Here is a 72,089-nt window from a genome sequence, read left to right as displayed (position 1 = left end):
CGAAGAAGAATGCACTCCACGAAAAATTTGGCGACTTCTGCTTCTGTTCCGTTCGGTAGGGCTTTCGCCTCGGTGTAGCGGGTCAGGTAGTCGGTCGCTACGATGATCCACTTATTTCCAGATGTTGACGTTGGAAAAGGGCCAAGCAAGGCCATGCCAATCTGCTGAAAGGACCTTGAGAGAGGTTCAATGGGGCTCAGAAATCCTGCTGGTCGTGTGGGAGGAGTCTTTCGTCGCTGACAATCTCGGCAGGTTTTCACATAGTGTGCGACACCGGCAGACACTAGGGGCCAGTAATACTTGTCTTGAATGCGTCGGAGGATGCGAGTAAACCTGAGATGTCCAGCTGTCGGCTCGTCGTGTGAAGCCTGTAAAACTTCGCGGAGACAAGTAGGCACAACAAGGAGGTAGGCTGTTTTGTTCGCTGTAAAGTTCTTCTTCACAAGGACCTCATTCTGCACAGAGAAGGAAGACAGTCCTCGCTTGAATGAAGCGGGGGGTGAAGAAACCTTGCCTTCCAAGTACTCGATGAGGCCTTTTAGGTCGGGGTCCGAGCGTTGCTGCTGAGCAAAAGAGCTGGGGCTGATGGATCCCAGGAAGGCGTCCTCATCGTCGTCCGGCGGCGGTGCATCTACAGGGGCTCGTGAGAGGCAATCGGCGTCAGAGTGCTTGCATCCGGACTTGTAAACGACGGTGACGTCAAACTCCTGGAGACGCAGACTCCATCGAGCGAGTCGGCCAGAGGGGTCCTTCAAATTGGCAAGCCAGTAGAGCGCGTGGTGGTCGCTGACCACCTCGAGCGGCCGTCCGTAGAGGTAGGGGTGGAATTTTGACGTAGCCCAAATGATGGCAAGGCACTCCTCCTCAGTTGTCGAATAGTTAGCCTCGGCCTAGGAAAGGGAACGGCTTGCGTATGCGATGACTTTCTCCAGCCTGTCGCTTTTTTGACCGAGGACGGCGCCTAGTCCCACGCTGCTTGAGTCGGTATGAACTTCAGTATCGGCGTTTTCATCAAAATGCGCAAGGATCGGTGGGGACTGTAATCGACGTTGAAGTTCCTTGAAGGCTTCTGCTTGCGGTGCTTCCCATTCAAACGGACGTCTGCCTTCGTCAGTTAGGTAAGGGGCTCGGCGATGTGCGAAAAGTTGTTCACAAATCGTCGGTTATATGCGCACAGTCAGAGAAATCGGCGCACTGCTTTCTTATCGGCCGGCGGTGGAAACTGTTCAATAGCAGCTGTTTTCTGCGGGTCTGGGCGTACTCCTTCCTTGCTAACGATGTGGCCTAGAAACAGCAGCTCTTCGTAAGCAAAGTGGCATTTCTCCGCTTTCAAGGTTAGGTCAGACGACTTGATTGCGTCTAGTACTGTTTGAAGTCTTTTGAGGTGATCTTCAAAGTTCGAGGCGAAGAAAACGACGTCATCTAAATATACGAGACAAATTTGCCACTTCAGGCCTGCCAGCACTGTATCCATTACTCGCTGAAACGTCGCTGGTGCGGAACAGAGACCAAATGGCATCACCTTGAACTCAAACAGCCCATCCGGAGTGATGAATACTGTCTTCTCGTGATCTCTTTCGTCGACCTCAATTTGCCAGTAGCCGCTCTTGAGGTCCATCGATGAGAAATATTTGGCGTTGCAGAGGCGGTCCAGTGTGTCGTCGATGCGGGGGAGGGGGTAGAAGTCCTTCTTTGTTATGTTGTTCAAGCGGCGGTAATCCACGCAGAATCGAAGTGAGCCGTCTTTCTCACTAGAACAACCGGTGACGCCCATGGGCTGTTTGAAGGCTGGATGACGTCGTCGCGAAGCATTTTTTCGACTTGGTCCCGGATGGCTTGTTCTCGCGGTGACACACGGTAGGGGCTTTGACGGAGAGGTCGGACGTGTTGATCCGTTATAATGCGATGCTTGGCAATTGGCGCCTGTCGCACCTTCGGCGATGTCGAAAAACAGTGACTGTAGCTTTGAAGCGGATTGCGGATCTGGTCTTGTCTGTTCCGGCGCAGGGCTGGGTTGATGTCGAAAGTGGGCGAGTTCTCTTGGTCAGGCGAATTCTCTGCGGAGGGGTCGGAGAGAGCGAAGGAGTCTCGAACGTCAGATATTTCGTCGAAGAAAGCAATCGTCGTTCCTCTGTTAATGTGCCGGTATTCTTCGCTGAAGTTAGTCAGCAGTACTTCGGCCTGGCCATTGCGCAAATGTGCGATGCCTCTTGCGATGCTGATTCCTCGGTCTAGGAGCAACTGCATGTTGCCCTTGATGACGGCTTCAGCGTTAATGGCTTTCGTGGAGCCTACAGTCAGGATAACGCTTGATCGGGGTGGGACGCTCACTTTTTCCTCCAGGACACTCAGGACAACGTGATTTTCCCGAGTTTTCATTGAAGCGATGGCTTCGTCCCTCGAAAGCGTGATCAGCGTGGAACGCAGGTCGATGATCACCTGATGGTTATTAAGGAAATCCATACCCAAGATCACTTCGCGGGAGCATTGCGCTAGCACAACAAAGGTCGCAGGATAGGTATGTCCTTTGACAGTCACTCGCGCTGTGCATCGTCCTGATGGCGTAATGAGGTGGCACCCTGCGGTGCGAATTTGTGGGCCGTCCCAAGCCGTTGTGACTTTTCTCAGCCGCGCAGCGAATATTCCATTCATCACCGAGTAATCGGCTCCTGTGTCGACAAGAGCTGTAACTTTTGCGGCCGTCGATAGTCACTTCTAAACCAGTGGTCCTGGCTCTTGCATTGCACGTCGCTCTTGGCGTCGGGTCACGGCTTCGTCGCGTATGTGATTCGCGGATGGGGCGTGTGGTCGAAGCTCTTCTGGGTGGCGGCGTCGTTTTCAAGGCAGCCTGCGTCGTGGTCGGGGTTCTCATTGTGTGCGGCGTCGGTGCAGCGAGTGCCAGTTCTTCATGCGGCGTCGCGGGTGCAGCGTCTTCATTGGGCGGGGTCGGTGGAGGATCTTCGGCGTTTCGCTCTTGAGCAACCTCACCTCCAGAGGTGGCTGCCTTCAGTTTCCCTTACGCGGGCTGGGAGACCTTCCTCGTACTTCGGCTGCGTAGCTGCGGCGTGGCGACGCAAAGCGCGAGGTTGACGGCATTGGTGAGCGCGAAAAGCGGTTCGGCGTGTGCTCTTCTCGACGCAGCTACTCGTCGATTTCCTGCGGACGTTACCCGAAGCGTGGTCGTGGGGCGTTAATGGCAAATCCTCGAAGACCGATACGTCGGTACGGGCAGTGACGAAGAATATGGCCGGCCTCACCGCAATGGAAGCACAACGGCCGTTGTCGGAAGTCCTCCAGGCGTGGCATTTCCTGGGGCTTGAGCGTCGGTCATAGGCTGGGCGGGCGGAGGCTGGGAGGCGGCGTTGTGGAACATGTGGCTCATCTTGGGGAGGACGTGGGGGTTGTCGTTGGGGCTGGGCAGTCCTTATTGCAGCGGCGTAGGTCATGGCCTGGGGTTCTGTGGCCGTCGGGGTGCCAATTGCCTGTTTCACTTCATCCCGTACTACGTCCATGAGAGTCGCTGCTTGTGGCTGTGGGGAGGATGGCAGTAATCGGCGTAGCTCCTCTCAGACGATTTCGCGGATAACTTCCCGCAAGCTGTCGCTGGTGGTGGCCGGCGTGTCCGAACGGATTGCACAGGCAGAGGAAGGGCGACTGTACTGCCGAGCCCGGACGTCGAGGGTCTATTCAATCGTGCAGGCTTCTTGCATGAATTCCTCGACTGTTTTTGGCGGCTGGCGGACGAGGTTTGCACAGAGTTGTTCTTTTAAGCCGGGCATTAAAAACTGAACTTTCTTTTCCTCGGTCATCCCGGGGTCGGCGCGGCGAAATAGGCGCTTCATCTCCTCGACGTAACCGCGGACGGGCTCATTCAGCAGCTGGATCCTGGACTCAAGGAGTCGTTCGGCTCTTTCTTTCCTCACGACACTGGTGAATACCTTCAGTAGTTCTCTCTTGAATTGCTCTCATGTCGTAAGGGACGACTCGTAGTTTTCGTACCACGTGCGTGCGGAGCCATCCAATGAGAAGAACACGTGTCCAAGTTTTGCCGCATCATTCCACTTGTTGAATGACGCCACGCGTTCAAATTGATCCAACCGTACTTCAGGGTCTTCGCCTAGGGATCCATTGAAAGTTGGCCTCACCCACGGCTGCTGCAGTATGATCGGTGTCGACATCTTCGGCGAGGTAGCGGTGCTCGTAGCCGCGTCTTTTCGCTGTCTTGTGCGGTCCGGCAGTTTCCGGAACTCAGGCTCCTCTCCATGGAGACGTCGGCTGGCTCGTCCTCGGGTGCGAAGCGCTCAGGGCTGGCTTCACGACTTGAAGGGGGCGTCCGGAACATGAAAGGCTACCCCGCACCTCCACCAGATGTCACGTAGTGGTGACGGCAGTCGAAGCAGCGATGAAGACGGACGAAAAGGTATTCTAAAAGAACTGTTTATTGGGCTGACTTGCACCCAAAATGGACTGAATCACTCGGCGGCGGCGAAGCGACAAGCGTGCTCGGCGGTCGTCGAACAGAATGCCGGCCGCTGTCGGCCGTGCTCAATTTAAAGCTGATAGCGAACTTTCGAGATAAAGAGCGCAAAGTTATTAGAACATTCCGGAACAACGTATAATCAGCTTTGCCTGGCTGCGATCAATCGAGATAAATCTAGTCGCGTCTTGGGTAGCAAGCAAAGTGATAAAGTGATGTGGCGGCAGATTTGAAGAACGAACACACTGCAAATATTCGCGTCACTATGATGGGAGGCACTCTAGAAAAAAAAACACGTTTCAGAAAAAGAAGTATCAAGATATGTGCATTAGATTATAAACGACGCAGTTAGCCAAGCAATGAAAGCTTGCCGAAGATGCTCACATGTTAGTTCAGCAAATACTTTGCTCCTTAAGCACAAGAGTCATGTTTTCACGAATGCTCATTTCCGGCTTGCAACCAAAACAAATGCTGCACAATGCGAGATCCCTCCTGAACAAGTTGCTTGAGCAGATGAGGACAATTCCGCGAGAAGAGAAACTAAGCAAATTGTTCCTTTCAAGGGACAAAGTTCATTGAAGCATGAAAAATCCGAAGAAACCACATCGCTGGGGATACATAGTCTTTGCTCTGAGTGGGGTGTCTGGTTTCTGCTACGATTTTGAGGTCTTCAGTGGTGCTGCGGAAAACATGCAGCTACAAGGCGAACCTGTCCTATGCGCAAGCAGGAATGTTGTCGTGAGGTTGCCTCACACGATTAACAGGCAAAACAGTCACCATTTGTTTTGTGACAACTGGTTTACTTCTATTCTTCTGCAAGTATTTTTAGAGAACGAAGAGATTCACTGCCTTGGCACTTTGTAGCGAAACCGTCTAAGTGGCTGCGCGCTAACGAAAGAAAGAGAAAAGAAATACACGAACATGTGAAGAAAGGGTGTCGGGGACCAAGCTGGCTGCAGTAGCGTGGAACTACAATAAAACAGTCACACTGATTTCCACGTTCGCCGGTAGTGAACCAGCGGGCGAAGTACAACCTTTGTCCTTAATGTTCCGAGACAGTTCATTAAAAAATGAGTTTAACTTTGAAATCATGTGTGCAGCACCCCTTTGAAAGTCTTCCTTGCAGTCTATACACAGCTTACAAAGCTTTTTGTGGTCTTGGAAGCAGTTGTAAAACGCTCCTGTTCGCAGGGCTGTCAGCTCCTTTGTTGTGGCGTCTTGAATTGCCTCCACGCTTCCTACCCAGCGACCTTTTAGGGCTCTCTTCATATGAGAACACAGAAAAACATCGCATGGGGAGAGGTCAGGCGAGTATGGCAGATGGGGAAGTACAGTAATGCTGTGCTCGGTGAGAAATTTTGTCTCGCTGAGAGCAGTGCGCGGCCTAGCACTATAGTGGAGAAGGCTCCACTGTCCGGATGCTCATAAGTCAGAGCGACGGAGACGCAGTGCATCACGCATGTGTTGAAGCACGCGGATATAAAACTAATGATTCACCGACTGCCGTTGTGGGACGAACTCGTGGTGTACGACACTTCTGGCATCGAAAAAAACTGTCAACACAGTCTTCGTTTTGGCCTTCTGTCTCCGCACCTTTCTCGACGCCGGAGAGCTTGTGGACCTCCATTCGGCGCTCTTCCTCTTTGTTTGAGAATCGTATTGAAAACGCCATGTTTCGGCTTCAGCAATAATGCTGTCGACGAATGCAGCATCCTTCTTTGCCTCGGAGAGTAAATCAGCGCTCACTGATGCCCACGTATCCTTCTGCTCCTGGGTTAGAGAGTGCGGCACAAGTCTGGCCTTCAGCTTCCGTTTCCCCAAGTTGTCACGCAAAATTTGGTGGCATGTCGTCTTGCTAATGTCGATAGCCTTTGAGGGCATGCCGACTGTAACGGTGCGGACTTGCTGTACGATTTTACTGACCCGAGCCCCGTTGATTCATTCCGTGAGATTGAAGGCCGCCGCCCCTGCCTTGTGTCGTCTTCCACCGACGGTCTCCCCGAAACGAACCTCTTGTGCCACATAAAAACTCGCGCCCGCGATAAGGCTTGCTGCCGTTTCACGAAGGAGCTCAAACGTCTGTGTGGCTGTCTTGCTAAGCTTCACGCACAATTTTATGTTTACAACTGTTCGATGTGCACGTCCATCTCTCCACTTCCACTCACAGTAGAATGCGCAGACGACCAGTGACAACGTATTTTTCTACATGTAGTGCCATCTAGCAGCTGCCAAAGCAATTAACATAAATAGCTCAGGTTAGCCCAAAAAATGGCGCTAGACATAAGCAACAACATTTGGTTTGGGGAATCATTTCGATAGAAGAAAATAAATCAGTATAGTAACCTTACGGACAAAGGTTGTAAAACGCTACTTCACAAAAAACAAGCGCACAAAATGGTGCCCCGCCCAAATGTTGCATTGATCCATAACACACATATGGGCGGTGTGGACCTCTTTGACTCAATGCTGAACTATTACTGAATCAAGATTCGATCAAAGAATTGGTATCACCGAATATTTTTTAATCTGATGCATCTCACTGCGGTGGATGCCTAGCTTCTCTGCCGAAGGTAAAAAAGTGCCCAAGACTCCCCTGCTGGAGGTCAAGTCTTCTGTCGCAGAAGGACTCTCCAGGGCAGGGAAGTTACATGAAAGTAAGCGCGCAGCGAGACCGAGTACTAAAATCGAGTCACTCATCCAAGCAAAGAAGAGGACCCCACTGGTGCCACTGCCAACTGCTAATGTTCCCCTCGACAGAAGAGACCACATGCCGAATTGGCTTGACAAGCTAGTGCGTCCCAGGCTGCCCCCTTGCAACCAGCTCACAAATGTATCATGTAAAAAGTGCATGCGGCTCTTTGTTTCAACAGGGAGTGAAATTGCTTCGCATCGTTCCACTAGGAGGGTAAGATGTACTGGTCATGCAAGCGATATCATCATCCTTAAATTGCTTTAGCAATGAAATTTCAGAGAAGCTGCAACACCTTTATGCAATAAACGTTATTTCACAAACTCTCTCTTTGTTTTTCAACCCCGCTTCTTTTTTCTCTTCGTATCCCATGTTTTTCTTCACGTACCAAAAAATTATCCCCAACTTCATGGTGTATCATATGTTATACGCCAAGAAAAAGCTGTAGTAAATCTAAACCGCGCATTCTTTTTAAAAAAATATGTTTAGATTGGGTGTTTTTGTTACAAGTCAAGGCTAAAAAATATTTTCACGCGAAAAAAATTAATTCAGTATATCCTTTTCACCACCGCATCGGTGGCCGAGAAATTGAGCATCCGTCTTGGATGCGGGAGGTACGGGGTTCGATCCCCAGTGCCGCCGGGTACCCACCGGTGATACAATGGGTACAGGCTTTTCCCCTGGTCTGGTTCTTGGCTTATTTTGGGTGAAATGCTTGGGAAGTGGGTCCTGGACCCCACCTTGAAAAGTCGAAAATAGCTTCTGTTATGGCGCTCTTTGGCCATAGATGCCCTTGCGCCATAAAAATCTATAATCATCATCAAATTCTTTTCACCACCACCGCCACCAGCCATGAATGCACAAAACGGGGAGGCAGCACACAAGTAACTAAAGGCACTAATATATACTCTATTCTCTACATGTCAGAACCAGTAGCAGCAGTTTCAACCTAATTTATAAGAACAATCAAGTGTTAGAACAAATGAAGTTTTCGATTTAACTGAAAGTTTGCTAGCCATAATGGTGAGCATGATAAGTATAATTCCTATATTTTATTTTCTTCTATAAACTGCATCTGTATGCAATAAGTACGAAAGATAATATTTATCAAGACGGTGGGACTGAGTTCCTATTTCGACTGCCTGGGGCCTGCAGAAGAAATTTACTTGTAAAGAAAAATTTGATGAGGGCTTGCTGCCAAAGTTTTGTTTTCTTCTAATTAGTGTAATTCAGCACCGTACCAGGTTTATGGAAGTGTGCTGTTTAATCAACTAAACATGGGAGGGGGATCTAGAGAGTGGAGGAAGAGGGGAAGTCGTGTACCATGAAGCTGGGAAAACCTCTTCAATCGCGACACCTGCGGGAAGTGGAATTTTTTGACAGCGTGGCCGAGTTTGCGCGAATCCGCGTTTGCTCTAACCGAGTTGTGTGGCCGCAGTTCATTTTGTCTGAGACGCACTGCTTTTGCCACAATACATATTTTGACGGTAGTACCACCCTCGTTCGTCATAGCTAAGCATTAGTTATAACTATGGTCGCTAGAAGTGGGCTCGACAGTGCTTTTGGCATAAAAGAGCTCAGCCTTTTTCTTGTCAGCTGATCTATTGTGACTCACTTCTACGCTTATTGCGGATGCTTTCAAAATGGTAAAGAGACTGATATTTATGCTAAAAAAAGCAGAAGAGACGAAAGAGGACCCTACCAGGTCATCAGAAAAGGTATGTGTGCTTGTTTGTTTTTCTCCAGTCAAGTGTAGGTCTCGTCACAGTTCCGCAACACAGAAACAATGAAATAGTATAACTGCAACTCCTTAAGGGTCCTGTTTAGTAGAAAAGACAAAACTATAGTGACTATTGGCTTGTCAAGAAAATCAGGATTGTTCAAGCAGGTTGTAGCATCATGAGGCGTGACGTCACAAGTGAAGGTGCAGAAATGGAATAGATTATGATAGTAAATTGCAATTGTAAAGTCAGGTAATCGCTAAATATCACAAGGCTTGCAAGAATGTATAGTAAAATGAACTCGAAACTAAATTGGTGTAGAAAGGAAATTAAACCCACTACCCTTAGAACCTGAGTCAGACAAGCTATCTCGAAACCACAGAGATTCATTGCACTTGGCTTGAAGGAGGGCCTTATGTGTTTTCAGTGCCATGACACCGGCTGTCCCGAGTGATGGATGACCAGCGAAAAGTGCTGAGAAGGTCTCAGATTTTTCTGAAGCTAGCAGTGGCAGCACGTTGTGTTTCCTTAAGTACTCAACCAGCGCTGGTTTGCCCCAGGGGCACAATAACTGCAGTTCCTTTAGTGTACCCGGCTAGATGGGCATTACCTAAAGTTCTGGCTGTGTAGGGAGTGGAAGAGTAGTGTGCCATTTCTGGCAGTGGCCAGTAATAGCTCCAGGTTAAACCAAATTATTAATGTGATGTAGCTGTTGGTGTTCTTTACGGAAGGTAAGCTGATGTGATATGAAACTTCCCAATAACAACTAGAAAAAGAAAAGACTAACCATGCAGCTGCAATTACTGTCAAACCTTCTTATACAGTATTTAAGTGCCAAAGAAATGTAACCAGTTTATGCTGAAGAAAAGGCCGGGGTGCATTTAATGACGAGAATGCAAGCCAGCACTTACCACTTTGCAGAAACAAACGCATAACCAATGAGCTTTGATTGTATCATGGCATTTTTGCCGACATCTTTCTGCGAGGCGTCTAACTTCTGAACATATACAAGTGAAAAGATTTTAGCAAATATGAAAGCTTGCAGAGACTCGGTCATTCTTAAGGCAATGAGACCAAACTTGCACTGGTTCCGCTCCATCATCATCATTGCTGTCATCTTTCATAGCTGTGACCGCTGTAGCAGTTGCATCGTCGTTTGTCGTGGCTACATCATCGCTGTGCAAAATTTCTTGAAAGCTCTTCGCATCGCCATCATCACCGCACACTGAAAATCATTCAATAACTGCCGCAGGAAGGCGCTTCGTGACCCTGCACGTCACTGGTATCCCGGCAAAGTCAGCTTTTTAGAAGCAGTTTATGGCGTTACAGAAGTCAACCTTTGCTCATTCCTCGCAGGAAATCGGGACTTGCAGGGACAGCAGTACAATGGCAACAGTGATGGCAGATGATAAAAACCATGTTAGCATTGCACATTTTTCAGTGCAGTACACTGTCCTCGGTATACAATGGGCGGTATATATTGCTAAAGTAAATTAACTGCTTTTGTTGGTAGCAATCAGCGTTTGTGTTCGTCCATTTTCAGGCGGCACTGCCGTAGTTCCTTTTAAGGTTTTCAATACTTATTAACTCTCTCGTTACCCTGCCACCATGCTCCGGTGATCGATGCATAGTGGTGTGAAAACGAACTAGGAATTGCTGTGTGGGCAGGGAAGAATTCCTGGATGAACAGCGACCTCGTCACTGACTGGATAAGTGCAGTGTATGAGAAGACACCAGATGCTGACACCAGGTCGATGCTAATGATGGACTTGTCAGAGATACTGCACAGACGCGGTGAATGCTTGCCATATGGAGAGGAGCTTGGACCTCGCAAATATTGCTGTACTCGATCTCAGTAGTTCCCTGTAGCATTACCAAGGCTACAACGCATGTAGAGATCATGTTCTTGTGCTACAGAATATAGTAGCAGTACAAAAGTCATCTCCTTGATTGCAAAATTGCAGTATGGAAAGATAGAGGTGATAGTGGCGCTTTCGTGAGCTTTCATACGCATCAAGAAAACCAAATGCTATGTAGTTTGATCAAAATTTGTTAAAGATTATTTTTTTGAATAACCTGGTTCCATCCGTATAATTGGTTTTTTATATAATTGGTTTTTTTTTTTGGTGGAAAGGAAATGGCGCAGTATCTGTCTCATATATCGTTGGACACCTGAACCGCGCCGTAAGGGAAGGGATAAAGGAGGGAGTGAAAGAAGAAAGAGAGAAATAGGTGCCGTAGTGGAGGGCTCCGGAATAATTTCGACCACCTGGGGATCTTTAACGTGCACTGACATCGCACAGCACACGGGCGCCTTAGCGTTTTTCCTCCATAAAAACGCAGCCGCCGCGGTCGGGTTCGAACCCGGGAACTCCGGATCAGTAGTCGAGCGCTCTAACCACTGAGCCACCGCGGCGGGTCCATCCGTATTTCTCAATAAGGAAATCAACACATATACATTGTGTAGTATATAATTCAGACTACCGTTTAAAAATTATGAAACATTTTAGTGCTCATTTTCAAATATTTAACAAGACATAACTGGACCGCAGGAGTCTGCAGGAGGGTATAACAAAAAAATGTACTCCATCTCTTGGAAACGCGGTGTCCGCTGCATGACCTGTACCTTACAGAAGCGAAGTGTTTTGATAGCGGAAAGAGGAAAAACAAATGGCCGCGAACGCTCTTGCAGTGATTCATAAGGAGTGCGGCAAGTCACTCAGCACGATTTCTATAGTTAGGATGACAGCTCTCACGAACATCACTGCGTGCTTGCTGTAGCCAAAGGGCTTCGGAGCATGCAAAAAGTGGCCAGGTTGCCTTGCCGAAGGAATGCCTGTGTGGTGACAAGGGACACGACAGGATGAAGAAGAGCGATGACTTCGATCTCAATGTGGTGCGCTGAGCCGACCACAGTTCTTTCCGCATAAATGAGATGGCCAACACCGCGAAATCGATTCGCCACTTCAAGCAGGACACCAGGGTGCCGTCCGTGTCGACAGCAATTATGCATCGAATGGCGAGGAAAACTGAATTTAAATTTAAGACATGGTCGTGCAATGCGATGTAAACTCATATTGTGCAATGAACTGCAAATACCTGCACCAAATCAAAGAAATTTAACGGCAAGAAAGACACTTTTTCACACGGTACACCATGTGTGGGCAGTCGAAAACATCAATAACTTGCGCGACGCAATACGCTCTGGTCTGACTAAGGTACTTCAGAACGACAGCGGCAGAGTGTGAAGACATCATTACGCACTGCAGGAACAAGGAGGGGTTCGTTGAAGAGGCAGGATAGGTGCCCCAAGCCAAAAGAAGCACTAGCGACTGCCACACGGAAATGGATAGAGGACATTATGAAATTTGGTTTAATGAGAAACTGCTGTCACGCCTGCCTCCAGGCAGTGCGTAGTTATAGACAATGCGCCAGCTCATTCGGTGAAGCAAGAGAGGGTCCTCTGCATGCGTAGCTTGAAGAAAGATGCTCAAGAATGGCTCTCTCTGAGAGGTGTGGTGTGGACTGAAGAAATGATCAGAGCTGAACTGATTACTAAGTTTATGGAAGGCACTAATGTGGCGCGCGCCCGGCCTAAAAGGTTCAACGGGGGCTTTCGAGGGGCGCCGTCGTCGACGTGCTTTTGCCAGCAAAAAGCAAAGAAAAAAATCAGGGTGTTAGGAGAGGAGACGGCGGAGGAGAGAGTAGATGGCGGTACTTTTCTTATATAAGTAGTTGGCAAGGGTAGATTGTGTCACGTGATTACGGTGCCGGTGATTGCCATGCACTTTGGCACCCCCTTCTCTCTTCACCACACGCGGCGCGGACACCGAACTGGCAGTTTTCGGAAAGCGATCGTTCAGTGCAGTCGTATTGGTTGAATTTTGGAAGTGTCACGCCGTAACCACATGCGCGCGAAACGCGTGCGGCACCTGTGCTTGAGAAGTGATGGCACCAACCAAGCGGTGTCACCACAGTGCGGCCTTTAAGCGAAAGGTCATTTTGCACGCGGAGAAAACTTCGAACCTTCGAGCACAGCGCGAGTTCGGCGTGCACGAAAAGAATGCACAACCATTGCGCAAACAACGTACCGAACTGTTCCGCTGTGCAGCAACCCGCTTGGAGTTCACTGGACCAAAAACAAGCCGACACCGTGAGGTGGAAGAAGTTGTCGCCGATTTTATCACGGAACAAAGGCAAGCGGGAATGGCCGTGACGAAACAGATTATCCAGGCAAAAGCAAGGGAAGTTGCCAACGCGAAGGGTGTCGATTGATCAAATATTAAAGCAAGCAGGGGCTGGGCAACGCGCTTTATGAAAAAGTTTGGGTTCAGCCTGAGACAACGAACCTCCGTGTGTCAGAAGCTGCCCGCTGACTTCGAGGAGAAGCTTGTAAAGTCAGTGCTACGTGATAAACAAACAGCGGAAAAGGGCTACCAATTGGGGCAAATTGCAAACGCCGACCAGGCCCCGGTGTTCTTCGACATGCCAATGGCACTGTCACATATATTAAAGAACCTAAATTAAATTTTAGAGGAAAGAGGTGTGAAGAAGACGAAGTGGATTAACCGAATAATAAAGAGGAAGAAGCATTCGGTGAGGTGGAGAGAGATGATTTGTGGAGAAGAGAAGAAGACGACGACAAGGCTTACGTGGACTAACACCGAGGCTATAAAAGGGCGAGTGAGAGCGAGGCACAGGGGGGAGCAGCAGAGTAGCGGAGGCTCCGGCGGGTCAGGGACAAATTGGCAGGAAGAGAGCGACGCCGGCTACTGCTCCAGTGAGCTCGCGTTCTACGGCATCGCATCGTGGACTTCCTTCCGTGCCTGAGCCCGTTCCGGGGAGTCAACGGAGGACGCTACCACCTGCTACGGCCAGGGGTGTCTCCAGCGATGTTGCCACCTATCCGGGTGGTGCCCCCAACGCCAACAAAACCGGCATCACCTCCACGGGCGCTTGGACCGGTAGCTTATACAACTATGCGAGCGATGCCGCCAGCAACGCCAGCCCAAGCACGCCGAGCGCCGCCTCGACGCCGGATACTGGATCCATACAACGCCGCAGCTACACAGAACCAACCGTGAGCACGAACGCCGACCGCTAATAGTAGAACGCTAGAAGTAGACGCTGGTAGCAGTGTGCCCGGGTCGTGGGTATTTATAGCCTTTGTGTTGTCGTTAGTTTTGTTAGTGTTGTCTTCTAGTGTGTGTGTCACGTAGGGTGTATTAAATGTGCGTTTGTGTGGGTACACCCGTCGCCTAGTCCATTCTTTCGGTCCGACTGTTCTCCGGAGAGATCCGTGACAGGCACACACCGTGAAAAAAAAGGGTGCGAAGGAAGTCAAACTTACGAAGGCGGGCTACGAAATGTAGCAAACGACAGAATTTTGTGCTGCACCGCCGATGGACGAAAGCTCCCCCCATACATATTATTCAAGCGCAAGACTACCAGCGGGCGAAAAGTTGCCCAGAAATGTTGTGCGCGTTCACGACAAAGGTTGGATGTCCAGCAGCTTGATGGAAGACTGCGTGAAAACGCTTTGGCAACGCGGTCCAGGGGCCGTGTTGCGCAAGCTGTCACTTCTAGTCCTCGATCCCTACCGCGGCCATCTCACTGACAGCGTGAAGACCACGCTTTCTCGTTCTGGGACAGACATCGCCATAATCCTTAGTGGCATGACAACTCTAGCCGCTTTATGTCGCAATTAATGAGCGCTTTAAAGATAGGCTTCGCAAGCACTACATCAACTGGCTTACGTCGGAAGAACAACAGCTCATCCCAACCGGGTGCGTAAGCGTGCTTCGCTTGGCCAGCTGACGAACTAGATCGCCGCGGCGCGGAATGGAATCCCAGATGAAACAATCAGACAATCATCACAGCTTTCAAAAAGTGCTGTATTTCAAATGCGATGGACGATGATGCCCTCAGGTATGAAGTTAGCAGCGAAGAAGACAGCGATGATCTGGACGATGACGACGACAACGTCGAAGAATAAACTTTATACGTACGTGCTTACGCATTGTGCGCTTACGCATTAAAAATGCTCGGTTTTCTGCCGATGAAACTGAGATGTTTTTTTTCTTTCGGCTCACATTCGACGTAAGTTTATATTTTTATTGCTTCGGACTTTGGGGGGTGCTTATAGGTTCTCAGTAAGCCTAGATTTGAATAAATACGGTATATTCTGTGTTTCGTTTCATCGCCATCATCAGCCTCACTTCACGCACTACAGGGCAAATGCCTCTCCCATGTCTCTCCAATGAACTCTGTCCTTTGGCAGCCGCATGCACCCTTTGTCTGCAAACTTATTAATCTCATCTGCCCACCTAACCTTCTGCCGCCCCTTTCTATGCTTACCTTCCCTTGGAGTCCATTCCGTTACCCATAAGAACCAGCGGTTATCTTGTATTCGCATTACATGTCCTGCGCAAGCCAGTTCTTCCTCTTGATTTCGACTAGGATGTCTTTATCCAACGTTTGTTGCCTCTCCCACTCTGCCTGCTTCCGGTCTCTTAACATTACACCTAATATTTTTCTTTCCATGGCTCTCTGCGTTGTTCTTAACTTAAGCTGAACTCTTTTCCTTAGCCTCCACGTTTCTCCCTCGTAGGTGAACACCGGTAAGATGCAGCTGTTGTACACTTTTCTCTTGAGAGAAATTGGTAAACTGCCACTCATGATCTGAGAGAACCGGCCATATGTGCTCCACCCAATTTTTATCCTTCTAGTCATTTCCCTGTCATGATCCGGATCAGCTGTCACTAGCTGCCCTAAGTGGATGTATTCCTTTACAAATTCAAAACTCTCGCTGCCAATTCTGAACTGCTTTTCCCTTTCTAGACTGTTGAACATTACCTTTGTCTTTTGCAAGTTAATTTTGAGATCCAGCGTTCTGCTCTGCCTGTCAAACTCATTGAAAATGATTTGCAGTTCACCTTCTGAGTGACTCAGCAAGGCAGTATCATCAGCGAATCGCAGATTATTTAGGTATTCTCCATTTACTCTTATTCCTAATAGTTCCCAATTCATGCCTCGGAGTACTTCCTGTAAACAGGCGGTGAACAGCATTGGCGAGATCGTTTCTCCTTGCCTGACGCCCTTCCTTATTGTAATTTTATTGCTTACTTTATAGAGGACTATGGTAGCTGCGCGGTTGCTATATATATCTACCAGTATTTTGACATAAGGTTCTTCTACCCCCTGATTACGCAATACCTGTATGACTGCTGAGGTTTCCTCTGAGTCGCATGCTTTCTCGTAATCAATGAAGGTTTATATAGAGGTTGGTTATGTTCTGCGCATTTCTCTATCACCTGATTGATAGTGTGAGTTTTGTCTATTGAGGAATATCCTTTACGAAAGCCTGCCTGATCATTTGGTTGATTAAAGTCTGAGGTTGCCCTGACTCTATTAGCGATCGCATTAGTAAATACCTTGTAGGCAACGAATAGTAAGGTGATCGGTCTGTAATTTGTCAAGTCCTTGTCCTTGGCGTCTCCCTTCTTAAGAATCAAGATAACGTTTTCACTTTTCCAGGCTTATGGTACAGTCGAGTTCATAAGGCCTTGCGTATACAGGGTGGATAGTATTTCTAGCACGACGTCTCTTCTATCCTTCAGCAGATCTGCTGTTATTTGATACTCTCCAGCTGTCTTTCCCCTTGCCATTACTCCTATGGCTTTCGTTACTTCATCTTTCGTTACTTCATCTTTCGTTTATTGTGAATTATGTTTGGTTTGGTTTTCAGTGGTTTCTAGTCCCGAAGTGACTCATGTTATGAGGAACGCGTTAGCGGAGGGCTCCGGATACATTGTGGCCACATGGGATTATTGCGGCGATGATGTGTTGGTCTAATATAGTGGTCAGATGACCTGGTCTGTTCTTGCCACCGTGGCTTTGAAAATAAATTTGCGGCCATGTAGTGTTTTATTTATTTATTTATTTATTACGTATTATGCCCACCTCACACTCTTGACGCCCTCTGCTATGCTTGCCTTCTCCATCAGTGATGTTCATACTGCCGCAGCCTCCTCGCTCCTCCAGTGGTGACGGATTTTGAAATTTTGGAACATCACATGATTGGTTCCTTGCTGTCACGGGACCCTGATGATGTCAAAACTCTCTCAAGCAATCATCCACTGAGTTTTGTGACAGAATGCCAGGGGTTTGCCTTGACGACAGGTTTAGTGCTGCTGCATTAAAATAAGCTTTCCTTGGCTTCCTTACTGCCTAGCAGCTGATGAGTGTGCTCCATAGTATTTTGCATATTCTGTCGTCTCCGCTCAATCCAATGAGCGCAACTCAGTACCTCAGCACCTATTAGGTAGAGAGCAGCGCGACTGCTTTCATGAGATCAGTACCTGATGGCTACACTGTCCTCTGCAAGTTACCAAGTAGCGCATGACAAACGTCCCAAACAGAGCCCAAGAGAGAAAGACTATAATGATGAAAAAGTTTCTAGCAAAAAAGTCAGAAGGCGGGCACTTCACAGGCATTTGTTATCAGGCCTTGGCATGTTTACAGCTGAAAATCAGCCTAGAATGAGCAGCTCCCACATGACAAGAAGCAGAACACCTGTTATAGCAGTACAGCAATCAATAAATGAAGACTAAGAAAACGGCGTTCTCCAGATGCAGTCTTGACTTTAAGCCATGTGACCGCATCATAACCGGCCCTTGATATCAGTTGTCTCACCCTTACAGCTGGCGTTGCAACAGTACATTACCAAAGCTTGCTGGTTGTTCTACACCTCTCAAAAACGAGATTGTGACATGTGCACATCAATTCTGAACCTGGCACATTGACCCAGCAACCACGCCACATAGCCAGCTGGCCATCTGTGTGTCAGAAATGCCCTTCCAGATGTTGCGTTGGACAATGATGCCATTCTTCAGAGACACAAAACAGAAACAGTCGTTCAATATCAATGAGAACATAACTTGCACAAGAAAATAAATTTGTTCAAAACAAAGGGCTGAACTTACCTCCAGTTCCCCTTGCACCCATGTTACATCGTGCAGGACAGTGTGACTAGGTGTTCATGACCGTGTGTTCTGGAAGCTGGATGTCCTTGGGGAAGTGTGGGCTGTGCTTTCCTTTGTGAAAATCACTTTTCTTGGGGAACACGCAGGAAGGAAGGAAGGAAGGAAGCAAGAAAGGAAGGAAGGATGACAAGGACAAAGCGTTGTCAATTATGTGCCCGGAAAAAAGATAATTTAAAAAGCAGTACACTGTTTAACTAAAGCAAACTTGCAAGCATGACCCAACACACAAAACAATGCAATGCTTAGAGCTTGCCAAATTCTAATTTCACTAGCGTTATACTTAGCTTGCACCATTTCTGGAATCTGAGGGGTGTCCTGAATAAATAAGTAAACATAAATTATTCAAATGGTTACGGTACATACTGTACTATTCTGTGCTTGCTTTAAGCAAGCTAGATGCAATAAAACAAGCAGTTTTGCCACACCATCACTGCCCCAATTCACATGAGAGCGCGAGAAGGAGTCTTGTTTGCATTCTCACAGTGTTTTACTCCACGTGTGCTACGTTTGTGGAGCAGGTGGCTCCATTTGAACAACGCCACGGTCTGTAAGAAGTGCACTCAGCTGAGGACCAAAAAAGGGCAAATTATTTTCAGACAGGCAGCTGATGGAGCACCATTCTAAATGTTTAGCTCTCTTAATCGTGCAAAACAACGTATGTCGGTAAAGTGATAATTTTCATGCTTGGGTGAGCCTGAGGACGCGAACATGATCCCGGCCACTGCAGCCACATTTCGATGCAGGCAAAAACGCAAGGCTCCCATCTACTGTGTAAGGCCAGTTCACAGTAAAGAACTCAAAATGGTCGAAATTATTCGAAGCCCTCCACTACGGTGTGCCTTATAGCCTAAATCTATTCGGGACATTAACAACATAAAACCAGCACTAACACCTAAAAGTGGCTTTTACATGACATTAAGTTCTGCTGATGGCATTGAAATTGTAGCAAGCTCAAACTCAATCTTGCGCTGCTGCGTAAACCACCTTTACAGATATTTTCATCTCCTGCAAAACTATGGGTTGCAAATCGTGTGAAGCACTAATGATTCCACAAAGTGTCGGTGCTCAATGTCCATACTCACTTCCCATCTCACATGTTGCCACACGAAAGTGCTTTTATTATTGCATGAAAAGAGAACAGAAGAGAGGAGACAAAGACACGTTGATGTTGTTCAAATCTTTTCACCATTATACCGGTTCTAAACAAGTTGCTTTGTGATTGAACCATTCTGGAACCACCAGTGAACATATTCAGGCTAGAAGTGAGGAAGTGGTGGGCCATGTGATAGGCACTCTGAATAGTAAAACAAAACTACCCTAAACTTAAAAAGAAAATGATTGCTCTGATAGTCATTAAAATAAAACTAGAAAGCCACCAAACTAATGAAAATGAAGATTGGTTTTTGTGGAAATGAAATAGCGCAGTAACTGTCTAGCGTATCTGCAGACACCTGCACTGTAACAGAAGGGATAAAGGAGTGGGCTAAGAAAAAAGGAAGAAAGAGTGTTGTAGTGGAGGTCTCCGAATAACTTCGACCACCTGGGGATCTTTAACGTGCACTGACATCTCACAGCACATGGGCGCCTTAGCGTTTCCCCTCCATCGAAGCACGGCCGCCGCGGTCGGGTTCAAACACGGGTTCTCCGGATCAGTAACCACGTTAATGCCATTAAACAAGAACAGCCCCCTCCAAATTTCCTTTTGTTCCCTTTCACATTTCACTCGAAACACGAGTTTCTTTCCCAGAAGGCATGGCTAGCTTTCTCGCTGCCTTAGATATAAAATCGCGAAGCGGACATGATCAAATTCTGTGATATTTTAACTCAAGTACAATACAGGAGTTATGAAAGGTAACGTTATGGTATGTTGCCACCTTTCAAAGCAATCTTTATTGCAAAATTCTATTTTCGTTTTTGATGTTTAGGCATCTTCTAATATTCAGGATTCTGCAGTAGAAGAAAAATGTGCCTTCCGTTCAACAGTTTTTTTTTCAACCGCAGGCAAATGTGGCTTAAACTGAAACGCAATTTCTGATAACAATACTTCCGATTTTTCTTAAATTATCGATATATAATTAACGGTTTCTATGCCATGTTAATTAAACTTAATAACGTATGGTGAAGGTCATCTCGGACATTTTTATTCTGAGAGAACTGATCGAGCACAAGTAGCAAATAAGTAAAACAGTTCCACGGCTATGTGCTCTCAACATTTCTCAGGTGACAGAAAATTGAGAAAATTATATTTCTTTTCAAAACAATCATTTTTAAGCAAAAATAGTCTGTGTCAAATAGGTTGCGTATCATTATTGATATTATTTTAGAATAACGAAATATGGTACAGGTGGTCTCAGGAGGGATATAAACTAGGCCTGCAATTCCAAAGAAATGGAGCAAGCGATTCAAAAGTTCAATTTTTAAGGTAATGTCCCCTCAAGCGCCTTTACTTTTGGTAACTGCCAAATTAGTTGCCGCTAGCAGTATCGTAAAGTTCAGCGCAAAGAGAAAGATAAAACGCATGTTCTTACAATCAGCGTATGGTGACTAAACCGACGAACATGCACTATCCTGTCTCGTGTTTTTCTTAGTGCTGTCATGCCTGGCCGTCTGCTAGAGAGATTATGAGGACAATATAGAAGTGATTGTTTCGTGAGAGCAGCGATGCTTTGTTATTTGGAGTAAGGCTTTGAAGTGCCACTACACGATTCTGCACTGCAAAGAAACAAAACCATACATTTCGACATTATTTCTTATGCTCCTTGCTCTACTAGCAGGCCCAGCATGCATGAACACTTGACTGAACCTAGAAGAGGGCTATCGCCAAAGGGTTACTTTTATACATAGCGTTGTACGCAGTGAATTTGTCTACACACATTCATTTTCGGAATCAAAAATACAGATTCCACCGTCGACAACAACATTTGGCGTGTCCACGCTATAAGCCAGCAGGGCAAAGGGCACGCAGGTGCTGTTGCATGCTGCAGAGTCATGAACATACCACCTCCTCTTCGGCATTCTGCCTACGAGAGGACATGTTCCAAGCTTTCTAAAGCCGCAGAAAATGCTGCACCAAGCTCGTAGATCGATGCTGTCGCTGAACTGTGCCAGGTTGCGGGCACAAATGAGTGTGGAGTGTCAGGCGACGGTACTTGGCAGAGAAGCGGACGCCTTGCTTTGTTAATGCTGTTTCTTCGGGTAATACTGACACTATAGCAGGATACAAGAAAAAAAAACGGCAGTTAACACTAGGCCATGGTCCGCAGCGTTCGTTATTACTTCACTAGCCAATAACAACAGTAAACGAAACCAGGTTTTTAATGCTTGACTTTAATAAACAATCCAGGTGCCATAATTAAATAGGTAATATTTTTTTCTGGTGATTAGCTTCTGGTTTCGGCAAGAAAAAAAATTTTTAACAATGGACTACTTTTTGTCGTGTAGGAACTCTGGCGGTCCTGAATGTGGGCGGAGCTTCTCTACAGACTTAAGATGTATCCGACTATAGGAAAGTAATTGATTCAGAAGGAATTACAAGAAAGTGCAGAGCATAAAAAGCTAAGAACAAGTCATGCACCAGGCACAATGAGTTCCAAGAATTGAAGGAAGGTCACACTCAGTGCCATGCCAGGCATTGCTGACAGTACAGAGGCAGTGGTACTGTATGCTGTATGTCCGAGCACGCCAAAACAATGCACGGGTTCAAGTACATGGACTTTAATGGTGATGGTGATTTGAACAGTCAGGCAGCTGTCAAGGGCATGTACAGACAGAACAGCGCATGCAAGCTCCAGTGCATCCGGCATGCATAAAAGTGCGTTCGAATCCACCTTAAAAAATTGAAGATTCTGGTCTTGGAAGGAAAGGTCACTTGACAGACGTTCTGATCGCAGACTGAAGAACTACAATGACATCGCCACAGGACTAATATGGGAAAATTTAAAGTGATGAAGCAAGCCAGACTAGCTCGCCTGTTTCGCTGCAGCTCAACTGATGAAACTCCCAGGCGCGACCATTGCACTATCAGCACTAAAAGTTGGTGCACATTCAACTGAGTGAAATCACTGGGTACAGGACACTACATGCACAGAGAGGGGGGGGGGGCATTGCAAATGACATTCCCCCAAAACAACGAAGCGAGTGTACAGTTAACTCTGTTCAGGCGAACTTCTAACCAAGTGTCTCCATGGGAAAAGCCAAAACAACAAATAGTGTTTTAATGAGATAATTTGGCAACGAATTCCGAATTAGAGTTTGTGTATTTTATTCTTTGGCCTCTATAAGGCTGTATATCAGAAATCCTGTTTTGTAGACACATCTCGCGCCAGGAATGACCTTCCCTGCGACTTAGCACAAATCCCTGATACAGCCCATTTCAAGACTGCCATCGAGGAAGCCATGTCATCGTGATGATTCCCATGTAACATTCATTGTTAACCGCTGTTCTTGCGCCCACCCCTCATGCAATGTCCCGCCAGGGACCCATAAGTTTCAAATAAATAAAAAACAAATAAAGATATCACTGCAGCAAGGGAAACAAAGGCCGGCAGGTCTTGAAGCAGGCAAGAATTGAACCTGGCTACCCCAACAGAGTAGCTTGTATCAACAGGGACTGTAAACGAGAGAAGGAGGCAAAACTGGGCAATGAAAATCAAATGCGAAAAGAAAAAAACTACCAGGTGCAAAGTGGTCAAAAGAAGAACAATGAAAGCTATGGAAGGGCCTGCCTATGAGCCTGGTAGTTTTAGCCACTTACAACTTTGTATACAGTGGGATTGCAAAGTTTTACTTCTGTTTTTCTCAGAATGTAATATATCGTTACTCCTCTTTACTGAAACAGCCATAATTATCTTATAATTAATCGTTTTGCAAAGACACTTGGTAAACGTTTTCTTTATACATTAAAGTGCGCAATGAATTAAGAAAATTTGGTACAAGATATGGACTAAAGCAATCGCAGCAGGCAAACATTTAATTCTGAGCCGCTTCCTTGTGTTTTGTAGCAGGAGCCAGAAATTTGACAAATAATGTTAAAGTGCGAACATACAGGATATTTCGTGTCACTTGAGCCAAGGTTTAAGAAAAGATGATGCACTACACAAAGATTTTGAATAGCGCAGGATTGTAGCCAGTGCTCCTGACCAGAAAAAGAGACTTGCAGCTTATCCAATCCACAACTAATCTATCACCAGAATGTAGGGCTCGGGTCACGTAGTCCGAATACCGAAGAATCTGTCAGCCGACACAAGCAAAGGCAGAAGAAAAGCCCTAAAAGACTACATCCGCTGAACAGTGGGACACAGCGCTGAGGCAGTCTATGCAGACGCAGCTATGTACCCAAACCAGTGAAGGCATACAGAAGTGGCGGCCATAGAAAACACTAATCTCCAAGGAATCCTGAGCACGACACCCACAGATTGCAGTCACCGAGGCAGAAACTGCAGTGATTGCACTAGCCACTCATCATGGGGATGCCACAAACCAAGAAATACACATATAATTACCAACTTCATGTCGCATGTCCTCTTAGTAGGGCGAATACGTAAGAGGCAGCAGGAACTAACAAACTGCAGCCGCTCTTCTAACCCAGCACAGAAACACCAAATCACCTGGATACTAGCGCACTCAGGACTCGAGGCCAACGAGGTCGTGGATAGCATAGCTCGAGGATATACAAACCGAGCAGGCTACATACAGACACACACCGCTCAGCTAGACACCTCACCAATACCTACAGCCTGCAACACCAGGTTATACAATACATTCGATCAATGCGTCAACTCTTCTCCCACCACACAAGGGGCTGAGAGCACAAGAGACTAGAGATTGGCGGCAACTCAAAACCAACAGGTGCCCAAATTTACATAAAAACAGCATATTATCCCCTGAAAACTACAAAGACGCATACCTGTGATGCAACGAGAGACCCACAAGATACGTCACGTTTGGTTGCCGGAGCGAAAAACCAAACAACGTACAGACACACACTACACGAAGAAGCAATGGTAGGAAGCTCTGTCCAGCTCAGACCTGCCAGTACAGCGTAACCTGGCGTCCCAAGCAAGAACAACCATGACCACTGGAGCACTTAAATAAGGCCACCACCCAAAGTAGACGACAGTTTTTTTTTATTTTGAATTGTCAATAAATGCTTCGACTACTACAATCAGAACACGCTTGCACAAACCAAATAAGACTAGTTGCCAGTCTAGTCCAATTTGCAGTCTAGATCCTCTGTAAGTTTTGAGGGAAGGTGAATAACTGGCTCATTTTATAGGTGAACCCCTCAATCGGGTGGGGAGGAATAACGCTGAATAGAAGCTTTATTTGCCAGCTAGCAACTGTTATGTTTTTAAGGAAAAAGTTTTACTTGCCCCACTGAACGAAAACGCATCTGTGTGTGTGGTAACACTCGATGGAACAAATAAAAGATGGTCCTTAGAAGAGCAAAGTACTTATGCAGACGGTCAGCGCACCTGAATGAAACATGATGCCGCAGCCGGTGGTGGAGGGGCCATGGCTGGAGGCAAAGTTAGCACGGCGTCGTGATGACGGCTTAGACGTAGAATTGCAAGCTGCGTGGCATCGTGTTTTATCACGCCGCAGTGTGCAGATCAGAATAGGTGCAGCGGTGCAGCAGCAGTGGCTTCGAACCACCATGTGGAGGTAGTATATTGTTGGCTGCATCGCAGTACGATTCCCTCTGCCACGTCAGTTCTCCACAAGTAGTCACTGTGAGTGGTCGTGTGTGATCATGTGCTATGGAGAGTGAACGACGACTGCATTCACGAAGTGAGCAAACTGGCTTTTGCCTTTTCGCACGTAAGCACTCGTACGAGCCTCTGCCGAATTTTTTTACTCGTGTTTGTACAGCAGCCCACAAATGAGAATGAGTGAAAGGAAAAGCCTGCACATGAGACGGCAATTCCTTACAACCCCATTGAATGTCCACCGACAAAATGAGCCATTTATGCGCCTTTCTTTCCTGAAATGCAGTGGAGGGCCTAGACTTTGAGTTAGACAAGACTGGGAACTTGATCAGCTTATTTGCCTTGTGCAACAGGGCCCAGGTCTGCATATATTTTTTTTAATGTGCCTAGTTTTGTAATCGTTCAAGAAAGATAAATTAGTCAACTTTTGTATCGGTAACTTCGGCAGAAAAATTTCTATGCAAACTTTGTAGAACATGTTCAGACGTGCTTATTACAGATGTTTGCTTAATATTACTTCAGAGTGGTTTCTTGTTTCCAGCTTGTATAATATATTGATTGCACACTGTGATTGCAACGTCGTAAATGTATATGTATGAGTTCGCAAGGGACCAGGACGCAGAGCAAAGTTTTCTTAAGGTCAAGGAGATGCTTTCATTGTGGGGGTGGTGGCTATGTTCGACGTGTCTTTGCCTGTACAGGTGATGGCTGATGCATCTGCATATGGGCTTGGAGCTGTGCTGCAGCAGGTAGTTGACGGCGAAGTGCGCACAGTGACATTCGCTTCCAGGACACTAAATCCACAAGAACGCAAGTACTCTACCAGGGAACGAGAGGCGCTATCATGTTTATGGGCATGCGAACATCGCATATACATCTGTGGGACCGTAGGTTTATGCTACGAACGGACCATCAGGCATTCGTAACACTGCTGTCAAAAAACAGGGTTGGAAGACGTCCACAGCGTATTGAACGCTGGTGTGCTAGGTTGTTGAGATACAATTTTATAGCGCAATATACAAAAGGACAAACCAATGCCTTCGCGGACGCACTTTCTGGGTTGCTCCTGAGGTTGACTGAGGACAAACCTGTGGATGAAGTGGTCGCTGCAGTTTGCAGCCGGATAAACAAGAGTGAACTACAAGCAGCCACAGCTGATGATCCACTGCTAAACGAGGTAGCATGGTACGTTATGTCTAGACGTCCGGAAAAGAACAGTTAAGTTGAAAAATTAAGGTTGTATTTCTGCATTAAAGGAGAGCAGTCAGTGGTAGATGGACTAATGTTTCTGGCTGAACAAGTCGTACCCCATTGCGACCCTCACTTCCAGACTGGTCATGATGGCACACGAACCGCATCTAGGCGTTGTGCGAACAAAACAATGATTGAGGGAACAGTATTGGCGGCTCGGAATGGACAATGAAGTTGAAACCGTGATTAGGAACTGACTGTTTTTTAAAGCATCAGAAAATGGGCAAAAACAGTGACACCTCCGTTGCAACAAGTGAAGTGGTCAGAGAACCCCTGGGAAAAGCTTGGAATCACATAATCGGACCGATGAAGCAAGCACCCCCATAGGGCAGATTTGCGTTAACTGTCATTGATTACCACAGCAAGTGGCCAGAGGTGGCATTCGTGTCCGGGATAACAACACAGGAAGTTATAAAAGTACTCCTGGTACCGTTTTCAAGAGAGGGGTACCCGAAAAGCATCGTGACGGACAATGGGCGTCAGTTCATGTCTACATGTTTGAACAGTTTTTGCAGCACCGAGGGATTGAGCACTGTATTAGAAAATTGTATCATCCACAAAGCAATGGGTAGATTGAACAGTTTAACCGCGTTGTGAAGGACTATATGACGGTTGCGGGGTTGGAACAGAGGCCGCAGAAAGAAGCAATCTGCGAGTATCCGGGTGTGTATAGGGCCACCTCTCATGCAGCTACTGGTGCGTCACCAGCATTCCTGCTACATGGAAGAAGACCGAGGACAAGACTGGATGTAGTTAGCCTTGCTGAAAAGGGCCTTCTAGGAAAGGAATTTTTCGACGAACCTCTACGAAAAGTTGAAACATCGGGTCAGTGAGCAGCAGTAATGAACACAATGGTATACAGATGAAAAACACGGCGCCAGAACGTCAATCATTGAAGCAGGAGATTTCGTGAAAATAAAACAAGGCGGACCGAAGACGAAGCGTTTTTCCTTGCCGATGCAAGTAGAGAGATGAGTAAGCAAGCGTTCATTTTTGCTGGCAAATGGCACTGAATGGAATGCACCGAAGCTGACGGTAATTGCAAAAGGAAGGGCCGAAGGTGCACAAGCATTATCTGACACGGTTATAGAGCGACGTGGTGCAGCGAGAAGATTTTCCTGTGACCTAGACACTCATGTAGGTGACAGGGAACTGGTGCCAAATGAGGACACAGAAAAGTGCGCTCCTCGCCGTGGAAATGCACCCGCCACATCTACGACGTCTGTACCTCAGCTGCCTGACCAGCAATACTCCGCTCGGCGACAACCAACAAGAAGACCGCCAGTAAGGTATGCGGATGTGTTTTCCTGTGACCGAAAGACTTGAGCGTGCTATGTGCTGTAAAGCCTGTATATTTTGATTTCATTGCTGTGTTATTTCCGTTGCGTTGTGTTATGGGGGGGGATTTGTTGTGTGTATATAGTGGGCGGTACCCATCATTCATCTCATCTGTATATAAGCGACAGTCATCGGAATAAAGGGGTGATCCCGATACCCCGTCAATGTAGCCTCGTCTGGTCCCTCGACGTTTTGCGCCACCACAACAAAAATGAAACTTCTCTCCGTCACTTGCGTAATCATGCACTAATCACCCGCGCAACCTGTACATATTCCTCATTGTGTAAATAATTTTTGCATATTACCTCTCTTCCTATCCACTCTTTATCTTCGCTCCCCTCTTTTATTTCATTTCTCAATTCTGCCTGCTATCCTTTACTTCCGCTGCCCCAGCTCGACGGGCCTGGCAAAAATCTTATCCTTCCTTTTTGCTATCCTTTCCATAAACCACTACTACTCTTGTCAATCGGCCGCGCGGCGAGTCGTGCTTTTCAAATGTGGCCGACATGTGGTCGATCATTATTCTTGGCAGCATCTAACCCGGCCGGCCACTTAAACGCATACGATTTGCGTCACCGAAAAATACGTCCGAACGTGGGGGAAGCAGACTGAAAGCAACAGCAATCACGGCCACAAACCATGGCTACGTTGTATGCACGCCATGCATGAATACCTACTTTCCTCGGCGCGTTCGGCGTATGCGATTTTGTTGCCTCACATGCCGTGCCGCTCAGGCGTGTATCCGCGTCGCACACAGTTCCAAAGTTTTTGATGAAGTCAATGAAGCACCCACCAAGCCTTTCTCAGCTTCGCATGCTATTTAAGTTGCAGCGTCTCTAATGCACTGCAATGACACACAACGCGAAAGAGGAGAAACGCACGTTCTCGCAACAGCCTTAAACAGAGCCGATCAAATTGCGACTCGCCTAGGAATGGCTTCGGCTTCGGAACGGGATAACACACTCGAGCTCAGAACGAAGACTTGGGTGTCGGCCCAGTGCGCGCGAGTCGACTGTTCAACCTCCAGCAAAAAGTGTCCATGTTCCTGAGCGGCCGGATCACAGCCAGACTCCACGGCAAGGGGGACCCTCATATGCACAAGTGAAAAAAAAACCAGCTACTGCGGCCAAGAGTGTGTCTCCGTCGGCATCTTTTGTCGATGTAGTAAGGGAGTGCGTTGCGCAAAATAAGGAGCTCAAAAATCAAGGTATGTCTGACCTTCTTCACGTTTTGTTTGGGACCCTGCGTTCACATGTTCCAGCGATGGCGCCTGGTAACCTGAAGAACTTCCAACAGCTGGTGCTTTCTTTTGAGTCCCTAATTTCCACCTTCACAGCAAACTTCCTTGCGAACTAAAATGGATGGGGCTAAACCTCGTGGATCTCATATGCACAGAAAAGTGCCGTTTATATTGCAGTGGAACTGCACTGGGATTTTAAGTATTTTAGTTGAACTAAAACTAATCTTGAAAGAGAGTTGTGTTCCAGTATTGGCCCTGTCAGAAGCTGGCCTGCCAAGCGGGAGACGTTTGACTGGATATGTCGCCCATAAAAACTGCAGCATAAAGTCATTTCCTGCAGGAAGTGCTGCGCGTTACACAAGAGAAATTCCACATGTTTCTTTAAGCGTTGCCGATCTTTGCACGGATGACATTGAGGTAGCGGCTGTGAGAATACAGCTGGCTCTCCAACTCTTTATATTGCATCCGTGTACGTGTCTCCGCGGAAGAAGGTAGCATTAGATTTTTTTCTACAGCAGCTCTTCGACCGCTGCCCAGCACCTAGAATCATCTGCGGTGAATTCAATGCCCATCATGCCGTTTGGGTTGACAGGAACACGGAGTCCCGTGGACGCGAACTTGTAGAGGTTATTGACTGTTTGGACCTGCGTGTTGCCAATGACGGAAGCCCCACTTTTTTTAGGCCTCCAGCCTCAGCGACAGCTATAGACCTGACACTGCATTCACCTGACGTCCGCGTGAGTTGGTCAACAGCGCCTGACCGCATGGGAAGTGGTCGCTATCCGATTTTTTATTTGCTACCGACTTTCGTATGCATGGTCCTAAAATTAGCAACGTGGTCAACTGGGAGAAGTACAGAAAGCACCTAGAACGTGTTTCTGGTAATGTTGTTGACAAAATGATTTCTAATAAGCTAGCAGCAACTACGGCGGTCAAGTTACCTGATTATTTTCCGGCCCCGGATTTAAAACTCAGGAACCTTTGCGGAGCGAGAAGAAGGGCGGATCGCCAACTCGTGCGGACGAAGGACGACAGGCAACAGAAGACGGCCTTCAATAGGCTGAATTCTGCTATTAGACGGCACGCGAACAAGCTGTATAGGTCGCAATGGGCCTCATTCTGTGCTAGTTTCTCACTGTGTGCTGTGTTCTCGCCGATAACGAGAATATGGCGAGTTATTGGCAGCCTTGCTGGAGAATCTCGCCCTTCGAAGCCTTTTGAAGCTCTTGCAATACGCAAAGAAAAACCTCTTGCGTGCTTGGCAGAGGAATTTGCAGACGCACTCGTACGCGCTGATTCTGGAATAGATATATATACACCATCTGCTTCCTCCAGGTCTATCACGGACGTCCCGTTCACGCTTCGTTAGCTTCAGACTGCGCTCAGTGGCCTGCGGCGCCGGTGTTCACCAGGTCCTGACGGCATCACCAATCAAATGCTGAATAATCTGCACTTGCAACTCAGAAATGAGGTCCTCAACTTCATCAATCGAGTTTTGGAGACTGGCGATGTTCCTCCGTCATGGAAGGTGGCACATGTAGTTCCAGTGCTGAAGCCTGGCAAAGACATGACAGACCTTGCCTCGTATCGCCCTGTGTCATTGACCTCCTGTGTAGCTAAGTTGATGGAGAAGCTGGTAAATGAACGCTTTTCATCTTGAGAAAACGAAGCAGCGCGAAAAAACGGGGACGAAAAAGACACACATACGAAAGGACTTCCTGTCGTATGTGTGTCTTTTTCGTCCCCGTTTTTTCGTGCTGCTTCGTTTTCTCAAGATGAATCATTACCAACTGGCCCAAACTTCGGTGCTTTTGCATAGTAACGCTTTTCATGGTGGCTTGAGGACAGCAAGGCACTGCCATCATGTATGACAGGATTCCGCCGAGGTCTTAGTGCCCAAGATAGCGTCTTAGACTTGATCAGTCACATTGGACACCAGAGAGCTTTCGGCCTTTCCACCTTGGACATTTTTCTTGATGTTGCGAAATCTTACGACAGCGTGCTTCAGAGCTCAATTCTAAGCAGTTTGCAAGACATGAGCATACAGGGTCATATGTTAAGATTCATTTACAAGTTTATAAGTGATCGCGCGGTTCGTGTACGGTTAGGGAGTACGTTAAGCACCGAAAGGGTTCTATGACGAGGTGTGCCTCAAGGAAGTGTTCTTTCCCCCACGCTCTTTAACGCCGTAATGTCTGGCCTACCCGATTCGTTGAAAAAAAGTTGCAGGCAAGTGCGTATGTCCCTTTATGCTGACGACATCTGTATTTAGATTACTGGCTACCAACACAAGCGATTAGCCCTGATAGCTCGACAGGCGATACTTTCGGCACAAGCTTACCTTCAAGGTGTGGGGTTGTCTCTGTGAGTGGACAAATCCGGATTTATTCTGTTTCCAGGTGTAGGAAGACGTCAAATGCGGTTGAAGATAGACCTCGGTCACTCTTGCATCCGTCAATTAAACCACGCGCGTTTCCTGGGCGTTATTATTGACTCCCGTCTACAGTGGCGAAAAGCTGTAGACGCGATTGTTTCATCTATATCTTCTCGTCTCAATGTGATCCGTAGAACTGCACGTGAGCAATGAGGAAACCATCCTACTTCAATGGTCAAACTTCATGCAGCGCTGGTGGTCAGCCGGATAATGTATCAATTACCTTTAATTTCCCCCTCGGCATCACAACTTGAGCGTCTCGAAGTTGTCCACAGAAAGGGATTAAGAAGAGCCTTTGGAGTTCCCCAGGCGGCTGCGAATAAGGCTGTACTTCATGAGTCCCTATCGAAACCTCTTAGCCTTATCGCTTCTCAGAAACTATTAATGCATCTTGACCGCATAGGAGAGACGGTAGCTGGGCGATCACTTCTACAGCGGCTCTGCAAGAGATATGAGTCGAAGGCTTACTTGGCACTCAATACTCTTAGTACTTTAGGCATTAATGTCCGAAGGCAAGGGAAACGGTTGAAACCCCCCTGGTGTTTTCGGACACTCGACTGTAAGGTCACAATTCCACATTTGAGCGCAAAGCGCAGCTCTCGTTTGGCAGCAACGCGTTCGCTTGTACTGGAATACTTGGAAACAAAGTATGCCTGCCATCTTCAAATTTTCACGGAATGTTCTGTGGACAAGGTAAAACAAGCTAGCGCAGCAACTTTTTACATTCCTACTTTGGACTGTAAGTGGTCCGTACGCTGTACTGCTGTCGTATCCTCCACAACGGCTGAAAGTGTTGCTATTGAGGCGGCTCTACGGAAGTTAGGGTCTTGTCCGGCTCAACCTGTTGTCGTCCTAACTGATTCAAAATCTGCCCTTCAGAGGTTAGAGCGCGGATTCCCTACTGACGCCTTGTCTCTAAGCTCTCTGCGCTTGGTGCAGAATCTGCACAGCAGAGGCTTTACTCTACATTTCCAGTGGGTGCCCTCTCACATAGGAGTCAACGGTAAAGAGGTGGCAGACAGTCTCACCCATAAAGCTCTCTCAAGGATTCCATCAAAAAAAGTACCTCAACATGGGAAAAGTCTCTGCAGGAAAACGGTTCTCGATCCCTTCAGTACCCTGTGGGACGCATGCAACACGTTCCTGGAGAAGCAAGCTTTATTGGCAGCCAGCAGATCAATTTTGCTGCTTGGGTCACATCACACAAGGCTTTGTACTTTTTCCATTTTTTCACCCATTTCTTGGTTGAGGCCCTTCAAAAGAAAATGAATCCTGGTGAGGCACTAAAACCTTACTACATATTTTTGAGCTCAGAAAAGCGCTCCACACAACCAATCTGTGACTCATTTGTGCTCACTTTGTTAAATATGGTGAAAGCAAATATAGAATGCAGACGGGTTCTCCAGAATTCGTTGGTTAGCCGGCGTTCAATAGCATTAATCAAATCATATAGTGAGGCCGATGGGTACAGAAGCCCACCCAAGTCCCACTCTTTGCACACATCAGCTGGAAGATCCTTCGCCACAAGGCAGGCATCCCTACATGCTCGACAGTTTGTGAACAGGACACGCTTCCTGACCACGTAGCCCGCAATGTAATACACGAGGCGAGCATCGCCTTTCTTCTCTACATAGTCTGCATGGTTCACTGCGACTTCAGCAGCATCCATGGGGAGTGCATCATCTTGACTATCTTCACTTTCATTTTCGTCAAGTGCCTCATCCGCAGAAAGTAGAGATTCCAGAAGTCCTGCTGGCACACTGCCACTTGCGGGACTTCTTGATCGGCTGTAAAAGCTCAAGCACCTGCAAATGTTCAAATTACAAGTGTTTAAAATTTTGACAACATCCATTTTACAGATAAGATGATACCTGATAATAACGATGAATCGTGCATGGTGGGGTGATCATTCGCACCGCTGGCCGGCTGCACTATCCCGAACGACCACTCGAGGCAATCCTGGCTCAGGTGCGATGTCTTAAGGTACCTGAACCCAACTTTTTTAGTTAGGTAACGGAGGAGCGCCTTTGTTGAATGCACTGTAACGCGCAAACCTTCCGGTGTACTTCTGCTCAGAAAGCCGAGACCCTTTGCATGGGCTTCCCACTTGTCAAGGAACTCTAGAATTGTATCTAGTGCAGCTTCCCTACCACTGGAGGGTCGAAACAGTACAAGTTTATGCATTTTTATTTATTTGCTTATGACAGATGATATAAAGAAATACCACGCTGCAAATACCTTGATGCTTCTGTGGGAAATCTGGAACCCAGTGCCTCAATGAGCTGCGCCATCATGCGATAAAAAATCTCGTTGGTTCAAGATTGAGGTCTTTGTCCTCATTCTTCTCCTTGTAGAATTTCATCGCATGCAGTACTTTAGTGATGAATACCTGAAATGCGGAATTCACCCGAATTTTTCCAAACCCATTCTAGTATATGTGCGACCGTGTTAATTTTTGCGCAACTCGCAGGGCAACGGTGCTGCTGTCAAGTTTCCAAGTAGTAGCGACCTGATCCAAGTGCACCTGCAACATGAAGCATTTATTAGGCCAATTTTAAACCACAAAACTGCCACAATAGAGGGCAAAAACGTCTAACCCATACCCTGCCTATGAGTGTGTTGAATCTACGTTTCTTCATGGTATTCCGCACAAATTTAGCGAGATGTGGCAAATCTGACAGAAAATGGAGAAACCTCTCTTTGTGACAAGGGTGAATGACCTTGCACCTCACACCTCTGGCGCTTACATGTATGCCGATGTTATGCCACATTGCACGGTTCCATGCTGCTCCATCACCATCACAGCAGATGTAATCTACGCGAAGGCCAGCTTTCTCGCAAAATATTGTCGCCTCTAAATGATCTTAGCTAACAATGCAGCCTTGACATTTCCTTTTGATGCAAAGACACTGTAGAAGACAAAAGCAAAAAAACTTGATTAAAAGCATCACGCATCTGGTGGGTGATAGATACCTAAAATCTGGGTGAATTTTCCCACAAACGGTTGACACAAAGCAACCAGGCAATGGTCAGTTTTTGTGTATCTGTCCTGGTTAGTAAATGGCCCTAAATCGATGAAGCCGTCAATTTACACTGATGACTTCAAGTCCAGATGAGTGGAAAGTTTGATTTTATCGACTACTAAGCCGCCATACCTTTTTGTGTCATCCAGTTGATTGAACTTTTTCTTCACACAATCAAGAACCTTTTGGTTGAACCCATACGTTGCTTTGAATGACTGTAAATTCAAAAAGAGGTTCAGCAGCTTCTGCTTGGTAGTGGAGCTCACTGACACAAAGCTTTATGCACTTCTGCAGGCACACACGACTGGGGAGAGCAAAGATTTTATGGCACCTCAAGTTGTCGTTTTAATGAGGGCTCTTCGTTCTTAGAATGACGCACTCCAAAAGCCATTTTTTATTTTTGTACCCATGAAGGGACCGTCGTCTTGCAGCTTCGAAGCAGGTGCGCACAGCATTCTGCTGTTTGTTGGGAAGCTGACTGATCTAGAAAAGGAACATACGCAATTAGGCACTGTGTTGCAATAGGATGTAAATGTAAATGTAAATGTTGTACCTTTTGTTCAAGAACTGTTGATTCCATCGCAGAATTCTCTTCGTGAAGTCTCTGCAGCTCACCACGCACAACACATACCTTCTTGCTTCGGCCTCTTAAGGTACGCACAGCATGTCTCAGCCTTGTTTTTGCACAGCAAAAAGTGGCCGTGGTAGTTTATTTTTTAAGCGCCGCATGTGCATGAGTGCAGTTACTTTTATTCTTTTGCAAGCAGAGCATTGCTGGGCAGCATGAGTGGATAGCCCTGCATTAAACAAAAGTTATATTAGCCCACACAAAACAGCATTGCAACTGCTCGTTACATTAGAGCGTCTTTGCCATTAGACTCTATTTATAAACTTCAATGGTAAGAACAATATAAGTACCTTGTGACACAGATCATTCGGAGGCGTTGGCATGAAGACTATGCCCTGATAATTTTGTCAGACTCGACAGGTCAACTTGTGGAAACTTGCTTGCCCTCCCAATACCACAACAAATTCCTGGCTTCTCTGTGTAGGCAAGGGCTTCGTGGGCTTCTTCTTCTGACTGAATGTCGTGTAGAGAGTGCAAAAATCCTGACAGGAAGCTGCTGCATTTTACTACGTCTTTTTGTTTATCCAAGTCGAACAAAATAATCTTCCGAAACTGTACCGGCAGACTCGCTGCTGGCAAACCTTGCCGTTTGGAAAGAAACTGCATTTCTGTTTTCAAATGTCTGCACCGACCAGTGTTCAGATGGAACTTTAAGGTCGTAAATGAAGTGCGCGACAGATTCATCGCCAACCATTCTTACCATATCTGCTTCCATTCCACCTTCCTGCGAACATGCTGGTGTGCCATGTTCCGTGCGGATCTTCTTCGATGGAACAGTGTTCTGTCCTCTGTTTGTCCGCCTTTTTCTTTCCTTTGGCAATGTTTTTGAAATATAATTGGCCAGGTTCGGAAAAGGGGCAGGCACTGCACTCTCTTTCAATAGCGTAACGTCGCGTGGTAATGCTACCTCCTTGCCGTTCACAACGTGTTTGAACTCTCTTTGCATATACCTGCCGACAGAAAAGGAAGAGGAGAAAAATCAATGCGTGAAAGACCGCTACAATCATAACACAAACAGTAAGTTTAAAAATGTACAGCACGTCTTAAAAAGCGCTTTCAGCTTTAGGGCGTTCTTGTTACATCGGTTTTCAAAGCATTAAGATGCGTAGAAATGTTAGAACTACGTACCTTGCGTCGAAAGGCTTTTCACAAACAGCTGAGTTCTTTTGCAGAAGCTTGTCGGCCCTTGGCATGGAGCGTGCCCACTTAAAGAGCTGATCCAGGCAAGAAGGCGCACGGAAAAGAGACACTTTTTCCGAACATGATTTGTAATCCGAATATCACCCGGAAGGAAAACACCACCTCTGAGTTCTCTTTGACGTCGGCGACATTTCTGCCAGCACGCAGCACCGGTATTCAAGCAGCACACGCTGAAGATCGCACCGATATACAAAATGAAGACTGCCCAAACCACGCCGTGACAACCACCACCCTGCCGTCTCTTCCGGAATTCTGACAGCTCCATAAAGTTCCTTACTGTTAACTAGAGTGAAAGCTGGCGCCCCGCCTATCGCAGTTTGCATGAAGCTTCCTCGAAACCACCTGTACCACCATGAGCGCTCTAAGCATCATGGTGCGGAGAGCTACCGACTGCAGAACTACAAATTTTGCCCCCAAAATAATGAAAAACAAACGTTGTTAGATAATCAACAATGTCCTATAATTCAATATTCTGTCTATAAATTGTAAGAAACGAGCAGAAAATCATGTAAATGCAAAGTTTGCTCAAAATTAGCGATCGCTTGCTCTCCTTGGCCAAGCATTGCAGACCACAAAAGCGAATATTCTGTGATTAACACGCGCACTATAAAAAATGAAAAAAAAAATGCTTTTGCTTCAACATTGTAAAACGTTCTTCCACAGCATTTCGGGAAACAAAAACCTTTTATTGGTGTCGTGTGCTATTACGTTTTCACTACTATGGTTTTTGCACACTACTTTTATGTCGAAGTCGAATGCGTGCGGAGCGCGCTGTGGATAAGGAATGGGACATCTCAGTAGCGCTACTCTATGTTCCTGAAAAAAAGTGGATGTGGTTTAGCTCTGGTTAACCCAAGTTGAATTGCGAAAGCTTCGTTTTGTCTCATTCTGACGCTCTCCTAAACTCAAAGCGGTCTCTTCCGCAGTTGGAGTCATTCCGGGACGTGGCACGACTTCTGGCCGCATCTTTGTTACAACGTTTCTCGAGTCGTGCGGAGCGTTCTTTTGGCGTCTCTTGAGAGCGTTGTCTCTTCCTCGCTTCGTTCTGTCGTTCCAGATCAGGTGTCGCCAAAGTCGCGTCAGCATTGAGAGCATGCATGATACTTGTAGATGCACACAGATCAAGAGATGTTGAACGCATTCGTCCGGCTGCATAATATGCACGCCGCTTTGCTAAACGTTTTTCCCGCTCTTCATCCGTTTCTTCCGCACGCGGCCGCTTCTTAGCTGCAGCACACTGTTGCAGCTTCACCTTATACACATCATCCGACATACCGTGGAGGATTGGGTGGGACGACTGCGACGAGCCGAGTTGGGGACCCGCTTTTCCACAGCTGGTATGACGTCACACATAGGTCACGCTAAAGGTCAATGGTGGATTCTCCGGGACGACGGCCAAGAGCGGAAACCTCGAGCAGTATTGCTTTCGCAATAAATGCCTACTGTTCCGCACCTAGTACCTCATCGCCCCATGAAGCTTTGCGCGCCCATGCAGGTACAGGTGCAGCGCCGCCAGCTTTCCCTCTCGTTAATAGTAAGAAACTCTATGGACAGCTCCTTAGACCACAGCGCTCGATTTGGCCCTGGCGGCCGTAACGAGCAGGGGGCCATCCCTCTCTGTGGGCAGCGCGCCGCGTTCTTCACACCTCCCCTGCTAAACACTTTACCAAGACTTTATGGGGGCAGTGCTGCTACAAGGTCGAAATAGCGCAAGTGTTATTTCAACCCATGACGTCGAATCCGGTTTGAAGAAAATACGTCACGTCCGGCAATTTTTTTTTGTGGTTTGATCAATGTTTGAGCCGAGCCGAGCATTGCTTTCAGAATTTCAGTAGTAATTTGCCCGTTTGGCGGAAAGAGCGCGCGACCGTGTTGCACGTGAGCAGTTTGTTTTTATATTTTGGTTATGCACATCATAGAGAAACTTAGTAAAGAGCGGATCTCAGGCCGTTTCGCGGCCAATCAAACAAGGGTCTGACCACCCGCCAGGTGGCTTATGTTTGCTTCCACTCTATTGTAGGTACGAATTGCGCACAAAAGACACACACAGGAAAAAGCACGAGGGAGGCTGAAAGAGCGCAAACTATCAACTGGTGTTTATTAGATTCAGTGCCGCTTTTATAGGCAGTGTGCACACGTGCCTACGAAGAGGGGAAGGAGAGGAAAAGAAGGCAAATCAACCCTGCGCGACAATCCCGTTCAATTAGCATAGAGCATAGCATATAGCATAGCATCAGCGTTCAATTAGGAATAGAGAAGGAGCAAATTTGCCTGCTCATTGCATTGCATGCACGGGTTGTGAGCCACTGTTAAATAATACCAGAATTCTGGGCAGGAGTAATGACAAATATCCCGTGAACTTCCAGAGGCATACCACATAAAGGCAATAGGTGATAACTGTGTGAGTGGCACCTCCGTTTCATTGTACAACGCGGAAAATAATTTTTTGGGGCTGTTTTGATGGATTGTCGCGCAGGGTTGATTTGCCTTTTTTTCCACTCCTTCCCCTCTTCGTAGGCACGTGTGCACACTGCCTATAAAAGCGACACTGAATCTAATAAACACCAGTTTGCGCTCTTTCAGTCTCCCTCGTGCTTTTTCCTGTGTGTGTCTGTTGTGCGCAATTCGTACCTACAAGAGTATGCACCAACTCGCCCAACAGGAAGTTCTTCTTAGCTTCCACTGTGCTTCAAAGGTCGACTGCTTATCAGACGTCCATCGGATTGTGTCCAAGCGCTCCATTTCGATATACAATCTGGTGCTGCGCCGGTCATGTGCCGCCGGTTACGCCCACGTCACCGCGCTTTTCAACGCGTCGCGTCGTTTTTCCTGTAAGTTACTTCCTTTTGCCTGCAGGATTAATTTAGATGTTTCTTGAGCTAAGAAGATTGTAGGAAGTTGTTTTTTATGCTGCGTGAACGTATTGTGCGCGCGTAGCATATAATATGAGCCGTGAGTCATCCATTTGTTGTCTTTTCCGGAAGACCATGTGCATTACTTCTAATGCGTATTTTTAGAAAAGTCACTCGCAACATGTTGGGTTTAAAACACAGAATTTATCGATGGTTCACCCGTATCGTAACACAAACCTTTTATATGGCGTGGGTCGAGCTGTGTAATGCACATTTGAAATCGACCACGTGAAAATACCTTCCTCACAGGTGAAGCGGTCCGTTTTGATCGTGATCGAACAGATCCTAATCGGGCATCAATATGCCCAGGTATCGTTTGAGCACCGTTTAGGAATAGTTGACTGCCATCGGACCATCAGAATCAAGCTGCCTGATTGCGTTTGAGCTGCCACCAGGGGTACTTGACTGCCATCGGAGCATCGCAATCGAGCTGTCCAATTGCGTTCGAAAGCTACTGTGTGCTTTTTAGGTGTCATGGAGTGCTAGGATTCGCACAGCAAAAGAGAGAAGCCTAAAATATAAACAAAAAAGGGTGTTTCAGACTGAAGTACAACAAATGCTAAAAGGTTTCTCATATATGTGGCAATACCGTCGACATGATGTATTTCAGAGAATTTCAGGTGATTGGCATTGGTAGGTACGTTTTTCAGCCATAATACCAAAATGAAATGTTTTTTTTTCTGAAAAAAGTAATATAGTAAAATACAAGGACTATTTTCTGCCAATTGGCACATTTTGTTGGTTGTTTCGGACCTACTTGGTGACATCTGTTGCACTAGGCTTGTTATTACTCCCGATCCTTGGATCGCTATATCAGCGATCATTTTAAATCGCGATCGAAAGCCGGATCCCGGTAGAGGCCTCGATCACAATCGAAAGTGCCCACGTGAAAGGGTATAAGAAAATCGTTGCGGATACTATTATGTACGCAATCATTACGACAGTGTGCGATCACTGAAAAAATGAAAGCTTATCATTGGCCCGTACCGTATATAGGTACGGTCTAGGAAGAAAACCATAGAGAGAACCATAGACAACAGTCAGTGCTTTATAGACGCAAAATCACTTTTCGTCAGCTCGCTTCCGCAAGAGATTGAAGATAAATAGAATTTTTCATGAACGATATATTAACATTCTTGCCTACCAGCGTATTATAAATAACTGTCATCAGCGAGTTTATTTTTATTTTCTATCTTTTTTTGCTGCAATATATTTCTCTTTGCTTTTGATGACTCCAATAATCTTTACAGTCTGTACACAACCCTACACTAATATGTCAAGGAGCGGGTTAAATTACGGGAGCTACTGCTGCGTTTCGTGGTGCGGGAAACACAGGCGAAGACAAAGGAAGCAGGGACGAAGTTCTTTCGCATTCCACGTAACAGCAGATGATGGACGCCTTTTCCGTGTACTGTAAATAAAATATAAAACAGCGCTGCAAATCTATTGTTAGAACCGGCTTATGCGCATGTTTTTTTTTTGGTCAGCCAGTGAAGCGAATGATTACATGTTATACTGCGCCATAATTGTATCAGGTCGAAGGCTTCGATCGAATTTGCCAAGAGGGCCGACAAGTTAGACAAGTCGCAGACCCAGCCGCACGCCACGTACCGCATCTGCGAGGACTATTTCACCGCATATGACTACATGGACCCCGGAATGACTTCGCTGAAGAAGGCGGGCATTCCTACTGTTCAGCCCACAAGATACTGGGGTTGTCAGCTCGCTCAATTTAATTTTCAGTGTGCGCTTGTCGTGTCGCGGAATTCTAAATATGCAATTTCTTAGAAATACAGGAGAAGAATTCACATGCTCAGAAGTGCAAAAAGATGAGAACTGCGGCCTAAACAAACAGCATCAGTATTTCACTATTCTCAAATCTATCATATTCCGGGTAGGTATTTTGGAAGCTTGCGAGTTCCTTCTGAAGCAGCTTTCGCATTTTTACAACTGGAGACTCGATTCCTTTCTGTAGTTGAAGAAACATCCCATGTGCACCACGTCTGTGGCACACTGTATGAGCTCATAGCAAAAGTTTGCGATTTCCTTTTTGCTCCCTGCAGTGCCGTGAAAGGTTTCTGAGGATGTTCTGCAGAATTCGCTTTTTCTGGCTTGTACGCTTCAGCAATAGAAACTTAGCATTCGCTTCAAGAAATAAGTGTCTTGCAGACAGCTGGACAAATTTAAAGCCTGATGTCTCATTGTTTCTCATCGCTGCCAATAGAACACAGGGTTCGCTTACGTATATCCATCGCTATGTTCATTATTGCGATGATCATTCATTACAACTTTCCTTTCCTTTGCTAGGTTCGATAATTAGTAAAGATATGGGCTTAATTCTGTACATGTAGGACAATGCGTGTAGAAAGTTGCATTTTTTTATTGTTCTCGAAGGCAACTGCGTCGTTTTTGAAGGGACGATTTACGTTGTTGTTTGCCATTTGTCCATACTCGTCTTGTTTTAGAACAAGAGCTTACATCTGAAATGTCGACTTTTTTGTGTGGTGTTTACATCTTGACCAAACAAATCGCAATAATCGCCTTTAACGAAGAATGCAAGCTTACGGTTGTGTTACTATGATGTATTGAATATGTTGTGCTTGTATTTCTCAACAGCCTATGAATCTGTGCCTATCGCTCAAAGCTGCTGATGTGCAGGAATCGAGCGCGCTAACGTACCTTTTTAACACGTTACTTGTGTCTAGCCGTTGACAACTCCTGTTCTGTTGTTCCCACGGATGATGTTTTAGATGACAAGCCCGCAGAGCATATGTGCAATGTTTTCGTTTGTGACTTGGTGCCAACCGCTTTCCCATAACTTCTTTCCTGTTGCTTGTGTATTCTGATGTATTTTATAAAATAAGTGTGATCCAGCATTTTTTCTGTAGAGTTAAAATTGTAAGCAAGAAAAAATAAACTCTTTTTGTGAAAACACTCCCTTGTATGTCTGCAACTTAAAGACGCGGCTTAATGACGGCACAAAATTAAAGTAAGAACAACTCTGATTGCATTATTCGAACCTGGATGAGATGATTCAGCTTGCGTACATTCAAGCTAGGTGGTATTTCGAGTAATGGTCTGCGATCCTCTGCGATCCGAGAGTTTATTAGGTCTATATGTATGACATGAGTGGAAATGAAATATAAAGCCCTTGTGGTTCACTTGGCGACGTGGTTGAATATTTTAATAGCCAAAGGAAAACCAGAATCGAAAGCATTGCTATCGAAACCGAAACTGAAACAGAGCTGTAGCACACGCCTCAAATCTCGGAGGACAAAATTAGCGGTCTGACGACCCGCTCGTGGTGCTGGCGGCATTGTAATAGCTGAGCCGCAGGGCCCTACGGGAGCCTCCGCTCTTTACGAAGAATCTTTCTCTATATGCACGTACTGAGTGATTGCCTGTTATCTGACACTCGGCATTCCGTTGACAACTTCCTTGCGCCCGAATAATTTGTGTTCGCAGATAACCCAGGACAAGCACTGAGACCGCTTGCCCGACAGTGGACCCAAAGGCCCGGAGAGAAAGACTCATCTGTTTTATCGTAAGTTCTGCTCCAATGTTCTGTGCACATCTAAGGAAAAGAGCATGTGCTGAGCGTGTTTTTATATCTTTTGTCAACCCAGCCCAAAGTAACTCATGGCCATGTAAAACACATATAATTACCAGCTTTTGCGTGCTCCCGAAGAAAGGCGGGAAACTTATGACAGCAGTCCAGTTGAAACAAGACAGGTTTTTCGTCAGTTGAACTAGCCGTTTGTGCGATGAGTTTTGTACGCGGTCCGATTTTTTGTGGCCCCGCGGCTGGGAACGTCTTTAGAGTGTGGGCTTAATGCTGCCTTTTAAAATTGTGTGCTGCTTTTACAATTAGCTTTCTAAAAGAGTAGCAAAAATTGCGGCGAGATAAGTGATTACGCTTTGGTGTCTGCAGAGCGAAACAAAATCTTGTTTTAAATTCATATTTATTTCGGAAAACAGCACATAAAAAACTGACAGGCAGTTTTCTGGTATGCACGGACCCTCCCGTATATCCCTTACAAAAATCCATGTTGACTTTGTGTTGAAATTCCAGCAACCCATCTCAACACACACTGTTGAAATTGTGTTGAAAAGGTGGAGAGTTTTGGGTGATTCAGTGTTGACCGCATGTTGAGCCCATGTTGAAAATTGGCACATGAGTTTCTGTTGTGCATGTGTTGAAATATTTCAACCCTAACTTCTGTTGATTTTCTGTTGAAGCGATGTTAAAAAGCTAAAAGTTGATTATCTGTTGAATTTCGACCAATAAACAGCAAAAAATGTGTACGATCATAAGTTAGCCAGCAGCTAACTTGGCACGTGGCGGCCAGCCAAAGAATGAGGCGCGATGAGCAACGGCAGAGATATGATTTAATGGCAGTTAGGCACGAGCACCATGCCACTGCCAGCCTCGTCGTCTTTGTAACACTATCTGGGGCCATGAGCGATTGTTCCGGATCATTGAAGAGTACAAAATGGTGATGAGCTTGAGGGGTGAAAGTAATGCCACAATGAATAAGCTGGGCGAATGATTCCTGGTCCAGAAAACTTCCAGGCCGCAGTACAGTGCATACTGTACAGCGATCACTACTACCTCGTGCCTTTCTAGCTATCGGCAGCCAGGACCTACAGTCAGAGCTGGTGGCAGGCAGGTACACCTCCCCAATGCAATGCTTCATCTCCTACTATGGACCATAGAAATCAACTTGTCCTTCTAAATTTACTACCACCTGGCAGATAAGCACAAGCTTGCCTGACTCATCCCCATTTCCATGAGTTTTGTACAGCTTAAAGCTGTAGTATGTACGTCATGTTAATTTAGCTGTGTCATATCACAATTCACCTCCAGACAGGCTAGTGCACTTTCTAGGAGATGAAGCCAGTGTGTACCTTGGATAAAGTGGGCATGCATTAGTAATTTTTTTGTGCACAGCTGGTTTGAACTATTTTGGATGAAGCAACCATTTTACTGCATCACACACATTCAACTCGCAAATCTTTCAAGAAGTGATATTTCAGATATCTGCTTAGCTTAGAGACGAGTAGTTCTGTCAGGTGTAGATTATGAGCATATTCTGCGCGTTGTTACTGACCAACAACAAATATAGTTGGATATTCATTTTCTAACAGAAGGCAGGAAATAATAGTTGAACTCATTTCAGTTTATTTTAGTTCCCGTGCAAGGAGTGCTGCCAGGCTGTTTTTTAAATACGCCACATTGACTCCAGGAAAATGGTCACACGTGTACCCTGCAAAGATATAAAACAAATCACAATTACAGTGTGCTACATATCAACTGAAACACAAAGTCAATATTATTTGTGTGCACTGCCCTTGATCACTTCATGATACTGGTATGGTATATAGGGTTTACCATCCCAGAACAACACAAGGCTATAAGGGGCGCCGCAGTGGAAGGCTCCAGATTTGAACCACATGGCGTTCTGTGCACTGAAATATGGCCGCCGAGTGCATAACCACTGAGCCACTGCACTGGGGCATGCATGAAATTACATGTGCCGTCAAGAATGAGTCAATATGCCTGTCACTGCTTGCATGATATCAACTGAAACTATTGCCACAACTAGCTGCCTCAACTCGGTGAACATTACCATAATATGCTCACTTTCTCCTTGTACATGAAACAGAAGAGAGTACACTAAAGCATCGGGTTACACACAGAATGTGCACTTCAATACTGTCCGTCTTGAACAGTTTCAGCAATATTAATTGTTCAGGAAAAGTAAAAGAAAATTCGACATCCACAACCACTCAGAAACAGTAACTGCAAAAAAAATAAACTACAATGTCGGGCAGGCTGGGTTATACTAAGATAAATGCTAAGTACACAAAAGCAGCAAAAGCAATTAAACTGCACAAGCAGATAAAACTACCTTCCTAAAGAACCACTGCCATGCTACTTGTGCATTAATTACAGTTGTGTATAGAACATTCAATTTTATAGCTCTGATTTCCATGGCACTCCACAAAGAAAGCATGTCAGCACACATGTTTTACTCTGCTTCAAACAAAACAGTCTGCTAAAGAGTCCTATTATTCATACAGTAGCCTGTTTTGGCCTATGGTAACCTTCATAGTGGTAAGGCAGATCTCGCATACCTCACCCAACTGAATGTGCCCATTCTTGCTTCAGCTATTTGCACCAGAAATGAGTCATGAGGACCGAGCTTACAGAACGCTAAATTTCATGAACGCACAGTTTATCTTGTGCCTCCTTAGCAAGTAATAAAGTGCAGTAACCGACGAGTAATTCGGAGTTCGATGAGGCACTGTCAGTTACCCCATAGAAGCGCATACGTATTCACGACGGATATTTTGGACTTTCAAAGTCCGAAAGTTTGATTTTTCAGACTAATTTCTGTCGCCTGCGGGCCAAAATCGGCCATCTTATTGGCTTTTTGCTGGCGCAAAAGGCGCCATCTTGGATTGAGGTGGATTTACTCTGCAGTTGGATTGGCTTGAAATACTTTTGGTACCTCATTTTTGCCAGTAGAGGTCCCTGCGATCACTGACACTTCGAGGTGGCAGTCGGATAGTCATCGCCGTCTATTTGCTTTTGTTGCCAAAATTCTCGGGGGCAGTTATCGCTTGTCTCATACGTTAAAAATTAAAAACTGGTTGTTGGGGGAAGGAAGTGGCGCAATATCTGTCTCACACCTCGGTGGACACCTGAACCGTGCATTAAGAGAAGGGATAAAGAAGGGACTAAGAGAACAATGAGGTGCCATAGTGGAGGGCTCCGGAGTAATTTCGACTACCTGGGGATCTTTAAACCTGCACTGACATCGCACAGCACAGGGGCGCCTGTGCATTTCGCCTCCATTGAAATGCGGCCGCTGCGGTCGGGTACGAACCCGGGGAATCGGGATTAGTAGCCGAGCTCCCTAACCACTGAGCCACCACAGCGGGTCTCATACAGTCATTCGCCGTTTCGTCACTTGGATTTCTCCGACCGTGTCGACAGAGTGACGCTCCGTCTTCATGAAGTTACATCCATTCGGCATTCTGTGATTGCTTTGAACGAAAAGTGCCTAGTCTTTGAGTGTGTTTGACAAGCGGTGTAGTGCACACTTGGGTTGTGGATAACATGGCCCCGCCAGGTCCGTCAAGGAAGCGCGGGAAGTATTAAGCTAAACGCCGTGACCTTGCTGTCTAGCGTAGACAGTGAAAGCACAACTTTGGCACATATCGTCGGCAGCAAGAGAAATTTTCCGCTTAACTTCTCTTTCGCTGCGAAACACTGCCACCGAGTCGCACTCATGACGCCAAAACAAAGCAGGGAAATAGTGCAAACTGGGGTGCAGTACATGAAAGAGTGCCCGACACTAGGCTCAACAACACTGGCTGAAGAAAACGTGGCCAATGGCGGGGGAAGAATAAACAGACTATGAATGTGGATTCCGCTACACGTTTCGTTGGCCCCTCGTCGACTTCACAAGCGTTGACGACAATGAGAATGGCAGACTACACGTGGAAGGCCGCCATCGCGCACTGCTGTGAAGCTGATCCCCCCAAAAGAAAAAAATAGCAGGTAACTCGCACCCTCACTTATTAAAGGCGTTTTTTCAAATTTCGGTGCAGGTTATACGCGAGCAAATGCGGCACGTGCCAGCAATTTCTCATGGTGCAGCGTCTGTTTTTAAGGTATGCATTGGGTGACTGATAAAATATGTCAGCCTATTTGCCCACACACTTCTGCCAGCCACGCAAACATCCCCACTCATGTGGTCCCTCCACCTTCGCACATGACTGCACATGCCAGGTTTGGTGTTTTCAGCATACCATGTGGGCTAAGATATCTGCCAGCACACATTTCTGGTAGAAATATTATAATAAACCATGAGAAATGTTAGCACAAGGCAGTTTGCGGTCTGTGGACCTTGTAGTCTTCACCTATGGAAAAGTTTATGTAGACAGAAAAGGGGGGTGCCAAGTGCCATAATATGGCACAAAAGCAGTGCTGTCGCCATGGGCGCAACCAATACACACACACTTGCAAGTGCTGTCGTGATGTGGAATGTTATGTTAATCTGGCGCTAGAAAAATTAGCCTTCTAGGCTGAAGCCATGACAGTACAGCCCATAAAAGAAGTGCACCAAATTTCTGAGCAGCGAGGCAGTGGAGTGTTGGAAGGGACTGCTCTAAAGTCTTGCAAGCAGCCGGGTCTCTCTCATAACTTAAAACTCAAACTTAACTACATGGCCTATACTTTTCCTTCTTCAATGATTTGCTATAGTTTGGCCCTTAATTTTTAAGCAAGCAAGCAGAGAAGAGATGGAACACTCACCTATCACAGCAGACAGCCTAACAGGGTCTAGGGCCTCCTTCTCAGGAAGGCCCTTTTGCACGTTATTTTTCATCCCATAGAGGGACTTTCCCCTCAACTCCTCCTCGTGAACACATTCCGAAGGAGCGCCCTGGCGAATTTCCCAGGGCTGCTTTGACACTTCCGCTCCAACATTTGAAGAATGGTGCGGTCAACCAGTACACCATTCCCAATGTCAACCTGCAAACAGCACAGCAATCAAAGATAAAGGCAAGCAAGCGAATTAAGCTGTTTCAATGGAAATGCTAGATTGCCCATTATCCTCTGTGCAGTTGGGATGTCAGCAGTTGTTTAATGCGAGGAAATTACTTAACTGTACTGCAACTGCAAAAATTTTTCGAAAGAGATCCTGCATTAATGGGTTCAATGCGAATTGTAGTGCTGTAATAGCCTAGCGACCAGATGAAGTGCCTGCAAGGAAAGCATGGGCTCTTTCACGTTACCTGAGCATATTGCACTGTATGACCATCTACTTCAGGGGTCCTCAAATTGGATCTATGGTACACCGAGGTATGATGGAGGGCTTTTTGGGGTTTCCTGAGCATCTATGTACATGCATGCCTCTACAATAACCTTTTCAATTGCCGATTTTTTTAGGACTGATCACACTGCAACTGATTAGTGCACAGCCTGTCATAACTTAATTTGGTCATTTCTTCGATACGTGTTTCATAACCTGTTCGTGCTCAGCACTTCGCGGCAAAGATTTGAGGAATTTATGGTTGTAGACGGCTCAGTTGGTATACTAAGGCACCAAAGCATGTCTGATTTAGCATTTCGTCTCCATGCCTTGAGGAAGCAACAAGGATGATTGCACGTGGCTGGCTAAGCGAAAATCATGCATGTGCTACCGATCACCCGCAGTGTCCTCTTTCTGGCGATTCTCCCTTTCACTGTCCGGTGGGGCGACGGTCTGCAGACATGCAGATATACATTTTAGGACATGCCTCTAATGTGCTCATGCATGAATTCAAGAAGCCGTGATAACTTCTCTATCGAATGCAAGAGAAAATTTCAAACGCAGAAGAGTACCTCACTTGTATATTCAAGAGTATGTGCAACGAACATATTTTAGCTCACAAACCTTTGCACATGCCACAACAGGTTGATCTGGCTCCTTTTTGGACTCCAGCATCCTCTCCAGCCGTTTCACCATTTTGGCTGGCACTGCAATGGACAGGGAAAGAAAATTGTTAGCATTCTATTAAAACAGGAAGAATGTGAGCACACCACTCAAGGCCCAGGCAGCAACACGCAAGTAAGTAGTCTATTTTCCAGTTGTAAACAAAACACACCTATAAACATCTACCATTATAAAAAGTATGGAATCAGTTAAAAGGGCCTGAAATGAATTCGATGAGCTTATTCTAGTGCAACATATCTGCAGAGATGGTCTTTGTAAGCATTCAATTCATATTTGAAAGCTGTGCATGAACCCTATAATTTGAAATAATTTTTAAATCTCTGCTCGCAGTACCTCGCAATCGATTAAGGAGACACACCTCATCGTGCGTTCCCCACCCCAATGACATTAGTGGGGCAGAGGCGGTGAGGCGTGTCTCCGTAACCGGTTGCAAGCTACTGCGAGCAGATTTTTTAAAAATTATTTCCAAATGATAGGGTCCATGCAGAGCTTCCAAATATGACTCGAATGCCCACAAAGACCACCTCTACAAATCTGGTCCACTAGAATGAGCCCATCAAAATGATATCAGGGGCCCTTTAAAACAAAAACACCGGTTTCTGGGCATGTTAAGGGTAGCCAATGCCTGTTTCGCAGTGCAGGCTTCGTACATTTTCCTTTCCAAAATACACAAATATTCAAGAGGCATTCCTATCGCTGGCCTATATTTTAAATTTACATGAATAAAAATACTGCCACAAGGTTTCGTTTCCTCCTTCAAAAAGCGCAAGGGGCCTAGCATCTAAGCTGTAGCAGCCGCATAAATTATAGGAAAGTTTATTATCATCTGTAGTGAATATTGCTCGGCAATGTGTGGAACCAAAGGGTTATAGCTACTTAGAATAAAGCTGGAATTCAACCTAGTTCATGTACAAAATGATGAGTCATCTCAGTGGAGTGTACTGTATCAAGGCTCTCTCAAAGATTCTCCAGAAACTGGGTGTTAGGTTGAACACTATCTGTCATCTATACAACTGGCTGACAAACACATTTTTTAAAAATGAAGAAACATCTCCAAGTGCAAAGCCTATCCACAAGCTATCAACTGAAGAACTTTTTGCAAACATTTTCACACAGTTCATATGATGGGCCTTGCTTGAGTCCATGAGATGCCCTAGAGTATATTGCGCATAAATAAAATCTCAAATTGCAAGATATGTCCGAGATGTCGCTCTGCTTAAAAACAAACACAGACGTCTTACATTAAAAATGAATATTGCATTGTTAACCAGCCTGATTAAAACACTCATATCTGAAATGAACACCAAGAAAGAGATTGTTATGACTTGTGCTTACCAGCAAGGAGAAGGAAAAGGAAAGACATGGAAGGTTAATCAGAACAAACCATTTTGCTGTGCTGCACTGTGAGAAAGGAGTGTCGGGGCAATGGTGAAGCAGAAAAAGAAGCAAGAGGAAAATGAAATCAGTAAACAATGTCAGCACAGACATAAGTTTGAAAACTCAGGCAGGCAAATATTTTCGTTAAGCAATAGATATGGCAATACTAACATTGCCCAACGGTGCGTGCTTATAAAGAGACCATCTTGATCTAAAAGTGTTGACAGTTAAAGGCAAAGAATAAACAGTGCTGTAGAAGAGGAAACATTACACCCGCTGAGCACGAACACAGTACAAATGTATGCTTCGGGCATGAACAGTTGTATCTGTGAAGTGGTGATCAAGAACCAGCAGACTGCACACAGTTATGCTAAGTATTCAGACGTGTATGACGTAATGCCTCCAAGCACAAAATGCACGCACTTAATGATTTATTGCAAGAACAGGTTTCATGCCAAAACTAAAATTTCAAGTGCAAGGAATGTGAAGCCATCCCAGAATTCTCACCAGCTATTTTCTCGGCAGCTTCCAGCTGGCTCTTCAAACTTTGATTTTCATTTCTCAGGCAGGAAATCTCCTCCTGCTGCTCCTTAAGCTGCTGTGCAGCTGATCTACAGCATGGGTGTTCCTGAAGAAGTGGCATGACAATTATTGAAATGTAAAAATTTTTAAAAATTGAAGCATATCCTTGTGCAGTTTCAACCACTTCTGGCTGTAGTATACATGCCAGATGTCTTCAGTATTAAAAAAAAAAGGTTTGGTTTTTGTAATGATTGCAGTAGTTTACTGCATGACCACTTAAAAATGAATAGCACGCACTTCAGCTGTTCTAATGTCCACATGATATGCGCTACTAGCAAGGGCTACACATTTCTAACACAATGAAACATCCAGCACTGAAAAGTATGAGTATTTCAGATTGCATTTCATTACTGAGGTAGAAAAACTGAATCCACAAGAAAAAAACAACCACTATCAAGGACACAGGCGAATATGAACAATCTGCTTACCTGTGCACTCGTCACAAATAAACAAGCACCATGTGCAAAAAAACTACCTTTATAGTTTAGAAGCCACTTTATTGCTGTTGCATATTCTCATCAAGTACGACATGCATTAAATGAAAAACACTAACTTCAACCAAGACACCAATGGATTAACATAATGCACCATCCGTTAGTTCATAATATGAACAGCCAGAAGTAATTAGCGCTTCAGGTTTGCCCCTGATTTGGTTTGAGAAGAAAAGAGGAGCACACACTGTGCAATTTGTAGGCAAAGGCATGCTTTGGCAGTGGGAAACCTAAAGTTCAGCCATGTTTGTGCACACATATGGAACCACCCCTTGACTCCACCAAAACAAAGGGCAAATATACCAACCAAAATGTAAGGACTATTTCAGCCATTTGACTGGCACTCTTAGAGGTTGTGACCCCTGGCAGCACCCATTACCGGTTAATAGAATGGCAGCAAATAACTTGCGAGTCCATGCTTAGTGACAGTTTTCTTGTTGATTATTAAGCAATTCAGTCATATGTAATGTGAAACTGAAAAAGAACAAATTGATTTGGTTTACTTTGGAGGTACTGCGTACCCAGCCCTTATTTTTCATCAAATGGGAGTTTAAGGATGAAGCGAAAACCTGCTAGTGGTTTTATGCCATAATACAATACAACTGCCATCTACTCTGCCAGGGTGGCTCGGTAGTTATGGTGCTCGGCTCCTAACCCTAAAGACTAGATATACCGTATGACCTCTCCCACTGCGATTCTACGCTGTTTGTCACCAGTGGCTCAGAGTTGCATTTACAAATGCCTATTCAGACCTCATCACAATGGCAGACTCTCCTGAACGTGAGAACTACGGGTTTGATGAGCGGATCGGGCACCTACTTAGCGACTGCCTACGGTTTGAGTGTGAGTGCACCCTCCCGACCACTTGGACCCTTGTCCTCCACCCCCATAAGCAAGGTTTGTAGTGCACTGCACCTAACATTAATATAAGAGGAAAGCAGTGAAGGCGGTTTTGAAATTTTTAAAGCTCTCACAGTTGAGTTTCTGGCTATAAACTATGCATCTACTACAGTCAGATACAGCTCAAGAAAGAAGTGGCAAAATGCCCCAAAGGAGAACCTTCATTCATTGGCATCAACCGATCATTATGCTATTATGGTTAATCCATGGCTAATTGCAGTCAATCAACCTCTAGCTCTCAATCCCCAGCAGGCGCAGAGCAACTAACCAAGGCGGCACTCTGAACAACAATGCAGTGGAGAGTCCTAACAATCGCTCGATCCAGACAGGCTGCCATTGGAAACTAAACCTGGCAACATGTAACGCAAAAACCTTAAGAGTGAGGCTAGCCTGGCAATGTTAGAAGAATTTCCAGGTATTGGATGTCTAGGGTTTAGTGATGTTAGGAGGGCAGATGAAGCATATAAAATGTTAACGGGTGACACCGTACTATGTTGCTGATTAATGTCAAGGAGAGAGCTAGATGTGACATCCCTGGAAACAAAAAGGAATTCTGCAGCCTTAATGAGATGTTGGCAACTATTGTAATTGAGCTTAACGAGAAGGTTGTACCGCCATAAGCATGCTTAATATGAACGCTCGGCAGCATGGCTTGGGCTGGCTTGGACTGATGTCAGCGCTGCGACGCGTCACAATTTTGGTACGGCAGGCAGGTCATGAATGACGCCACATGGAGGTCGGCCAGTGGTAGGTTTGTATAGACGAGCGACATGTATACGATTGTCTGAAGTGGCAGTGCTCGACATGCTGTACTATAAGGACGCTTGATGACATCACCCTTTTCACTTGCTATCTGTGAATTTCGATACCACCTGCAAGTACACATACAACCCATAAGCTTTTAGTGCAAAAGCAATTTTGCTCACTAACATCAACCAGGCATTTTGTGATCATTGGATCTCGTGCAGTTTCCTAGCAATAGCGATGATACATCAGGTAAGTTAAAAAGAAATCAAGATAACATCCACCACTGGGAGTCGAACCCGCGGCGAGGTGAACTGATCAGATTTGCAGGCCGCTGCGCGAGAACACTAGGCTATCACCGCAGCCAAACACACCTCGTGTTAAACTGCAGAACACAGTTATGCCGTGAATTGCACATCTCCAGTGCAAATAGGCTTATAGGGGTTTAACGTCCCAAAGCAACTCAGGCTATGAGAGACGCCGTAGTGAAGGGCTCCGGAAATTTCGACCACCTGGGGTTCTTTAACGTGCACTGACATCGCACAGTACACGGGCCTCTAGCATTTCGCCTCCACCGAAATTTGACCGCCGCGGACGAGATCGAACCCGCGTCTTTCAGGCCGGCAGCCGAGCGCCATAACCACTAAGCCACCGCGGCGGCGGTTGCAGTGCAAACAGATCAGACAAGCTTAACAGGAGTGTAATATTGTCCCCAGATGTGTCGACGGCCCAGCAAAGCAAAATCATGACCTCTACTCAGTTTTACTGTGTTAAAGAGACTATGGGACTATGCAATGAATAATAAGTCACTTGTAAATGTTTTCAATGCTTAGAAATGATGCTAAGAAGCATTCACACCAAGTATGAGTCTTCGAAACTGAACCGGCAATTTATCATGAATTTTTAAAAACCGCGTTTTTTTAAATTTGCGGGCTGATTGGTGTCCTCGTAGTGACCGATTTTTAAACTTATATCGTGAAAAAAGACGTCACTGTACCCAAGACGTCGCCAGGCCACCACACGCTCTCATTCGCTGGAGCCACGGCAGCCACGAAGTCACAGGCACTCTTCCGGTAGCCGTGAAAATCGTCTGCTCGTGCCACCACACGACTCTCTCGGGCAAGCGCGAGCCAGGGCATTGCCTTCGCGCATATGGTTTCAATTTTCCTCTGCCGCCTCCTTCTGTATGGAGTTCCCGAGCCACTCGCAGTGGCTCGCCGAGTCGCTACTGTCGTCACTGGCGTTCAGTCGGTATGGCGTGAACGCATAGGGCTTGATGCCCATCGCGGCCGTAAGAGCGAGCAGTCGCGCCTTGAGGTTCCGATCGATTACTGCTAACTACAACAGACGACAAGCAAAGAAACCCGACTCGCGCCGCAATCACGCCGCCGACGCTGCTGCTGGGGTGCTAGGAGCGACGCATCCACTTTTTTTAAAGTACAATATGCTGAGGGCAGACAAGGTATACTACTTTAAGTTGCTACAATGGATACATAAAAATCGCTTGTATGTCACATCCACAGACAGAATAAACTTGTACGCTATCAGAGATCCGAAAATAGAGATGCCGAGGATAAGGACAAATTATGGTCGTCAAGCACTTTCTTTTCAAGTTATCAGAATTCTCAATAGAAGAGATATAAATATTAATTACAGTAAACCCTTCTCCACTTTCAAAAACGAATGTAAGGGAGCTCTTCTCTGCAGCGATGTCACCTATAGCAATCGCTAAAATTTCTTATGCGAGCAAGTTGTGGTCTATTTTTTTCTTTTTTTTACTGATTCTGTGTTCGCCTCTCTGTACTCTTTTTTTGTGTTTATATGTACATAATGTCATGTTTTTCAGTAGGCTAGAACAAGCCTTAAGTAGAACTTTGTTATTTGATGTAGTGTTTCATGTATGTCTTGGTCCTTGTTTCTTATTTATATACTCATCGTACATTTATTATGCAAATGTTTTGTCACGCGCTTCTGTCTGTTTTGCTGAGTGTGTATGTATTTTCCTCTGTATGTATTTTCTTCCGTATGTATTTTCCTCTGTATAACGCTTACATCTGGCCTACTTTTTTTTACCGGCCCGCCGGACTGTTATAATTTGTAATTTGTATGTTTGTTTGTCATGTAGTAGGGGGCTGAGGCCCTGTCAGGCAACATTGTGCCTTTAGCCTCAGCCCCTTCTTAGGCAAACGTCTAAGCAACAAATAAAAAGAAAGAAAAGAAAGAACCGGAAGTTGCAAAAGGAACGTCAGCGGATGACGTATTCATGGGCGGGGCCCAGTCCCAGAGCTGTTTTCTTTATTTTTGTCTGGTGCCCCACGTGTACGAGTTGAGGGGGGAGAGGAGGAGCGTAATTTTATATCGTCTATATCTTCGGTGTTATTGATGCTAGCTTAAAAATACTTGCATTGGGGTGACGAGTGATGAAATGCCTATCTCTCGTCTGCTTTATGTAATCTCAATTATTTATTGCATAGTCCCTTGAAAACCCTACACATTTTATTGCATATGCTTTGAAATTATTTATTTTCCTGCTGTCTTGCAGGCTAGAAAATGGCAGGCTTTGCACAATGTTTGCTAGGCTAGGGGAATCACACCCATTACAGAAAATTAAAAATTGATTTCTTGGGGAAAGGAAATGGCCCAGTGTCTGTCTCACAAATATCAGCAGACACCTGAACAGGACACCTGAACCCTGCCATCAGGGAAGGGATAAAGGAGGGACTAAAAGAAGAAAGGAAGAAACAGGTACCGTAGTGGAGCCTTTAGTCCATTGCAGGTTTTTGTTCAATAATATGATACTTATACAAGTGGTAATGCTAGGGTTGAGGTCCATCATATTTTGAACTTTCTACATGCTGAATGGAAAGAATGGTACCCAAATATTAAGGAACCGCGCTGAGTGCGAAAAGGAAACTGCGGATAACCTAGAACATCGCGGAAACGACACTGCAGATTTGGAGACTCCAGACGAGACGTCATTGATGAGTGTTGCCCTGTACAGCAGTCTGTGTTGAAAGGGACAAAGGACGAGCGCTCGTCCTGTGTCCCTCTCTTGTCCTCGTTTGTCTCATGCTAAGGCAACCTGGATATCATGAATCACCAACTGGCCTAAAACTCCACTTTATTAAAAGCTTAGTTTGAATCGCATCGACGAGTCTTTCTAGCTCAAGACATGTACGTGCAGTTCCTATGCCCCGACACTAGATCTTCAGAGCAGCATGGACTATGCAGGAAGCCGTCCTGCAAAGAACCCTTCGATGCACACTTTGAGGCCAAACTCGAAAGGCATGCAAGACATCGCACACCATGTTGCTTTGCTGAGATAAGCAAACCGCAACATTTTCAGGGTGCACATGAGACTGCAGCCACGACCAAAAAGTGGCAAAACAAGCCTGTCAAGTGGGTGCTCTTCCCCTGCCGGTCAGACACAGGAGAAAGACAAGTCGACCAGTCAAATCGAGCTGAACTCCGGCTGTGGTTAGCTGCCGTAAACATACTGAGATATTATCTCAGCAACAGTGGCCAACGCTCAATGGAACTGGCGTCAGTCCAAGCCATGATGTCAAGCATTCGTGTTAAGTGTGCCGACAGCAGTGCAGTCAATGAACTTATGTTCGTGAACACAGAAACCTATGGCAGATAGCTACAAACCCTAGTTGTGGCAATGCGCGGTGGCTACTTTTCACAATGTTGCAAAAAGGGTTCTGCTGCTTTGCCTGCTTCTGGCAAACGGAGAAACGCACCTCCCTTTCTACTGTTTTTTAAAGCAATCGCCGTGCATCACCACAAGTAGAGTTCGAGGCTGCTCGGCACGCACTTCAGTGCTCATGCTCATAAATTTCATGACTGCGCAGGTTTACACAGCTATACCCAGACATTATGAGGAGATGTTTGAAAGATTCTAAGGAGACATTGTTAACTATGCCTGGAACCCGACAGGGTCAGTTTAAGCGAAGCAGGAGAGGCCTTTGTTTTGCAGTGGACGTAGCATAGTTAGTCTGATGATAATTTGATCAATGCACACCCCCACACACAAAAAGCCCTACCATCAGCAGCAAAATGCAGCATTGTAGATCATGCTATTACAAATGATTAGCAACTCATCGTCGTAGCAGCAAGCGCAGGGGCACCTATGCATCAGCTAGGTTTGGGCTGCTAAGCACATGCAACGAACTACCATCTGCACCAATGCAATAATTGGCAACAGACCTTAACAAAGTCCTGAGCAGTTCGTTACTTTATAGCCCTTGCATGCAGTTGTGTGACCGTTCTTGTGGTCTCTACTTTTTCTCAGGCGTGTACAAACAGCCCAGGCCTGGATGTCCTCTAAAGTATTTGGTTTCCCGCCTTTCCGTCTTTTGCGGCAAAAATTTATAAGTCACACTATTTATATACCACACAGAGAAAATAAGCGATGGCCTAGGCAGTAAAGGGTTTACATATGCAACTTCTGCGTGCAGGTTGCGAATGCACGCGGAACACATTTTTGTTCCCTTGCTCGACAAGAGGCACAGGAACAAAGTTATTAGTAAACCTGATACAGTAAATTGCCCCGCATTAAAAGCATGTTACAATAACAGCGTCTGTGGTGAAATGGCCACAGTTATCCTTGATATTGCGTTCGCCACCGCGCACGCACAAATATTCAAACGGCCCCCCTTGAACTGAAATCGCTTTGAAATGAACGACAGTGCAAAGAACACACGTAACAGCATCATTGATACGCACATTGCACGTGGCCATCCCGGCTGACGGTTGGCTGTCCTCCCTCCGCCTGTCCACGCATTCTGGCGCTTCCGCGGCAAGTTTCGCCCTTTTTTTCTAGTGAGGCTTGTTTACCTGACAGAAACAATGCAAATGAACTCCACTACCTGAAAAGGCGTAAAATTGACTAAACACGCAAAAGAAATACAAGTACTCACCTAGGTACAGCAATTCAGCTTTCGCCGGCTGCTCGCCCTCCTTCCAGAAAACGCTTACAACTGAGCCTTTCAATTGTTTTATGGCGCCTTCTTCGGTTAAAAGTCGGATGCCGATGGCAGGGTCCGCGAGGGCTTTAATAGGATAAACATTCCACTTAGCTTCCTCCACCCATTTTATCAAAATGTGGCTCATTGTCACGGACTGGGTAGAAACACGAGGCCTTCCTGTAGCACCTGCTGATCCGACTGGACCGCATACAGGGCTTGGTGGCTTGGCTTGGATGGTTGGAATTACAGGTGCGGTATTTGGCTGCACTCATGCCTTTTGCCGCTAGGGAAGGGCACCTACGGTTGGTGTGGCGCTATAGTCAACCTGTTGGGCAAGATTGCATTTGCCATTACTTTACTTCAAGCACGCTTCATTACTCGATTTCAAAATAATAAGACAGGAAAAATTCACCGGTGGGCAGTGAGAGGAGAGTAATCATTTATCCTAGCACATGCACTTCAAACCGCGTTCGAAAATTGCATACGCGAATGCCAGTAGTGCCGTGATAAATAGCAGACGATGACAACAACATCCGAGCGCCCATGCGAGCGCCCTTCCTTTGTTACTGGTAGAAGCGACCGACGATCCTTTGAAAGCTTCTTGGAAAGCACGGGTGACCATAACACGGAAGATATATATAGCTTCCTGTCCCATATAATCTCCAGTTAACCTGGTACTGTGCCTGCTGCCACCATGCCTCCGAAAAGGCAGTACAGTAAATACTTATGGGACTCGTCGGCCGAGGTTCCGCATCGTTCAAAGTGTAGGTTCAAGCAGCGGGAGTTACTTGGCGCGCCATCAGCTTCTCGAGCTGATAGTGACTCGGATGAATCGGGTGATGAAAGCTCCTATGCAAGTAATGAAGAACAGAACACAGCCGGCGTTACAGATTCCAGCTCTGGTGCCTGTGCTGGGGAGACTGCGCACAGCCGCTCACGTTCTTGTGAATCTTCTGAAGGCGCTTTTCCCGAAGATGTCTCATCGGACGAAGTTGACGACGTCTCGTCCGAAGAAAGCGAACCTGAATCGCATGAACCCGAAAGTCACGAGGCCTCACCGGATGAGCGGACTGGTGAATTGGTAACAGCCCTTGCCATTTGTTTCTGCATGTGCGGTGAACTGCTGAATTAAGAGAACACGCGATCGCGTGGCCTCCGAGTTTCGCGAAGCGCTTTCGCGAAAGCTGGCGAGAAAAGACTTCATGATAAGAAGCATGCGCCGTTAGTACGCTTGGTTGCTTTTTCCGGGCATGCGCCTGGTGCTGCTTTCGCCGTCAGTCGGTTGTAGAGTTTCACGAAGCGTGGAGGCCAGGCAGTCGTGTGTATTCTTTAGCCGCCGTGGTGGCTCAGTGGTTGTGACGCTCGGCTCCTGACCCGAAATACGCGAGTTAGATCCCTGCCGCGGCGGTCGAATTTCGATGGAGGCGAAGTTCTAGAGGCCCGTGTACTGCGCGATGCAAGTGCACGTTAAAGAACCGCAGGTGGTCGAAATTTCCGGAGCCCTTCACTATGGCGTCCCTCATAGCCAGAGTCATTTTGGGATGTTATACCCCCATAGACTATAGACCAGATCATTTATCAGTAGGCCGTACTGTACTGCAGTATGAAAAGGGATAATGGATTATATGTTGTTTGACAGGAGCTTATAGCAGAACCTTAGTTAGGTTATTTTCAGTTTGAGTGCTGTTTCTTTTTATGAGCCGCCATGCAATGTTGACAGAAGAATATAGTATTTTTTAATTTAAATGCTGTTCCTTGTTTAAGAGATGAAGAGCCCACAGAGTTCTTATCCCTTTGTAAGAGAGCTTAACATGTGTTGCACTTGCTCCAAGTGTCAGCAAATGGACAACTGTGCACCTATGTACTGTCGGGAAGAAAAGTCTGCAGGACCAGCGAGTGACAACAGAAATGGAAAAATTATTATTGTCCGGTTGCTTAAGGCCGCACTTCTAGATGTTGAAGTCTGGCTTACATGCTCTTATATGCAGTATTTAAATGATGTGGCAGTCATAAGAGGCTCCTGTGTGACTAGAGTGCTTGTTGCACATAAAGTTGCGTCTCGATAGTACCACATTTTTGCATGCTGAAAGCTACCAAACAACAAAACATCACTTAGCATGTTTCTCTCTGTCGCTAATAGGCACCCGTCGTTATCTGCATTTACAAGTGCAGGTGCACCGTTCATCATATCCCATTAAGACGGAGAAAAAATTCAAAAGCTTTTGAGCCTCTTCCATCAGTAAGCTGCCTTACAATACTTTCTGACATAATTTGCAGTCCTAATGCAGGTGTTTTTTATGTCGAGAGGACTGCGGTATTGCCGCACAGCACACTTGACGAGCACACTTGAGGTCTCTTCACATAGTCATTGCCACAAATGTGTACACTTTTTTTTCTACAAACTAGTAGTTGAACACCTGCAAACGAACTGAAACTTTTTCTAGAACTAACCCTTGACTTTAACCTTCAGCAAGTGATAACAAGTCCAACGAGAGGAGACAACATCCTAGATCTTTTGCTCACAAGTCACCCGGACGACGTAAAATCCATTACTGTCCTTCCTGGATTAAGCGACCACAACCTTGTTCACATCTCTATGACGCTACCTTTAAAGAAGAAATCACCAACCAGCAAACTGATAAAAGACTACAAAAGGGCTGATTTTGATGCTATGAACAATGATCTTGAAAAATGTTTTCGACAACCTTCGTTGCACTTATCTAAATCGCACACCTAACTCGAACTGGAACTTGTACAAAGACACCCTACTACATTTGGAAAGTAAGCACGTTCCAACACTACTTATTAAATCAGATACCAAGAATCAATGGTTTAACAAACGCCTCAAGTCTCTCCTTGGCAAAAAGAAGCGCCTGTATCGAACAGCAAAACTTCAAAATAGTCACTTAGCATGGGAAAAATATCGCTTGTGCGCCCAACAGTATACCACAGAACTGACAAGTGCTAAAGATAAGTTTTACTCTCAAGATTTACTATTACTATCAATCCTTCACTCTAACCCCAACAAATTCTGGCGCATGCTATCTAATAAACCACAAGATCGCCGTGTACAACTCCTAGATGCTGATGGAGAACCAATCAAAAGCGATGACTGTGCGACCGCGCTCAACAATTACTTTACGTCAGTTTTTTCCGCTGCTAACGTTACTGCTAATGAACACATTCCAGAAATCTCACTCTCAGAAATGCCTAAAATCGAAATTAACCCTGATGGTGTATCAAAGCTTATTGCCTCACTGAAAATATCTACATCTGCCGGCTGCGATCAAATTAACAGTAAGCTACTAAAAAATACCATTTCATTGTCTAGCCAGGTACTGCATCTAATTTTTACGCAATCCTTAGATACCGGGGTTGTCCCTGACGATTGTGAAAAAGCTCAAATTACACCCATATTTAAAGCGGATGACCGCACGTGCCCTAACAACTATCGTCCCATTTCCCTCACTAGTATACCGTCTAAACTACTTGAGCACATTATTTTTTCCAATCTTATGACCCACCTAGAATCAATGGACTTTTTCTATCCGAATCAACACGGCTTCCGGAAGCAGCTGTCATGTGAGACCCAGCTCGCCGAATTCACCCACGACATTCTACAATACTTAGATAACCTTGTCCAGATTGGCGCTATCTTTCTAGACTTTTCAAAAGCATTTGATCGTGTTTCCCATAATCTTCTTCTTTTTAAGTTGTCATCGCTCGGCATTCCACAAACTTTGCTCTCCTGGCTAGAGCAGTTCCTTAAAGCACCTAAGCAGTTCACCTGTGTTAATAACTGTCGCTCAGCTTTTTCCGACGTAACATCCGGCGTACCTCAAGGTGCAGGCTTATCACCTCTTTTATTCCTCATCTACATCAATGACCTACCGATCAACATAAAATCAACGCTACGTTTATTCGCAGATGACTGCGTAATTTACAGCCCCATCCACGGCGCTAGCGCCATTGCCGCACTTCAACAGGATCTAACCACTATCTCAGCGTGGTGTGACAAATGGCACATGCCTCTTAATCTAAATAAATGCCAATCCGTATCATTCTCCCGCAAAACACAGTTATTAATAGCACTTACAACATAAAATCGGTCGCCGTCCCGAGAACATCATCTTATAAATACCTAGGAGTACACACAACATCATCGCTGTCATGGACAACACACATTCAGACCATCTGTTCCAAAGCATCACGCACACTTGGTTTTCTCCGGCGCAATCTAAAATCTGCATCACCTGAAGTAAAAAAGTTGGCATACATAACATTCGTACGTCCTAAATTGGAGTACGCGTCATCTATCTGGCATCCATCACAATCGTATCTCATCTCAGACCTTGAAGCCATTCAAAATCGCGCCGCCCGTTTTATTACATCGCAGTACTCAAGAAATACCAGCGTAACATTACTAAAACGATCCCTCGGCCTTCAAACACTAGCAACTCGCCGTGTTATTTGCCGTCTATGCCTCTTTCACTCTTTCTTTTATCGCTCACCAAGACATTTGTTGCTGCAGCCACCCCCACGTACGTCATCCCGCCTAAACCACAGTAACCCAATCGCACGCATTAAAACCCGCACCTCCGCAATGAGCAGTTCATTTTTTCCCGACGCCATAGTGCTCTGGATTGGCCTTCCCGACAACGTAATAACATGCTCCGATCGCCGCCTTTTCCGCGAGAAACTGGCTAATCACTTCTCATAAACATATTCATACTGCGACACCGAAGTGCCAACTGTTCCTTGTTTTCTTTTTTTATGTTTATTTCTTGCCTTTAGTTTTTATATTATTGTACACTTTTTTGGTACCCCGTGTATTTTTCCCCCTTTCTTTCTTTTGTGTTCTCTGCTACTACCCTCCAACCTGTATGTACGCCCCCCCCCCCTTATGTAATGCCTTCGGGCCTTTAAGGGACAAATAAATAAATAAATGAAATGAAATGCTTGAAAGTGATGTCATTTAATTTCTAGTCATTCTGAGTGCAATTTTATCTTTTGTTCCCTAAGACGCATACAGTCTAGCAACGAGATGCATTGTAATGTCATGAAGACGATTGGTAATGCAGTAATGTACAGTTATAAGAGCATATTTCCACGCACAGCGTTTTTCATGAAACCTTGCTCGTTTGCTCAGAACACGCTCGCATTGCACTTCAAATGTTGGTTACTGTTTTTTTTTCTTTTTTTAGGATGACTTGCTGTTTCCAGGAGCAAATATAACGCAAGCAGAAAGCTTGCTCATGGTGATGGCTCACAGTTTGCGACATGGCTGCTCCAAGGAGGCGACAAAAAGCCTAGTACGACTTATTGGTGCCCACTTGCCCTCAGGGGTGACATACCCAGGATCGAAATATGCCTTATTTAGGCATTTTATTGCCTGTGAAAAGCAATACAAAAAAACACTTTTACTGTACTGCTTGCACTGAGTACATAGGTGAGGCGATGGAAGGAGAAGATATTTCATGTCCTAAATGTAATTTAGTGCACACACATGAGAGTCTTATCAAATCTTCTTCCTTTTTTCTTGTCATGGACCTCAAAAGCCAGCTCCGAGAGGTGCTATATTCTACAGTGGCTAAAAGAGAGGGAACCTCGGTTCAATACCAAGTGGCAGACATTACACAAAGTATTCATTATCATAAATTGCCTTTGTCTGCCGATGATGTCACACTCACCATCAACACTGATGGTGTTCCTCTCTTTGAGAGTTGAAATCTGAGTATGTGGCCACTGCTGGTAATGGTGAATGAACTGCCTTACAAGCACCGGAGAGAGAAGGTTCTTTTGGCAGGCTTGTGGGTAGGGTCTGAGAAGCCAGCAATGAATACATTTTTTATTCCATTTGTGAAGGCAATAAATGAGTTGTCTGCTGAGGGAGTCACGTGGCAGGACAGAGATAGAAATACACACTTGTCGAAGGCATTTCCTGGACCCTGTTCAGTGGACAGCGTCGCAAGGTGCGATGTAATGAATATGACCCAATTTAATGGGGCAAATGGTTGTGCTTGGTGTGAGCACCCTGGCCAAGTTGTAGCTAAAGGTAATGGCTTTTGCCGTGTGTATCCACCAGCCACACCATTGCCCAAGCCGAGGACACAAGGTTCTTTTGCTGAGCATGCCAGTAAGGCAAGGGTCAGTCAGCAGGCAATGTGGCATTAAGGGCGCAAGTGTTTTGACAATGCTTGCATTTTTTACATTTGGAGGAGGGTTTGCAGTTGACCATATGCACGCGGTGTGCTTAGGCTTCGTTCGAAGCACCTTGTTCATGTGGCTCAAATCACATCGCTGTCGGAAGTTCAGACTGCGCAAGCACCTTGAAGATGCAAACAAGTTGCTACTAAGCCTGACTCCTATATGGGAGATATCGAGACTCCCAAGGTCACTATCACAGATCAAAGAATGGAAGGCGTCAGAGTGGAAGAACTGGATGATGTTCTATTCGCCTGTTGTGCTCAAGGACTTTGTTCCAGAAAAGCACTACAAAAACTGGTTAAGGTTTGTTGCCATGATGCACTATCTGCTTGGTCCTTCATTACACATAGAAGAGCTTCTCCGAATTGAGAAAGAAATGGTAACTTTTTTTATGGATTATGAAACCTTATACGGCACAGAGTATATGACATATAACTCCCATCTCCTGCTTCACCTCGTGGAAAGTGTGAAAAACTGGGGGCCATTGTGGGGTTATTCCCTTTTTCCTTTTGAGGCAATGAACGGGACACTATGTATATTTGTGAAAGGAACCCGATACCCTCATTTCCAAATTGTTCAGAAGTTCTGTATTCTGCAGGCACTTTCAACACTATGGTCAGCACACTCACTAAACCGAAAAGGGCGCCACATTCTAGAATCCGACTTCAGATGTCTGATGAAAGGGTATACTTTGAGAAAGAACTTCACTAAAGTAGGGTGCGTTCTGCCTTTGGGCAAAGGTGAACGTGTGGAGGGTGGTACAGTGTTCCGAAAAATGGTGCTTGGGCCTTTCAAATTCTGCACTGCAGGCCTCGACAAATCTCGCAGAAGAAATTCCTATGTATTCACGAACGGGCTTTTTGGTCGCATTGTCAAAATCCTTTTACCTTGCAGTCATTCTTCAAGCAGAAGTGATCATGTTGATGTGCATGTTGATGTCCTGAGTGTAAAGCAAGCAGTGTTCAGTAATGTCCCCCTGGATAAGAATTTGCAGTTTGTGAAGACAGAGTGTACATCACAAAGTTGCATCGTTGACGCAGAGTCTTTAAAAAAGTGCATATGTCTGAATGACACATATGCATACAGAATCTCTCTACTTGTGTGTAGTGAATGAAAATGAAATGCTAGAGTCTGTATGACTCCATATGTACCTTTTGTTCTGTCATAAGTAGCAGCTGTTGTAGAGGTGCCACACCACTGACATCTCTCCTTGATAGACATAAGACCTTGTCAATTATCTTGATGCCGAAATTTTCATATGTTTGAGAGCCTTGGTGAAGGGGCCCACAGTATTAGTTGGCTGCCAAGCATGTCACGTCCAGTCACAGTTTGCAATGTATGTAATAAGCACTGCCCATTTTATGTGATAGCATAAGGATCCCATTGATGCGTCTTATTGGCGGTGTTGTGTTGCTGTCACACTCAGTGAGATGGCAGTTTCTGGAGAAAAGACTGTGGGCCCCCATATGTTGCACCAGTGCAGGACTGACCGTGTTAAAATTTGTGTGACGTCTAGCACAGAACTGCTAATCATAGCTTGCACCAGCCATCGGTCGGCCGTCGAACTGTCAACCAACACATGTAAGGACATCTGTAGTACGGGTGTCCATGGGGAATTGCTATGCTATCATTTTGTCACATGTAATTAGCAATTATGTATCCCCTTTGGGGGTAATTTTCATATGAAAACCTGTGAGACCATTGGTTGTGGCACAAGCTGCTCTGTTTTCGAAACATTTAGGACGTTAAATTCATTCTTCAAGGCTGCTGCTTTCTCTTCACGTGATGCAGAAGTGGTTCATGCACTTCTTCAGGATCTTTTCAACTTTGCTTCGCTGTGCGATAGCCATTATATTCCTTTGACTTTGAATGTGCATACTTGTTTACCAGCCTCACTGGGTGCCCAGTACCAAAGTGCTGCCTGTCTGAGGCGATGCCTGTTGTTGGAGCCTATCATCTCCATTTGTAGATGAGTCAACTTCTTCAAAGTTGCGATCATCATCACTACAGTCTGGTCAGTCCATATTCATCAAGTCGCCTGAGCGGTCCTTCGCTGCAGCAATTTGCACGTTGACGCTTGGGTCATGTGCAGTAAACAGTAAAAGAACACGGGCGTTTTGCTACAGCTGCCATGATGTGCACGTGCATTGAGGCTGGTTTATGGCAAAATTCATATGGTTCAATATATTGCCAGCCGTTTACGTGGGTGTCATGCACCTGGCTGCAGTTTGTTGTTGACCTGGCCTGCACTTGACCATTCTTTTTTTGAACAGCCAGGGCAAAGTTGCATTTCAACTACCAGAAGTTGCACTGCACGCTTATAGCTCTGCTGAAGAAATTTAAGGAACTGGTGCAGCGAGTGTATTTGAATGAAACAGAGCTAGTGTTAGCAGAATGTGAAATATACATGTAGAAATTGCCATTTAAATGCTGCCCGAAGAGTGTAAATATATTAGGAGCACTTAGCAGAAAAGTGTCATGTGAGTATTTCTTACAAATGTGAGGTATAAATATAAGGGAAAGGGGGAGGGGGTTACACATTGTACATGCACTTTTATTTTGCAAGTGTTCTGCTGTGCTTGTAAATAGCTCATTGATATTGCCTGTACAGTTGTGTAAATAGTGACTAAAGGCGTAGTGTTGTGCAGACGTTATGTGTTGAAGTAAGTCTGGCCTTGAATGTTGTTGAGAAATGTGTTCAGTTCTGAATATTGTATTTGAAAAATTAGCTTGTGTGCAATAAACTGCTCGCTTTTCAACCTTGTACTTTGGTACCATTTTTTGTCGGAATGCCATCTTCACTCTGCTTAACTGAATTCCTGCCTCTAAATATCAATACAAAGGCACAACACTGCTGCACATTACAATCATTCTTGTATTCTGCCTACTCTGCAGTAATATTGTTATTAATGACTATTGTGTAAAGCATGCATAAATTACTACAGTGTGATGAAACAAAAGAATGATGTAACAAGTACTCTTTAAAGCAGGCCCTACAGCCAATAGTGTCAACCAATTGTTATGACATCACGATATTAATCCCCTTGCATGCTTTAGCATGACATCACAGGCAAATGGCAGGTGCACAGGTATTAATCCTGGATAAACCAGGACATCATGACGATCGGTAGGGGCCATGCCTCGTATGAAGGGCATTTGCTGCTTTGATCGAGTTTTATCCGTCTATTGCTACTGATAACACCGCAGTATTATTCAAAAAACCAGCTTCTGCTTTTCATAGTCCTTACCTTGACATTTTGAGAAAGCAGAAGTATAGGAATGTTACAGGCATTGAATAAGCATTTTATACATTTCTGTTTTTATGTCATTTTCTATCATATCTCTTAGAGCATTTCATGAATGCCATCTTGTCGATCCACTGCAATTGCTCGTAAGGCAAGTGTGGTTGGGTATAAGATAACTTTACCAAAACAAGAAAGAGCGGCATTACCTGCCAGCATGCAGACACTGTGCATGCTTTCAAGTGGTTCTTGTGAAGTTCATTAGTGCTAATGATGTGGGAGATTTTTCTTTTACTCAACGCATTTGGGAGGTGCCAGGTTGGATCCCCAGTGCCCCCGGGTACCCACCGGTTTTTAATGGGTACAAGATTTCACCTGCCTTGGTCCTTGGGTCTTCTAAGGTGTGATGCTTAAGAAAAGGGTCTCGGACCAAATAGTCGCCTTGATGGATCAGAGATAAATTCCGCCGTCAATAAGCAACCCTAAGTCCACTGTAGAAGTCCATTTGTAGCCAACGGATCAACGTTCAGCGAGAGGTGTGTGCGTTAATTCTTTCGAAAGAACTGCAGGCGACGGTGTGTGCTCGCGAGAGGGGAGGCGTCGTCGCGGAGACACCGTGGCTCTGGTCTGTCGTGTATGTTTCTCTTTTGTCCCCGCATTTCGCGCCGTTTTGTTTGTGCATGAATCAAGAGTAGCAGCCGATTTCTAACATAGCAGTAGATTCTCCTGTCAGAACAGCTCATGACGTGGCACACAGTGCTACGGATGGTTGCAAAGCACTTACTGTTGAACATTTTTCTGGTGGGTGCTCAAAGAAAAAAACAACAGAAATTCAACAGAAATTATGCACCATATTTGTGTTGAGGTTTTGGGCACAGAAATTCTGTTGGGTGAGTGTTGTGTAAACTCAACACGAGTTGAATTTCCATTGAATTTCTGTTGGCTCAACACATGCTCAACATTGCGTCAACATAAATTCAAGGCTCATTTTTATAAGGGTATGCTGCTTCGAGTCCGCGGTTCGCTTACTGGCGCAGAGGCTGAGCAGACGGGACTTTAAAATTTTGGGGCAGCAAAGGCTTTAAGGCGCCACAAGGTCAGCCCTCCATCTTCTGTGAGAATTTTAAAATGATTGCGGTGCCGCCTGCACTGAACATCGGTTTTACGTAGAGAAGGTGTTTGGACCCAGGTAGACAACTAGCATGAAGCGCATGAGGCAATTGGAAAAGCAAGCTTCTTTAAGGCCTCTAATCTTAAGACCATTTTACAGGTGATGCAGTAAAGAGGCCTTAAAGAGATGAACATAGTGGACAATGTGCTTGATGTCCTTTGACTGTTTCGAAGATTGTGAGGTGCATAAAGCTCTCAAGGCACTGTTGCAGTGTGTGACAGGTCATTGCGGTGATATTAGAAGAAGACATAGTACACCACATTTGGACAGAGAAACCGAGCACACAGGATAAGCGGTCGTCCTGTGTGCTCCTTTTCTTAGTCCTGTTGTGCTGCGCTGTCTTCTAATATGCTATATCAACAAGCCCAAACTACCACTTTGTTAAGATTGTTGTCATGATATGTTCCTTTGGTTTGGCTGCACTCTCTGCACTAGTTCTGTGAAGTTCCGCGGTGGTGCTGGCAGCGTGCAGCGTCAGTTCAGGCAGCTCAAATGCAGCTTGGCACAGGCTGGTTCCAAAAGGAATGGTCGAGGTAAGACCCGATTGTCTGATAGCGTTGCTGTCGTCACGAAATTGCAGCCAACTGAATGCCGCCGACACCAGTGACCGCCAGAATCCTGAAACACTTGGAAGAATTTTCAAGCAGCAAATCGCTATGATGTTTTACCATGAACCTGCTCAAGGAAATCATCGTTAAATCGTTCCATGTATACAAGCCGGCGACTTACGAATTAGCGCTGTAATGCTGCCCATGCAGCTCGACTTGACCACTTAGATTTTCAATACGACTCCTCAAAAAGTCACTCCATTCCTCTATATGTAGGTCGAAGAAGCAGGGAAGGTATGACACGAGATATTGAATGAAATGATGACTGTTATTTGCTGAAAGGTTATGGTTTATCGAGGTTTAACGTCCCGAAGCGAGTCAGGCTATGAGGGACGCCATAGTGAAGGGCTCCGGCAATTTTGATCACCTGGTGTTCATTAAAGGATCAAAGACACCTAACTTTTGGGTGCGTGGTTTCTTCTCTTCAATGTAATGATGCCACTGCGGTGGCTCAGTGGTTATGGGGCTTGGCTGCCGACGAGAAAGAAGGGGATTCGATCCCGGCCACGAGGATCGAATTTTGATGGAGGCGAAATTCTAGAGGTCCATGAACTGCGCGATGTCAGTGCACGCGAAAGAACCCTAGGTGTTCAAAATTTCCGCAGCTCTTCACTAGTGTCAATCATAGCCTGAGTCGCTTTGGGACGTTAAACACCTATAAACCGAACCAATATTTTGTAATGAAGTGTAAGGCATTGTTATAAACTGATTACCACGTAGTATGGTCCTATGGCTGATAAATAATTTATAACTGAATTTCTTTCTCCTGCTGTTTCAGTTTCAACAGCTGAACGATGACTGTGACCTCAAATAGATGTTGTAGGTCATGTGAGGCATCAAAAATTGCAATATAATTAGTGCCTCTACATTTGTTGTTATTCCTGCTCTTGATGAAGGTTGTCTTCAGCACTGCAGTAAATTAAAACGATAAAGCAGCAATTATATCGCAGTTTTTCTATGCCTAATATGACCTAAAACTTCTCTTTGATGTCACAGCTGTCATTCGGCTGCTGAAACCGAAACAGATGGCAGAAATATTTGGTTATAACATATTTAGCGGGCGTAGGCGAGTACCACATGGTCATTCATGCATAGTAGTGTCTTCCGCGTCATTATAAAGAAGAAAATACACCACCAAAATTAGGGCTTTATGCTCCCTTGACGTGCACTGACATCGGCCATTACACGGGCCCCTAGAATTTCGCCTGCATCGAAATTCGACCGCCGCGGCCAGGATGAAACCCGTGACCGCAAAAAGGCAGGTTCGATGCTGGCCGCGGCGGTCGAACTTCGATGGAGACAAAATTCTAGAGGCCCGTGTACTGTGATGTCAGTGCATGGTAAAGAACCGCAGGTGGTCGAAATTTCCAGAGCCCTTCACTCTGGCATCCCTCATAGCCTGAGTCACTTTGGAACGTTAAACCCTAATTAACCATGAAAATTTCAAGAAACAACACTCATCATTTCATTAAAAAACTAGTGCCTTACCTTCTCAGCTTCTTCGATTTACACATCGGCACCGCCACATTGCTGCACCGCAGCTAATCTTCCATTTCAGCGAGTGCGAGGCAGCCTAGAACTCGTGCTGCACTTGTTGACAAGTGCAGAGAGTGCAGCCAAATGCAAGAGACCTTATGATTATGTGGCTATTTCCTTTGCATTGGGTGGGCGACAGTTTTTGTCCTAGCCATTACATAGAAAGAAGAAACAAAAAGGAAACATGGAAACATTCACTATTAGGACAACAGCTTTCGCGTCCAGACCCCAAATGAACGAAGCCTGCCTGTATAATTAACAAAGCACCTAGGCTTTCACGGATCTAGCAAATAATAATTTTGAAAGTGGGCCTCCTGCTGTGAAACCAGCAATGTTTGTGCCTCTAGAGAGAAGCAGTGGCGAGAGGCGAGCAGCCACAGGCGAATGTAGGTAGGAAAGCTAGGTTAACGAGGCAGTAGTTCCCATAATTTAAGAATACATGGAAAGACAGGGACGAGACATGCTTATGTTCTTCCTTCTGTGTCTGTCGTTTTGTTTTCACAAGTACGGAGTAGATGTTTGTCGCAGTTTAACTTTTTGAGGAAAAAGGGGAGGGGGTTGTTCTTCATCTTGAGACATGCAGCCCAAAAGACAGAGCACAGGAGTGACTCACGCAACATTAGTGTATGCGTTTTGTTCCTACGGTTCTGTGTGCTGGCGCCCCCTGTCCCCATATCAGGCTTTGACATGATCTCGTGTGGTGCTATGCTGGTAACAGATGTGTGCGGCATGCATACGGCTGTGTGGGATTCAGATTCAAGCACCAACACACGGCTTCTAGTGCAGTAGGAATTGCGGGAGAAAAAAAAAGCCTTAAGGATGTAAATGAATAGTTTAGCACTTCAGTTTGCCTTTTCTGAAAAATTCTGTGCCAGGAGGTTTTAATACATGTCAGCTCACCGCTCATGTTATACTCCCTTGTGGGCCTCTGAGGTACAAATAAATAAAAAAGTAGTGCCCTTTCAAGGGGTATAGTTTGCAGTTTTGGTGCAAGATTTTCGGTGGCCCCTTCAGGGAGTGTTTACCCAGAGCTTGTAGTGATTGCTTAATGGCGTTTGGTCTCTAGAACAAGACAGTTAACCAGTTGCCCTTGTGCGTCTTGGTGAGAAAATCTGAGAGGTCAAAATGACAATTTACTATAGCTGTGAACCGTAATGAGGTGAATGTATTGCCGAAGGGGACCGCGGCCTTCTGCTTGACAGTGGTAAGAATTTTGGGTTGGTTAGAGCATAGATGGCTTAACACCATCTTCCATATCTTAATAAATGCGGCATTGTTGGCATGTGTAATTAAAAATTTGTTTCAATGGGAGCGGCTGTTGAGCTCTCAGCTCAGCCATGACAAAGTTGTAGACTCAACCAGAAGTACCTGTGCTGTTTGAGCTAGGGGTAAGAGCTTTGAGCGAGGCCACTGCACTACGTTCTTGTACATTTGGCTTTCGTGGTGCTCCAACTTCCTCCTTCCCCCACCTGTGTTAGGAATGTCGCCATGCGGCCGAGCGAAAGTGGCGTGGTGTAATTAGAGCAGCGGCATGGCCATAAGGTCTATTCAAACAGCACTGCGTAAGACTTGTTTGCTGGATTGGCCCCGCAGGCAGAACTGAGTTGAGTTACGATTATGCCACTGTGGAAAAAGACATTAGAGCAGCGGAAAACATGCCACAAATGGTGGAGAGCTATAGTTTGGAGGCAACATTTGATGCCTGCGTTGCCATTGTGGTGAAAGTTATCTGTGAGACCATCAAGGGCAGCGCGTGTTCGGAACGCATCGCATAGCAATAGGTCAGAAGTTCAATTTTATAGTTGGCTCATGGGCATTACTGCAGGAGGTGTATGAATCGGTTCAGATTTCCCATTGAGACGCATCACATTCAGCAACCTTAGTACTCACAGGGACGGTAAATCCTCGTTAAGGCGTACGTTGTGGCACTGCGGAAAAACTGTGTGCAAAGCGGCAATATTGTCACGAAGGCGACGAAGCTGGCAGTGGTACAGGAACGGAAAGGGCGTGTTATAGGCGAGCGGCCATTGAAATCATCTCATTGCCAGCATTCTTCGCCGTTTATTATTCGGCTGGTCGCCACGTAAC

At 45.7% G+C, this 72,089-nt stretch overlaps 1 non-coding gene and 1 pseudogene across 1 annotated transcript; both read right to left on the bottom strand.

Annotated features, from left to right (window-relative positions):
* Window positions 1–11,231: 11,231 nt before the first annotated feature.
* On the bottom strand, window positions 11,232–11,303 carry TRNAS-ACU (transfer RNA serine (anticodon ACU)). Its single transcript has one exon. It is a non-coding gene; the product is annotated as a tRNA-Ser (tRNA).
* Window positions 11,304–33,848: 22,545 nt separating this feature from the next.
* On the bottom strand, window positions 33,849–48,185 carry LOC144095586 (uncharacterized; annotated as a pseudogene).
* Between the last annotated feature and the right edge of the window lie 23,904 nt (window positions 48,186–72,089).

This window comes from Amblyomma americanum, chromosome 6 (genome assembly GCF_052857255.1).
Source record: "Amblyomma americanum isolate KBUSLIRL-KWMA chromosome 6, ASM5285725v1, whole genome shotgun sequence".
Taxonomy (NCBI): Eukaryota; Metazoa; Arthropoda; class Arachnida; order Ixodida; family Ixodidae; genus Amblyomma; species Amblyomma americanum.
Note: the sequence above shows the minus strand (reverse complement) of the source record. Positions and strands in the feature narration are given on the sequence as shown.